The sequence below is a fragment of the Entelurus aequoreus genome, linkage group LG09, assembly GCF_033978785.1.
Source record: "Entelurus aequoreus isolate RoL-2023_Sb linkage group LG09, RoL_Eaeq_v1.1, whole genome shotgun sequence".
Classification (NCBI taxonomy): Eukaryota; Metazoa; Chordata; class Actinopteri; order Syngnathiformes; family Syngnathidae; genus Entelurus; species Entelurus aequoreus.
The window spans coordinates 20842755-20914843 of NC_084739.1; the positions used below are offsets into that span (position 1 = coordinate 20842755).

The following is a 72089-nucleotide window of genomic DNA, read 5'->3' on the forward strand; positions in this document are numbered from 1 at the left end:
ATATTTTACTGTAGGCAAAGAAAATAAAAAACATATGGGTGGGCCAAAGAAAAGGCAAACTAAAATAAATACATACAGTGGTGTGTGGGGACCCCTAGAGGCAGTTGTAGGGTGTCCCCAGCTAAATGACAGATAGTAATGGACCATAAGGGTCCATTTGTACACTCTCAGTTACATTAACATGGATATTATACATGTGGGCTCATAGATAGAAATGCCATTAAATGTAGCTTTGATGTAGCAAGCTACTTTTGCCGTGTAGCTTGATACAATTCTCAGGGGATAGCTTCCCCTGTAGCTTGGCTACATTTAATCGAGAGTAACTTGCAGCTTAGCTTACTGCATTTTCCAAGTAGCTTGCCCATCACTGGTAAATTGCCATGTTTGTGTTTGACCATATTTTGGCATTGTGGCAGTTTCTGGAATTAGCAGCCTGCGTTTTGACAATAACAAGGCAGTAGATAGTGATAAATAAGTCTTTAGTTTGAAACCATACAACAACAACAGTTAATTACTGGCCAGTCCAACAAAAAAGTGGAAAGTGTAATGTACCGTAGATTGGTTTTAGAAATGCTATCAGAACCTTACTGTACACAGTTGTGGTCAGACGTTTTCATACATAATTTTACAATGAGAACTGCACTTTATTTTTGATGGTGGGATATAGTCTGGATAACCTTAGTCTCGAAGGGGCTTAAGAGTGAAAAGTTTGAATCTGCTTTTGCTCGCTCAAACACAACAATTCTAATCTTGATTGCTTTCCCTGGGTGCGACATAGCAAGTTCTTGCTTCAAGATTCCTCTCAAAGACAGTGCAGCGAAGACGAAACAAACTCCTCTGTCAACAACACCCGGGAAGACAAACTCTGTGTTTTCGCCACTGCTTGCGGAGCAACTCCAGGCCTACAGACTTAATATAAACACACACTTAATGGACCATGGCTCTATATGCACACATACTCCCACACCCATCCTTTGGAAAACTGCACTTTATTTTAGAATTTTGCCTATCATTCACAATCCTTATGTAGGACAAGAACACATATGTTTTTCTTTCTTTTTTTTCTAGTATAAAACTTTCATTAAAAGTCCGCTTACAATGGAGCCTATGGAAGTTGCTTAAAAAAGCGCTTAGAAAACACATCCAAACACCTATTACGGTTTCATATACACACTGTAAGTATATTTGTAATGTAGCAACAGGCCCATGTATACACAACATGTCATTTGTACATATTTTGCTCACTTTGCGCATATACGGCACATTCATTTCAAAAACTCATCAAGACGTCCGCTTTTTTCTTAGGCAACATCGCTGATTATTACTCACTGCAGAGTTCATGAAAGCCAACAAACATAATAAAAAAATCACCTACTGTACAATATCTACTGTCATAAGGATATGGACTGATATAATCTTGTTATTGTCTCGTAATCCCCCTGCGAGGAAAAGGGGGATGGGACTAAACGTCTTTTTGTGTCTTTCTCGCCTTTTTCGGGTCTAAATTGGCTGTCAAAATGGACTAACTTGTCGTAATAGGTCCTCATCCTTCTACTATCAATGATGTCAATATAGCCACTAGTGATCACGGCGCTGCTATAAATAGTTTGTCTGTGTCAGCGCTTATAAAACCAATATCATTAACTCTTGGTTAATATTCAAGTCACGAAATGAAAATAGAGTATTTTTGGCAGATTTTGGATGGTTATTTATAGAGTTTTATGGGCAAAATAGCAAAAAAAAGCTGTTTGCCTGGTCCTCCTTCTTCGTCGAATCCAAGATTACCGTATTTTTCGGATTATAAATCGAGATGTTATTTTACACAAGATGATGAGATATTTTGGAGCTAAATTCTGAACAAAAGCAATTTTCTAATACATCAGTGTATATGTTCCGTATTTATAATGTTTCAACAAGTTATTCTGTTATTGTAATGGCTTCAATTCCAGGTTGCTAAAAAAAAAAAAATCAGTCTGGAAAAACTTCTGCACCATGCATGTGGAAGACCTCTTTTGTGGTTCCAAAACACAAACTATCTCAACTTCAGGAACCAAACCATGACAGACCTATAGCCTTGACATTCCAACTTATGAAGACCACTGAGACTGCCACTGTCCGCAGGCGCCATTAAGCAATGGCCACAATGCAGTTTGCATATTGTATTTGTATTGTACACAAGTACATTATATTACAAACCGTATGTACATTATACACTGAAGTATTTCCCCAATGTGGGATGAATCAAATATAGCCTCCTCTAACATAGGATATGATGTTTTGTCATAAAAAAAACAATACCATTGTGATCACTATTTTGCAGGTGAGTCATAATAAACATCATTCTGTTGCAGTAATAAACAATGACATGAAGGAAGATAATTCACTCATTTGCCTTCTTTAATGTTTGTCCACTACTACTTTACATAAAAGCATTAAATCAACGTTACCCTTCGCATTATCTCGATGCATTTAAGTATCCTCTCATGTGTCTCACTCGCCAACCGCAAGAACCTAATCGCTGAGCATTAATCTTTATTATACAGAGGAGCCATCGAGGAATTCAAATCAGCGACCATATACTCAAGGTCACAGCAAACAGGAGGGAAAAAATGAAACAAATGGATACATCAAAAAGCGTAAAAGGCACGCTCACTGACTGATGTGTTTTTGATTTTGTCCCAAAAAAACCCCAATGTGAATATTTTTCACACATGACCCTGAATAATAGGGTCGGAAGTATGGAGGATGCAGAGAATTCTCGCTCTTTACTTCAATCCGGAATCTAGAGTACGTATTAATTTCTATAAAGCTGAGGCAGCATTTTGGGGGAGTGCCCAAGACCAGCAGTTTTTGAAAAAAAGCTGCTGTCAGGGCATCAGCCAAATGTACTGACTGGACACTTATGGGCACTAGAAGCTCCAGTGTGCAGCCACTACTCGCCACACTCCTTAAAATAAATCCAAGACAAATGAGGAAGGGAAGGAAATATATGATCTGCAATTTTCCCGGCCACTTAAAGGAACATTATGTTGTAATTTTACCTATACTAACAGCTTCTGACTCCTTTGCGTGGCACACCAGCTTGCAAAAGGCAGCACTTTCATTGTCATGGTAACAGGTGGTCACCTGACCATACCCATTTGGGTTTATTTATTTTGGTTTTATGTCTGTACAGCATCTTTAAAAGCTTGATCACTTCCCTTTTGATCATGTAAATATGAGTTTGACTCCTCTAATCATAGTGGACATGCATGTAACACTCTGATGTAGTGACAGGATTTAGTGGTTGCTAATCACACACGACCGTTCACACACAGGACTCAAGTTAATTTCCTGTGTTTCCACCATTATTTCCTGTTTGAGACTCTTATTTTGTTATTTCTAGTTCCTGTTTGCCACCTTTGTCACCAGTCCCTGACTGGCAAGCAAGACACACCTGAGTTGAGTTGAGTTGAGTTTGCGTTTATTTGGAACATGCATGCATACAACATGATACATCGCAATTTCCAGTTTCTCTATTCAACATGTTCGAAAAGGAGTAGGAAGAAGCAGAGCTTATTTAATCCTACCCCTTTTCCTTTACATAGCAGTTGCTAAAAAAATGGTTCACTTCCTGTTCACAATGTATTCACAATATACTCCATAAGTAATAACAATACAAATAAATAAATGTATAAATAATAACTACATGTGTGAATGCCCCAATGCTGAAGTTGAACTTCAAAATGACTAATTGTTAAAAGAGAGCACAAAATTCCTGGACAGGCTGAATATTTTGAAGATGGAACGGTTTGAATCGGACAAAAAATGTGGGAGTGGAGGAACTTTGAAAAATGTCCCATTCATTTCAATGGGTATTTAATGGAAATTTGGGAATTTTGGGGAAAGCGGGAATTTTTTTGAAAATGCTAAATATTTTGAATGTTGTGAATGAGTTGGTGTTGAAGGTTGAATGGTTGGTGTTAGAATTTTTCAAATCGGTTGAGAAATGTTGAAGTAGTAACATTTTTAATAAAGAAATAGTATTACGGAATTCCTGACATTTCGGAAAAAAGGGTGGAAATAGGGCTTTGGAAAACCAGGAATTCTGGAAAATCCTAGAATTTTTAAAAACTTGGAAAAATAATAGTTTGAATTTACAGAATGGTGGAATGTGTTGAAGGTGGAATGGATTTAATAGGTTGAACAAATTGGAAATGGTGGAAGTTTGAAAAATGGCCAATTAATTTTGAATGGGAAAAATGTCCCGGAAAACCTGGAAATCTGGGAATTTTTGGAATTTGTCAAGGGAAAGCCTGCGATTTCCAAATAGGCTGATCCGTTTGAAGTTGGAACGGTTTGAATCGAGTGAAACATGTGGAAGGGAGAGCGCGCCAAAATCTGGAGAAGAAGAAGTAGAGGAATAATAATAAATTGATTAATTTTGGTGTAGAAAACCATATGTGTGAATGCTTTAGAGTATTCACACAATTAGTGAAGTAAGTTATATTTCATATGGTGAGATAAGTAAGATTATCTAGAAAATTAATGGATGGATTAAATACATTCAGAATGTTTATCATGGTTCTTCTTCTTTGTACTTTGTAAACACTCTAACTTTGAAGAGTTTCTTGAAGTGGATCATATTAGTACATTGTTTGATTTCTCTGCTTAATCTTAATTTAATTCCACATATTGATATACTGAAGGTCTTAAGTGTTGTACGTGCGTACAAATGTTTTAAATTGAATTTTTCTCTAAGATTATATTTCTCCTCTTTTGTTGAGAAGAATTGTTGTATATTCTTTGGTAGTAGATTGTAGTTTGCTTTGTGTATAATTGTATCTTTATGCAAATTCACTATGTCGTGGAATTTCAGTATTTTCGATTCAATAAATAAAGGGTTTGTATGTTCTCTATTTCTGACATTATGTATTATTCTACCTGATTTTTTTTGTAACACCTTTAATGAATAAAGTGTACTTTTGTAGTTATTTCCCCATATTTCTGCACAATAACTCAGATATGATAATACCTGTTCCCGGTTGCCAATCAGGAGGCTTTATTTGCCAGTCCTGTGCTGTGGACAGGTTTGTGTTCAGATGACACAAGAAGAACCTATGTTGGTGCTTCTTTGTTTTTTTCCATTAAATACATTTTCACTTGCACTCCGCCTGCTGTCTCTGCATTCTGGGGTTCCAGACCAACACAACCGTAATATGTGGTCACAATTGTTGATTACCATACGCCATCAAATGGTAATATGGCAATTATGAATGGAAACCAGATATTGCTTTTAAATTATAGTTCAATACAGGGGTGCCCATTACGTCGATCACGAGCTACCGGTCGATCGCGGTGGGTGTGTCAGTCGATTGCCAGTCAGGCATTGAAAAAATAGACCAAAAAATTAGCGATCATAAATCTTCACTTTGACGTCACTGACTGTCGTCACTTGATTGACATTCAAGGCACCCGAGGATCTTGTGAAATGATGCTGGCTGCTGCCAGCTCAGTGTGAAGGAAAGGCGAGAAACACTTTTTATACCAACCATGCCTCCCGTGAAAAAACCTAAAGACTGACCGCACAGTTCCTGTCTTCACAATAAAGTGCTGCTCCACCCTGCCTGCGCTAACAAAATAAGAGTCCCCGAAAGCTAGCGCAAACAAGCTAGTAAGCTACGGAGTTTGCCGCCAATGTATTTCTTGTAAGTGTATAAAAACGAGTATGCAAGCTGGACAAATAAGATGCCAAAAACCAACCACTTTCATGTGGTATTGGACAGAAAGGAGGACTTTTTTTATCCTCCATTTGAAAATGCGGGCATTATCAGCACTGCTGTCTGATTCCAATCAATGCAAGTCATCAGAATAAGGTAATACACCAACTTATATTATTGTCTTCATGAAAGAAAGGAATCTATATGTGTTAAACATGCATGTATTTTCATGAAAACATCTTTAACAGGTGACGTATATGTATATGTACCTGTATATGTATATGCTCAATTTTTGTTTCATCTGACCACAGAACTTTCTTCCAGAAGACCTTATCTTTGTCCATGTGATGTCTGATGAAACAAAAATTGAGATATTTGGCCACAATACCCAGCAATATGTTTGGAGGAGAAAAGGTGAGGCCTTTAATCCCAGGAATACCATGCCTACCGTCAAGCATGGGGGTGGTAGTGTTATGATCTGGGCCTGTTTTGGGACAATGAAAAAGGAGGATTACCTCCAAATTCTTCAGGAGAACCTAAAATCATCAGCCCGGAGGTTGGGTTTTGGGAGCAGTTGGGTGTTCCAACAGGACAATGACCCCAAACACACGTCAAAAGTGGTAAAGGAATGGCTAAATCAGGCTAGAATTAAGGTTTTAGAATGGCCTTCCCAAAGTCCTGACTTAAACGTGTGGACAATGCTGAAGAAACAAGGCAATGTCAGAAAACCAACATATTTAGCTGAACTGCACCAATTTTTTAAGAGGAGTGGTCAAAAATTCAACCAGAAGCTTGTGGGTGGCTACCAAAAGTGCCTTATTGCAGTGAAACTTGCCAAGGGACATGTAACCAAATATTAACATTGCTGTATGTATACTTTTGACCCAGCAGATTTGGTCACATTTTCAGTAGATCCATAATAAATTCATAAAAGAACCAAACTTCATGAATGTTTTTTGTGACCAACAAGTATGTGCTCAATCACTCTATCACAAAAAAATAAGAGATGGAGAAATGATTGGAAACTCAAGACAGCCATGACATTATATTATTAGTGTATGTAAACTTTTGACCACGACTGCCCGAAAGGGACAAGCGGTAGAAAATGGATGGATGGATGGATGAATGTATATGTATATATGAGGTAGATCACCTCGACTTGGTCATTTAAAAAGTAGCACGCCTGCTGAAAAATTGTGGGCACCCGTGGTTCAATATAAAAAAACGGGAAATAAAGAAACTGAACAAAAATGATGCTACTCAATGAGAATCCTGTACCTGTTGACAGGTGTTTTGGCCCACTCCTCATGAGCAAACTGCTCTCTCTCAGTGATGTGCGCACCTCACCTAAAATACACGTTTCCACCGATGTCAAGTGGATTTAAATTAGGGCTCCTGAAGGCCACTTCAGAGTAGTGCAATATTTCAGCCTGAGAAGTTCTTGAGTGTTTTTGACCCTCGACTGAGACCAAGCTTTTCAACAGTGGGCAACACATTTCGCTTCACAAAACCTTGAAAGTCTTGGAGTTTCATTGTACTCTGGACGGATTAAAGACACCCTCCGCCACATTTAAACGTGGACCACAGGAGTGAAAGAATGTTGTGAAAGAATGTTGCGAAGAAGCATTTCAAATACATTTCTCAATAGCCACAATTAACCTTAACATTCATTGAAATAACGGAAGAAATGACCAATGCAATACTGTAGATGGTAAACTGTATGCAGCTGCAGTGTTAATGGACTCGTAAAATAATTTGACACAAATAATTATAATATTAATGAAAAAATTAGAACAGTATGGCATCAGAGGGTTGGTCTTGAACAGGGAAAAAGCTACTTAACCAACAGGAAAAAATATGTGAAGCTCGGTGAACACACATCTACAGCGCTAAATATACATTGTGGTGTACCCCAGGGCTCAATACTGAGACCAAAACTGTTCAATCTCTATACAAACAACAAAGGACTTAAAGTTAGTATGAATAGCAGACAACATCACCACGATGACAATAAAGCTATTACAAATATAAAACAGAGAAAATTTATGAATTAAAGAGATGGTGTGTCTTTGAATCACAGTACACTAAAATAATCCATCCATCCATTTTCTACCGCTTGTCCCTTTTGGGGTCGCGGGGGGTGCTCTAGCCTATGCTGCATTTGGGCGGAAGGCGGGGTACACCCTGGACAAGTCGCCACCTCATCACAGGGCCTATTTGAAATCAGTAGGGAAGGCAATCAAATACAAATAGATGTTGACAGGGTAAAATAAATCCCATTTCTAGTGTAATAGCTGATTACTGGAAAACCCATATAAAAATATACAACAAAAGGTGACAAGAATAAGGAATAAAAGCAAATATATGTTTTGGACCAGCAATCACTTCATATTTTCGAATGCTCACTAGTGTTACCGTATCTGAGTGATTGTGTTCCAATATGGGGAAATAACTACATAATAACTAATGTGTTTAAAAACACGTTAGTTCGGATAAGACATAATGTTGGATATAGGGAAAATACAAACTCTTCATTTATTGAATCAAACATATTGAAATTGAATGACATGTAAAAGCATTTAAGTCCCATCTGAAAACTCATTTGTATAAGCCAGCCTTTAAATAGACCCCCCTTTTAGACCAGTTGATCTGCCGTCTCTTTTCTGCTCTGCCCCCGTCTCCTGCGTGGAGAGTTTATTAGGTGACCACAGATGAAGCGCTAGCTGTTCAAAGTCGGGACCCGGGGTGGACCACTCATCTGTGCATCAGTTGGGGACGTCTCTCTGTGCTGACTTGTCTCCACTCAAGATGATCCCCTGCTGGCCCCACTTTGGACTGGACTCTCACACTATTAACTAGATCCACTCGACATCCATTGCACCGGTCGCCCAGGGGGGGTCCCCACATCCAAAGACATCTTAAAAGTAGACGCAGCATTGGCTGCTGTGACGCGAGAAATTGGGCCGCCATCTTGAAGTGGTGATTAGGAGCCGGCGAGCAGCCTAAACTGACAGTTGACAGGTAGAAAACAACAATGGTGTTCAGCGTTTTCCTGCTCAAATGAGCGGACTGTTGAAAATAGGAATCGGGGGATTACTTTTCACAAGTAAGATTTAACATTAACGTACTATTTGTTGTATTTTGTGAAAAGAATATTACCACAGAGTTGAGAAGGAGCAAAGATCTTCAATAATACTGAAATCGTAGCCACTAGCAAACAAGAGTATGACCTTAACAGAATTGCTTGTCAATTAAATTAATTACATTTAAAAATGTCATACTGGAATAACATAAAGTTAAATAAATGATGAAGATAAAGATTGTAAAAGCCAACAGGGGTAAAAGTTAGGACCACAGTCCAGATTGTGTAGGGGGGTATAATATATGTTAGCTAAAAAATCACAAATAAATCTTCTGGGGGAGGATGACCCCCCCTACAGGGGTTTGGTTTACAAACTTTCGGCCCCACCTAAAACAAAATTCACCAGCTGCCACTGATTATGATGCATTCTAATTTTAGGCTAGGTATAAGACAATACTTTCTTAAGAGTATAATTGTAACCAGGAATAAGTCTTCAAGTAACAATATTCAAATACTAACATTGTTGGGTAAAACAGAATTTGGTTTTATTCTGTATCCAGTGAAACAGATTGGTGGTTTTAGCTGATATAAAGACTTGCAGGTGTTTATATATGTTTATGTTTAAGTATTTGGCAGATGCTTTTATCCAAAGCGACATACATAAAAAATACATATAAAACAATCAGTGTAAACATTATCATTTAAGGGAAGAATGAAATATAAAATATCAATACAAAGTGTCAAGACAGAATAATTTCTCTGCTGCTGTAGCAACAGAGACACAGTCTATAAGTCCCTAAGATATATAGATATCTAATGTATTCATACATTGTTTATGTAGGATTTACGCATGTGTATATATAACCTAATCATATTGTTTCTTGAACTTAAAAATAGCTGACTGTTTTTTTCCCCCTTCTCTGGGATTATATTCCCAGTTTTGATCTCGGACGTCTGGTAATTTATAGCATATAAGAATATTCTATTACTGTTAAGCAAACTATGAATAATAATACACGCCAAAACATGTGTCCTTTATCATAGCTACACGTATGACAAAAAAGCGAGTGAAAATCGGTTATTCAGTGAAGTAAGATGAATTAAATGCGCTGACAGTTCGTTGCTCCTGCCAAATTAATTGCACTGAGTGGAGCGGATCACCACTCCAAGATGGCGGTCCCGCGTCTCGTCAGCGCCCGTAGGCAGTAGCAGTCGATGCTGCGTACCCTTATAAGATGTCTATGCCCACATCTGCGGTCCCCTCCAAGTTTTCTCTTTGTATCCCATTGGGTTGACTTTTTTCTTGCCCTGATGTCGGATCATTGTTGTGGCTTGTGCAGCCCTTTGAGACACTTGTGATTAAGGGCTATATAAATAAACTTTGATTGATTGATTGATGGTGCATTTGCAAATGGCTAAAATTATGCACAACGCAAACTATAACCTGCCACCAAAAATGTACAACGGTTATTGTCAACAAAAGAGGAGAAATATAATCCTAGGGAAAAACTAACATTTGTTTGCACGTACGACACTTAAATGGGACCTATCCTGCAAAACCAATGTTTCTTAACTTTTGGTACCTGCTGTTGTGTATTTAGGATCTGCATAAGTCCCGAAAACTTGAAATCAAACCATGGCGGCATGGCGGAGCTATTTTTAAAACAATTTTGCCTTCCTTTGTACTTCCACTAAATTTGCCTCATTAGTGATGTTTTCCCATAGATAATGTCAGCGGATTATCAATATATAGTAAAGTTTTACCCAAAGAACTGTGTGTGAGCTAGGTCCACCGTTGTAGTCCGACGTTGTCAATTAGCTCCTTCTTTTTCACTATCTTGTTGTGGGGCAGACTGGCTCGTACATGCATTTACATCCTTTACTGCTGCCATTTCTAAAACAAAGTGGCGTTTAGTTTGAAGTCAATTCTGTCAGTAGACTCGATTTAAAAGCTCAAACAATTACAACATGGCTGACGGGAAGAAGACACTGTCCAAGTGGATGCACGTAAATAAAACGTCGCATCCTGAAGAGACGGTCAGAAAGCGGCTTGAAGATGGTCTGTAAAACATGATCTATACAACATTTGGACCAAAGAACCACCATTACATGTTATTTAGACCACAAGGAAGTGTTTAAAATGTAGAAAAGAATGTGAAACTAAATTATAGAATTAATTAAGCAAAGAAGTCAAATAATGAACTAATATGATCGAGTTTAAAAACTATATATATATATATATATATATATATATATATATATATATATATATATATATATATATATATATATATATATATACACTACCGTTCAAAAGTTTGGGGTCACCCAAACAATTTTGTGGAATAGCCTTCATTTCTAAGAACAAGAATAGACTGTCGAGTTTCAGATGAAAGTTCTCTTTTTCTGGCCATTTTGAGCGTTTAATTGACCCCACAAATGTGATGCTCCAGAAACTCAATCTGCTCAAAGGAAGGTCAGTTTTGTAGCTTCTGTAACGAGCTAAACGGTTTTCAGATGTGTGAACATGATTGCACAAGGGTTTTCTAATCATCAATTAGCCTTCTGAGCCAATGAGCAAACACATTGTACCATTAGAACACTGGAGTGATAGTTGCTGGAAATGGGCTTCTATACACCTATTAGATATTGCACCAAAAACCAGACATTTGCAGCTAGAATAGTCATTTACCACATTAGCAATATATAGAGTGTATTTCTTTAAAGTTAAGACTAGTTTAAAGTTATCTTCATTGAAAAGTACAGTGCTTTTCCTTCAAAAATAAGGACATTTCAATGTGACCCCAAACTTTTGAACGGTAGTGTATATATATATATACATACATATATATACTCAGTGTTTTGTTTTTATATTAAATAAGCTCTGCCTCCTCCTACTCCTCTTGTGACATGTTGTAATGAGAAACTGTTGTCATGCGATGTACCATATTGTAACTATGCATGTTCGAAGTAAACAAATACCATAATCATCAGAACAGATCATGTATATACTTGCTAAGGTTATCCAGGGTAAATCCCACCTAACTGTATCCTTGTCCACGCACCCCCTCCCCGACCTAGTACGCATGCGCGGAAAATGCGCACGTCATAGTCAACTCCAGTGTTGCTTTGTGTGCAAGTTCTTAAATAAAATGTAACTTATCTGAACAATATCCTATGTTGTGGTATTTCAATTAACTGGAATCCATGGTGTGGGGCCCTATTGTAGTGAATCACACCTGAGACATCATAAATTAATAGCATCTACAATGGACACGTGAAAGTAAACAATGTGATAAAGAACATTTTACACCAATCAGTCTAGGGATCTAGACATCTGGTCAGGACACTCCTCACTCTTTTGCCTTCACTTTCATTGTCCATTCATTTTTGGTGACTTTATATACTCTGGACCTAGACGTTGAGTCCGCAACATACATGGCGGACAATAACTGATACAGTCTGCTTTGCCAGTCCAAATGCATTCAATGTTTTCCGTAGTCTTCACTTGACGGCCAGGTAATACAAAGCACACGCTACCTTTTTATCACATTCACGGGAGCCCGCATTCTCGTTGTCTCTCCTTCGACAAATGGACAAAGTTTTTCGGCAAGTAGAATCACAGCTGACCTCGACATGCAAAAGTTATCTTGCCGTCTGAGATGTGTTGTATCCCAAATAGCTGCAATCGCACGTTTTTTTCTCTTAAGGTATTCATGTGTGATTTCCACAAGCGTCTGTACATGTGGAAGAATGAGAAACACGGGCATGTCGCCTTCATATTTCCAGTGGTTAGCTCCGGATGCTATGAAGCTGGCTGTGGCGTGTTCTTTCTGATGTCACTTCCTGTGTAGAGCGCGGACTTTCTGACTTCACTTCTTCTCCGAACTCAGTTTGTAAACAATCGATGAGTCCATACAAAGCTAAGAGCCGGAAATTCAAGAAATACACGGCAATCTTACCTGTGTAAAAAATTATCCAAGGAGGCGAACCTTAAAGGCCTACTGAAATGAGATTTTCTTATTTAAACGGGGATAACAGATCCATTCTATGTGTCATACTTGATCATTTCGCGATATTGCCATATTTTTGCTGAAAGGATTTAGTAGAGAACATCGACGATAAAGTTTGCAACGTTTGGTCGCTGATAAAAAAAAGCCTTGCCTGTACCGGAAGTAGCGTGACGTCACAGGTTGTAGAGCTCTTCACATCTGCACATTGTTTTCAATCATGGACGCCAGCAGCGTGAGCAATTCGGACCGAGAAAGCGACGATTACCCCATTAATTTGAGCGAGGATGAAAGATTTGTGGATGAGGAAAGTGAAAGTGAAGGATTAGAGGGCAGTGGAAGCGATTCAGATAGGGAAGATGCTGTGAGAGGCGGGTGGGACCAGATATTCAGCTGGGAATGACTAAAACAGTAAATAAACACAAGACATATATATACTCTATTAGCCACAACACAACCAGGCTTATATTAAATATGCCACAAATTAATCCGCATTAGAAACACCTCCCCCCTCGCGTCCAAATAACCCACCAATACAACTCAAACACCCGCACAACACACTCAATCCCACAGCCCAAAGTACCGTTCACTTCCGCAAAGTTCATACAGCACATATATTTCCCCAAAGTTACGTACGTGACATGCACATAGCGGCACGCACGGACGGGCAAGCGATCAAATGTTTGGAAGAAAGCTGCGTACTCACGGTAGCGCGTCTGCTATCCAACTCGAAAGTCCTCCTGGTTGTGTTGCTGTAGCCAGCCGCTAATACACCGATCCCACCTGCAGCTTTCTTCTTTGCTGTCTTCATTGTCCATTAAACAAATTACAAAAGATTCACCAGCACGGATGTCCAGAATACTGTGGAATTTTGTGATGAAAACAGACGCTGTTTGTATTGGGACACAATGGTGTCCCAATACTTCCGCACAATCCGTGACGTCACACGCAAACGTCATCATACCGAGACGTTTTCAGCCCGATATTTCCTGGGAAATTTAAAATTGCACTTTATAAGTTAACCCGGCCTTTTTGGCATGTGTTGCAATGTTATAATTTCATCATTGATATTTAAACTATCAGACTGCGTGGTTGGTAGTAGTGGGTTTCAGTAGGCCTTTAAACGATGGTTTAGTGTGGCTGACACAGTGCTTAGGCTAAATAATTATTTGTTTAAGGGGTTAATTGGCTTAGTGTAGACATAGTGTGTGTAGCCTTAATTGCCCCAAAAAAATGCATTACATAGTATGCAAACCACTGTTTCTGAAAACGGACAATTCAAAATGAGCCATTAGCTGCCTCAGCCCTTTTGACCCTCATTCAGGTGCCCTTTATACAATTAGAGACATATCTTGAAGTGAAAATTACTAACACAGTTGTGCTGCTACTCTTGACAGCAAAATGGTGAGACGCTTGAGAAGTTTCTTATCAGTTAATATGGGTGATTACCAAAGAATTTCACTCTCCATTGTCTGCCAGGGAGGCTAATTATTTTATCATAGACATTTTAATTAGCTGTATATCGGAGCTGCAAAGCTGTGCCAGTTAGCGGAACACCGCTATGTGAGGCTTTTCATCCAGGAAGGCGCAGCTTCACATGCATGGCAACAAAGGAAATATGGCCCATGCAGCCAGATTGAGGAAGCGGCGCTTATGATGATGAAAATGTCTCGGTGTGACATTCTCCAAAGTGTTCAGCTCTGCTTCAGGGGATGTCGATATAAAACCTTGATTACAGGAAGCTGGACTGCAACATAGCTGAAGTTGATAACAAAAGGTTCACGTTGGAATCAGATGTCTTCAGTATTAATTCAACTGTGCACCATTTAGTTGATGTTGCGTAATGGTAATTCTACTTATTATATAGCGGTGGACCGCATCCATGGTAGGGGTTAAACGTGAAGGTGACAGAGATTGATTAATGGTTCCTGATTGATTTGGCAGACGATGATGGAGTCACAAGCGTGCGCAAACCAATCACAAAATTGCAGGGGTAACTCCAAGTCTTCTCCGTTATTAATGGCTAAACAGCAGGGGTTTTTTTTTAACACATGCATAGGCATCGTCATCGCAGGGTAAAATAAATTCGGAGAGAAGCAAATAAAAATATGACGGATGATACGATATGAAGGATAGTTTGTTATCGTATGCATTCGGAATGGATAATCATGACCTATGATCTTCTTGATTAACAAGGACGCCGTCCTCTGTCCTGACTGCCGCGGCCTGATTGTAAAAGGTCTTTGTCAGCAAGATTTCTGTGCCTCCTTTGTGTTGAATAAATCACTCAGATATGCCATCAGTCTTTCACATTTTGCTCACTACAGACAGAAAAGGAACCTGTGAAATGATAATGAGTTCATTCTTAGCGCGCCAGTTGGACTTCTGGGACTGATAACGAGAAAGGTTGTAGGTTGTTATGCGTTAATTGACAATCCTATACTGTGCATATCCTCCTATTTAAAGAGAAGCTATTGTTCAAAAAAGTAGCTATATAATTTCAATAACTTGCTTGACATTTCCTGCCTCTTTAGAGCTAAAACTACCACTAAAAATGTTACAAAATATTATCATTTTCGGTTTTACAGCATATCCACTGTAGTATCATTACTTGCTAATTTCCCACCTACGCTAAAACAGTAACAAAGTTTTCAATGTTTTATAACAATATTGAATTATTTATTTTACATCTAACAGCATGTTAATAGTAGTATCACTTATAGCTATGGTACTCCAGGAAAAAGGTATCTTATTTCTTGATGCAAAGAAATATATTGCCGCAGTTACTTTCTATTTTATATATTGCTTTTATTAGAACTATTATTCTTGTTGTGTTTAGGAGGAGTAGACGACACAGACCACAAGGGGGCGTAGTAGCTCTATGTTTTATTATATATATATATATATATATATATATATATATATATATATATATATATATATATATATATATATATATATATATATAATAACAAACAATAATAATATAAAAGAAGGGAATGGCGTGTGTGAACTAGATCCAAAAGTGTATGTGTGCGACTATGTGTATGAATTAACTGTTGAGTGTTACCATGAGTGTTAAGCGAGAGGAAAGTCCAAAAGGGGCAGGACATGCTCATAAATCAGTGAGACAAGCAGGAAGTTGAGGGGGTAAAGCGAGGCGTCAAAAGGCTGTGTCCAAGCGGTAGGTCGAGATCCAAGAGGCAGTCAGGGAAGCAGAGGAAATGCGGGGTGAGACGAGACGCACAGCTCGTAACTCGGGAACAAAGGGGTAGCTACCAGGAACGATAAGGGGGAGAAACACAAGACCAATCATAAGACAGGGATAGAAACACGGAAAGAGAAAGACATAGAGCTTTGTTAATTGGCTTACGGTACACAGACAGGTGATTACGTTCCGGCCTGGAATAGCAGGTTGTGCAGGCATTTGAAGGCAAGACCTCTGATCAACTTCAGGTGTGCTGATTGCCGGTGATTGACTGCAGCTGCCGGCTGCAGCAGGACCGACACTCGCAGGCGCGCTCTTGGAGGCGCAATCAGCAGAGCCAGGCCGTGACAATTATTGCTATTTTGTAATGGGCTTATGAGTTTTTAATATATTTTATTAATATATTTTATTAATGTATTTTATATATATATATATATATATATATATATATATATATATATATATATATATATATATATATATATATATATATATATATATATATATATATATATATATATATATACTCGTAAGTGCGCCGTGTATTTCTTGAATCTCCGGCTCTTAACTTTGTATGGAGTCATTGATCTTTTACAAGCTGAGTTCGGAGAGGAAGTGAAGTCAGAAAGACCACAGCCCACACAGGAAGTGACATCAGAAAGAACGCGCCACACCCAGCTTCATAACAACCGGAGATAACCGCTGGAAATATGGAGGCGAGTCATCCGGACATGCCCGTGTTTCTCATTCTTCTACATGTACAGACGCTTGTGGAAATCACACATGAATACCTTAAGTGAAGGAAACGCGCGATTGCAGCCATTTCGGATACTACACATCTCAGACGGTAAGATAACTTTCGAATGTCCAGGTCAGCTGGGATTCTACTTACCGAAAAACGTTGTCCATTTGTCGAAGGGGAGACAACGAGAATGTGGGCTCCCGTGGATGTGATAAGAAATGTAGCGTGTGCTTTGTATAACCTGGCCGACGAGGGAAGACTACGGAAAAAATCAAATGCATTTGGACTGGCAAAGCAGACTGTATCAGTTACTGTCCACTAAGTATGTCACGGCCTCAACGTCTAGGTCCAGAATATATAAAGTCACCAAAAACGAATGGACAATTAAGGTGACGGTAAAAGAGTGAGGAGTGTCCTGACCAGATATCTAGATCCCTAGATTGATTGTTGTAAAATGTTATTTGTCACATTGTTTGCTTGTACAAACCCCGTTTCCATATGAGTTGGGAAATTGTGTTAGATGTAAATATAAACGGAATACAATGATTTGCAAATCCTTTTCAACCCTAATTCAGTTGAATGCACTACAAAGACAAGATATTTGATGTTCAAACTCATAAACTTTTTTTTTTTTTGCAAATATCAATTAACTTACAATTTCATGGCTGCAACATGTGCCAAAGTAGTTGGGAAAGGGCATGTTCACCATTGTGTTACATGGCCTTTCCTTTTAACAACATTCAGTAAACGTTTGGGAACGGAGGAGACACATTTTTTAAGCTTCTCAGGTGGAATTATTTCCCATTCTTGCTTGATGTACAGCTTAAGTTGTTCAACAGTCCGGGGGTCTCCGTTGTGGTATTTTAGGCTTCATAATGCGCCACACATTTTCAATGGGAGACAGGTATGGACTACAGGCAGGCCAGTCTAGTACCTGCACTCTTTTAATATGAAGCCACGTTGTTGTAACACTTACTTGGCATTGTCTTGCTGAAATAAGCAGGGGCGTCCATGGTAACGTTGCTTGGATGGCAACATATGTTGCTCCAAAACCTGTATGTACCTTTCAGCATTAATGGTGCCTTCACAGATGTGTAAGTTACCCATGTCTTGGGCACTAATACACCCCCATACCATCACACATGCTGGCTTTTACACTTTGCGCCTATAACAATCCGGATGGTTATTTTCCTCTTTGGTCCGTTGGACACGACGTCCACAGTTTCCAAAAACAATTTGAAATGTGGACTCGTCAGACCAAAGAACACTTTTCCACTTTGTATCAGTCCATCTTAGATGAGCTCAGGCCCAGCGAAGGCGACAGCGTTTCTGGGTGTTGTTGATAAATGGTTTTCGCCTTGCATAGGAGAGTTTTAACTTGCACTTACAGATGTAGTGACCAACTGTAGTTACTGACAGTGGGTTTCTGAAGTGTTCCTGAGCCCATGTGGTGATATCCTTTACACACTGATGTCGCTTGTTGATGCAGTACAGCCTGGGGGATCAAAGGTCACGGGCTTAGCTGCTTACGTGCAGTGATTTCTCCAGATTCTCTGAACCCTTTGATGATATTATGGACCGTAGATGGTGAAATCCCTAAATGCCTTGCAATAGCTGGTTGAGAAAGGTTTTTCTTAAACTGTTCAACAATTTTCTCACACATTTGTTGACAAAGTGGTGACCCTCGCCCCATCCTTGTTTGTGAATGACTGAGCATTTCATGGAATCTACTTTTATACCCAATCATGGCACCCACCAGTTCCCAATTTGCCTGTTCACCTGTGGGATGTTCCAAATAAGTGTTTGATGAGCATTCCTCAACTTTATCAGTATTTATTGCCACCTTTCCCAACGTATTTGTCTTGTGTTGCTGGTATCAAATTCTAAGGTTGATGATTATTTGCAAAAAATAAATGTTTATGAGTTTGAACATCAAATATGTTGTCTTTGTAGCATATTCAACTGAATATGGGTTGAAAAGGATATACAAATCATTGTATTCCGTTTATATTGTAATAATCTTAGGAATGTAGGCTCAGAGACTTCTTCAGTTATCTTGCATTTATTGTACAAGATGCATTTAAGGCACACAACAGCTCCAACATGCGTCTATCTCCTTTCCCGGCAAAACTCGAACCAACACTTCCTGTCAACGTCACTTCCCTAACTTCCCCGGAAATCCCGCCCCCCCAGCCAAAGCCATTGGCTAACACCCCGTAGCCAGTTGCTCCATAACCCCCCCCTTACAAAAAGTCCTCGCCCTCGAGGACTGACCTGTAAGGCAACACTTGGCAACACCATAGCAGCATGTAAAACAGAGCAACCCATTAGTGCAAACAAAACAGTGTAAACAACATAACCCTCACATCACACAAAAGCGGGTTCACAAACCCCCCCCCAACCCCCTTCCTTTATTTTACTTCAGTCTAAGGACACCACAAAGTCTTGCAAGCGGTCCGGAGGCCTCATCATCCGCCTCGGCCGCTCTCTTCCATTTCCCAGCAGTGGGACAGCTGGGTCGGGTGTGCCAGTCCTCGGGAGGGAGCTGGAGGGGGCGGGGGTTAAGGGGAGTGGGGAAATTGGTTCCCCCTGAGGCGTAAGCGGGGTATTGGTAAAGGGCTGGGCGGGCAAGGGAGAGGTCACCTGTGTATCCGAGGCAGGGGAAGGGGGACCCCCCGGTAGGGGGCGAGTCTGTCTCTGTGGAGGGCCACCTTCCTTTCCCGGGGGGTCAGCTGGACATGATACACAACCTCTCCCAGCTTCTGGAGTATCTTACAGGGTCCTGTCCATTTGCTGTCCAGCTTGGGACTGCGGCCCTTCTTCCGAATCGGGTTGTAGACCCAGACCAACTCGCCTGGCGCGAAGTCCCTTCCTCGGGTCGTCACATCATAGTAGCGCTTTTGTTTGACGCCAGCTTCCTGCAGCTGCTCCCGAGCGAAACTGTGGGCTGAGTCCAGCCGGTCCTGTAAGTTCCTGGCGTACTCTGGCCCTGCAGCGAAGGCCGGGGCATCCGGTGGGCGGCCAAAGGCCAGCTCTGCTGGTGTGCGCATCTCTCTCCCTAGCATGAGAAGCGCCGGTGTGCACCCCTTGGATTCTTGGACAGCAGAGCGACACGCCAACAGCATCGGTGGTAGGTGTTGGTCCCAGTCACGCTGGTGGCGGGAGGTGACAATGGCGAGCTGGTCTCCCAGGTTGCGATGGAACCGCTCCACTAACCCATCACTCTGAGGGTGCAATGGGGTAGTGCGGGTATTGTGAATGCCCAGGCGCTCGCACAATGCCTCGGTCACTGTGCAGAGACGCCATGACGCCAAACCGACCTATCATGCCCTCCACCAGGGCATCAGCAATGGTCTCTGCCTCCTGGTTGGGAATGGCGTATGCCTCTGGCCACTTGGTGAAATAGTCTATGGCGGAAAGGACATAGCGGTTCCCCTTGTCAGACCATGGGTACGGCCCTGTAATGTCAATCCCCACCCTGTCCATGGGGCACCCCACTGGGAACTGTTGGAGCGGTGCCTGTGAGCGCCCAGTGGGGCCTTTGCGGGCAACGCAAGGGTCACAGCTGCGGCAGAAGTCCTCCACATCTCTCTTCTGCCGACCCCAATAGAACCCCTGTCGCAGCCGCTTGAGTGTTTTGGCGACCCCGAAATGTCCAGACCCACCTCCCCCATGCACTGCCTTAAGCACTACCCCTTGCAGTCCCTTTGGCACCACCACCTGCCACTGTTCTTCCCCCCGTGGCCGCGGCCTTAAATGCCCGCTGCAACACGCCTTGGGACACCCGCAATGAGTCAAACATGGCCCACAGGCCCTTAGTAGCCTTAGAGAATGGTGCCACCGTCTCCCAAGGCGGGCGCTGCCGAGCCTCTACCCACTGCAAAACAGGATGAAGGTCTGTGTCCTCCTACTGCGTGCGCCTCCAGTCAGCATTCGTCACAGTCTGTAGTTCTCGGCAGACAACGTTATCAGCCTGACTGACGGCCGCACACTCAGCGCCCTCTGCCCGCCGCTCTTGTTCCGGGCTTCCCTGCGCTCGCAGTACCGACATCTGTCTGCTGCACACGGCCAGCGCGAGAGCGCGTCCGCGTTGGAGTGGCGAGCACCTGGCCGATGTTCTATTTTAAAGTTGTATCCTTGCAGCTCTTCCACCCACCTGGCAACCTGCCCCTCCGGCTCCCGGAAAGTCATTAGCCACTGGAGGGCAGAGTGGTCAGTCCTAATCACAAAGGGGAGGCCACACAGGTAATATTTAAAGTGTCTGATAGAGAGCACCACTGCCAGGAGTTCTCGGCGGGTGACACAATAGTTCCGTTCCGACTTGTTGAGATTCTGGCTGAAGTATGCCACCACCCTTTCCCCTTCCTGCCACGGCTGTGCAAGTACACCCCCCACCCCCACTCCGCTGGCATCAGTGTCCAGTAAAAAGGGCAGGGCGAGGTCAGGTCGGGCGAGTACCGGGGCCTCACACCAGGCCCGTTTCAGCCCCCAGAATGCCTCATGGCACCCTTCGGACCACACAAAGTCTTTGCCTTTTTCCAGCAATTGATATAGGGGCGCGGCGATTGTAGCAAAACCCCGCACGTGCCTCCGATAGTACGAGGCAAGCCCAATGAAGCTCTTCAGCTGTCCTTGGTCCCGAGGGACGGGCCAATCTCTCACAGCCCGCACCTTCTCCCCCATGGCGCCAATGCCATCTTCCCCCAGCTCATGTCCCAAGAAAGTTACTTCCCGCCGCATGAAACTGCATTTCTCGGGGTGCAGTTTAAGGCCCGCTGCTCGAATCCTCTCCAGGACTCTCCTCAGGGACCCCAGGGCTGTTTCAAAAGAACGCCCATGTACCAAGATGTCGTCCAGGTACACCAGGCACTCTTGACGGGAAATACCAGCCAGCACTTTGTCCATAAGCCGGGCAAAAGTGGCGGGGGAATTACAGAGCCCAAAACTGAGGACTTTGAATTGCCACAAAGCCCCGGCCAGTACAGAAGGAGGATTTAGGGAGAGATTTAGGAGAAAGGGGTACCTGATAATACCCGCTTTTAAGGTCCAGAGTGGTGAACCACGAGGAGCCGGAAACTAGGTCCAGGGACTCATCAATACGGGGGAGGGGGTAAGAGTCTTTTGTGGTCACTTCGTTCAGCCGTCTGTAATCCACACAGAATCGCCAATCCCCAGCCTTCTTCTTCGCGACCATGACCACAGGTGCCGCCCAGGGGCTCTCAGACGGCTCAATAAAGTCGGCCCGCAGCAGGTCATATACGGCCTTGTCGCATACCTGCTGTCGAGCGAGGGGGATGCGGCGTGCGTGGCACTTGATGGGCCGCGCCAAGCCAGTGTCTATGACATGCTCTGCCAAGTGGGTTCTTCCCACTTCACTCTCGTTCATTGCAAAGCTGCCCTGGAATTCCACCAGCAGCTGTTTCAGCTGCTCCTGTTGCTGTTTCTCCAAGTCCCTGTACTCCTCTCTCCACAGCCCTCCCCCTATGACCGGGGGTGCTGGCTGCGGGTGGGGGCCCGTGGGTAGGGATGCCCAGGGCTGGCATCCCCGGGTAATACACAGCTCTGTTTCCCCCCTCATTGGCTGAAGGGAGACAGGGCGAGGGCAGGGGTAGTAACGAGGTGAGGTGTGAGGCAACAAGAATGTAGAGGCATGCGGTGAAACGGGCAGGGGGCCGGGAACTAGGGTACCCATGGCAACTGTAGGGCCCCCCGGGAAGTTAAGTGTACCCCTCCCCATGTCTAGCAGGCACCCAGTGACTTGGAGGAAGTCCAGCCCTAAGATGCAGCAGTCTTGCATGTCTTCCACCCAAACTAGATGGCGAACTCGCTTTCCCCCCACGCACAACCACAAGAACCCCTTCCCCACCATAGGAGCTAGCTGGCCCGTGACTGTGCGTAGCTGTACTGCTGTGGGCTCAAGTGGTGTACTGCAGGGCAGAACGTCTGGTCTTACCAGCGTTACCGATGACCCTGTGTCCACCAGACCCACGGTAGGCACCCCCTGGACAGAGACAGCAACATGGCAGGAGCCCCCACCTTTATCCCCCCCCCCACCCCATAGGTGGGACACTGCTGTCATCTACTTCTGGGGGGGATGGAGCCCCTCCCCCCTGGCTGTGCCACTAGGCTCCTCCGGGTGCCCGAAAGCGAGAAGAAGGAGTAGAAGGCGAGTTGTCGTCTGTTTCTGGGGGGAATTGGAGCCCCTCCCCCTGGCTGTGCTGCTGGGCTCCTCCGGGTGCCCAATAGCAAGAAAATGTAGAAAACGAATCGTCGTCTGCTTCTGGGGGGATGGAGCACCTTCCCCCCTGGCTGTGCTGATGTGCTCCTTCCCCTGCTTGACGAGCCTGGGCTGGCGAGTCAGGGTCCGCGGTGGACGTAGGGGCCCGCATACCCCTGACTATGCGGGCCCGGCGCCGTTTCCCGGCTCACGACGAGTGGCAGGGCACTCCCTGCGAAACAGTCCAGGTTGGCCACATCCCCAGCAGACCTGCATGGGGCGCGGGCCACGTTGACTTTGCAGAGTCACCGACCTCAGCAGTTGGGTAATTTCTGTCGCCCAAGCCGGAAGCCCCGTCGCTAGCCGGGTGTGACGATGCCGGGAAACGGCGCCGGGCCCGCATAGTCAGGGGTATGCGGGCCCCTACGTCCACCGCGGACCCTGACTCGCCAGCCCAGGCTCGTCAAGCAGGGGAAGGAGCACATCAGCACAGCCAGGGGGGAAGGTGCTCCATCCCACCCAGAAGCACTCCCCAGCATCTCTATCTCCACGGCAGCTTCCAGTGCCTCCTGCAGGGACCTCGGGTGCTGAAGCTGCACTTGCACGCGCAGGTCAGGAGGAGTAATGGCTCCAACAAACAAGTCAGTTGCGAGCTCATTCCGTGCATCAGCAGGCAGGTGACCATATGCACGGCGCACCTGGCCCTCAATGTCATTAGCGAGCCCCCAGAGTGGCTCGCCAGGCTTCCTGCACCTCCCTCTCAGTTCAGTTTTTAAAAGCGCTGGCTGAGACCATCTCCCAAACCTCCTCTTGAGCGCCCCCACCAGGGCTTCGTAGCACCGCTGCTGTTCAGGATCCAGCAGCAGGAGGCACGAGAGAGCCTCTCCCTCCAGACACAAAGCCAATTGCAATGCTTTGTCCCTTTCTTACCACCTTCTAGCGTCCGCCAACAGGTCAAATTGAGCGTGGAACGCTTCCCAATCTGATCCACCGGCAAATTTTGGCGTCTTCACTGAGGCCGCAGACGGTGGAGGGGAAGCGCCGTGCGGGGAAGGTGTGGGCGGCGGCGGCATCTTTACGTCCTCACGGGCTGACGAGCCGCTCTTGTGCGAGCAGGAGTGCGGCTGTTCGACGGTCACCCGCTCCAAAACAGCGTCATCCCGCTCAACTTTAAACTTATGCTCACCGGAGCTAAACATGCTAAACGGCTTGCGGTCCTAAATAACTAACAGACTAAAGCTAACTGGCTAATGCGCGGTACGCAGCGTGTCCTTACCGCGACAAAGTCTCTTCCGAAAATCGTCGGTTTCACTTCTGACACCAGTGTAATAATCTCAGGAATGTAGGCTCAGAGACTTCTTCAGTTATCTTGCATTTATTGTACAAGATGCATTTAAGGCACACAACAGCTCCAACATGCGTCTATCTCCTTTCCCGGCAAAAATCGAACCAACACTTCCTGTCAACAACGTCACTTCCCTAACTTCCCCGGAAGTCCCGCCCCCCAGCCAAAGCCATTGGCTAACACCCCGTAGCCAGCCGCTACATCATTTACATCTAACATAATTTCCCAACTCATATGGAAACGGGGTTTGTACATGTCCATTAAAGATTTGATTAATTAATGATGGCTCAGGTGTGATTCACTACAATAGGGCCCCACAGCTCACTGAATTCTAGTTAATTGAAATACCACAACAATGGATATTGTTCAGATAAGTTACATTGGAGGTGACTATGACATGCGCATTTTCTGCGCATGCGTACTAGGTCGCGTTGCACCGGCAGACGGAGGGGGGGGGGCATCTTAAACGACCATTGTGTGTGTGTGGCCTAGAATAAGGTTAGGTGGGATTTACCTTACCCGTAGAAGTGTAGAAAGGGCCTCAGGTTTGTAGCCAATCGACTAATTTGCAACCCTAGTCCCTGGAGTGCCTTCCTATCAAATATTGCAGATTAAGTTACACAGTCATGAATTATATGCTAATACATTACATCAAGATTTACAAATTCTTAATCATAATGCAAAATGAGCGCACAAAATCCCAAGGCAGCACAAATTATAGCAGCAACACAATATATAGGCATTGCATGTGAGTGTGTATGTATTGACTTTTATGATTCTGACTCCGTGCTTACATGTTTGCTCTTCTTTCAGTCAGTGTTTAAGCTTTCTATTAACTGTTTTCAGTTCAGTTTGTGTTTTTATTTCATATTGCAAATCATTCCAATACTTAGTACAGTACCTCTGACTGTAAACGTGTGTTATCACCTTGCTATACAATTGCCACCCATCGCTTCCCTTGTGACCACTCTCCTTGTATTTGTTTTGCTCACAAATGGTCAGAGTACGGCAGGAGCAAGATGATTTGCACATTTACAAATCAATTTAAGACAGGAGACCTTAATGCAGCTGTTAAAACTTAAAAGCTTGTATTTCTGTTTAATTAAACAATGGTGCTACATTGTTGGTTTCTGATCCATTATTTTTAGTGCCTGGTTGAACAATAATATAATGGGTTTGATTGCTTTCTTGGTAGGGTGGCCACACACAATGACACAGTAGGATAAGTGAGAGAGTACCATGGCATGAAACAGATAATAAAGCTGCCTTTATAGGCAAGTGATGCCTTACCACTTGAAAACAGTTCAGGTTTGTGCAAACAGTCTTGTAGAAATTATTAATATCTTTGTTGAATTGAAGTTAATTGAATTCAACAATAACTTCCTTTATGAATTACTGTTTTATTTGCTAGTGCAATTGACTGTATTTCTTATGGAGAAGCACATAAATAAAATGTTATTGACATTGAGTGGGAAATGGTTGACTGTGAGCCACTGGGATACTAACTCCATTTCCTTGGTCCTCTGTCAAGGTCTCTGGTCCTGCACTTTGTGTCCTAGCTTATGCATAAATTACTGTATCATCAGTGCACATTTGCTGACTGAAAGCATGTTGGTAAGTCGTTTATGTATAAACGAAAGAGCAAAGGCCCCAAAGTGGAGCCCTGTGGGACACCAATTGTAGTTTGTCGTGGTGTAGAAAAACTAGCGCTTATCTTAAAGATATAACAATATGTAATATGATCAATATTTACTGTAATTTGGTCATTTTATTTATTACCGGAACTTCTTTCTTCTGTGCATTTATATCCGTTTCCATAGCAGCGCACTTCCGACTTCCGACAGCAAATGTGTGTTCCTACTTCAGGAATCAAATGCGAGTGAGTTGTTATCATGGCAGACTTGGTAACAGACAACAAGGACGACTATTTTTGGACAAACGAGGATTCACAACTTTATCTTTTTGTACTTAAAAGAATGGAGGTCTAACTGCTTATAAAAGAGAGCACAAAGGAAGGGTGAAACGTTGGCGCAGACAGAAGCTGAGAGAGAGCCAAGCTATGCCAAGCTATGCCAACATAAATGGCGTGCTTACCCAAAGTTAACTTAAAAACATTTCCCCGGCCAGCTGGACCAAACAGTCAACTGTCCTTAGAATGAGTCTCTATAATATCGATATTATTGATCATAATATTATCAGCATACCATACCTGTTATTACAACTACATACCCCATCAAGTTAGCTGTGTTCATTCAAACAAAATATAACATTTGGGCTAATACTTTACAGATACTGTAATATGAGTGTTCAGGTTTTTTAGTCAATACAGATAGGTGTCCTATCGCATTGTGTTGTACATTACAAACTCAAAAGCGATTCAGCTACTGACGCAAAAGCTATCTTTGCTCTTTCCGTAGCTGCCTTATGGCTATTGCCTTAGCATGCCGTCCCAAGACAATTGATTGATTGATTGAGACTTTTATTAGTAGGTTGCACAGTGAAGTACATATTCCATACAATTGACCACTAAATGGTAACACCCGAATAAGTTTTTCAACTTGTTTAAGTCGGGGTCCACTTAAATTGATTCATGATACAGATATATACTATCATATATACTATCATCATAATACAGTCATCACACAAGATAATCACATTGAATTATTTACATTATTTACAATCAGGGGTGTGGAGGGGGGGGGGGGGGGTGGGGGAAACATGTAACTATGCTAGAAAAAGACTTCTTCAATGTTCGCTCTTACACTAAAAATGTCACTACAGTTTGGTCATAATACAGGTTACAGAATGTAAATTACGTATTGTTGGTGGTTTTTGGAAGCATTTTTAAAGTGACTTAGAGGCAGAATGGATTGCTCCCATTCGCTGTATTGCCAGCCATCAAGAATGAGACGATTTTTACAAATTAGAATGCAAAGAAGCTCCAAAACTTTTGTCTTCTTGTCTCTCATTAGGATTGTGAATGATAGGCAAACTTCCATAAAGTGCAAGTGCAGTTTCACTTAAACACGTTGCTCCTTATGTTTCAGGTATTATGCAAACCAGCTCATTGCTTATGCAGAGACGTTGAAAGTGGTGAGTTTGTTCAATAGTATGTTGTAGTTGAGAGTGTCATAGGCCTTTCTGAGGTCTAAAAACATGGCTTCCACAACATTACCGTTGTCCAATGTACCCATGTTGTTCTCAGTAAGGTAGAAGTTAGCCATTTCTGTGGAGTACCCTGGCCTGACTCCAAATTCTTATGGGTTGATTAGTTTGTTGTTTTCAAGATACTTGCCTTAAAAAATAGAGAAAAGATGGCCTGTTTCCAGCTTTGTGGAAATGTTTGCCCACTGTGATTGACATATTTACTAGGTGGGTTACAGGTTTAACCAGGGCAGAGCAAACACATTCCTATTAAGCCTACATTTTCTGTACAATGCTTCTGTTCATTGTATTAACTTTTTAATTGGTGGACGATACTTCCTTTTGCTCTCCTCTCCGTCATTTACTCTCTAATCAGTCTGGTTAGGTTCTCGGTAGTTCTGCAAGTCATTTGCCGGATTCAGTTTGAAGTGCAGGAAGCGTTCAATGTTCTTGATTTAAACTGTAGTACTATACATTGGCATGGAAAAGGCAAATACAAGTGAATTCAATGTAAAGCAAATTTGTATTTGCAATGCTGACAAAGCAAAACTTTTACATGACGGATATGTTAATGTGTGACGGTAACCTCATATTATTTTATTTACCGACAAAAAATTGCGCTTTTGATCACTCAACAGTTCACACAAGTTCTTATGTGTCAGGATAAATGTGTTGGAACATAAATGAATGTTTAACTGTTCAAGCTTAAAACAAAACATTGAGGATGTCTGCAACTTGTGGACGACAGAGCAGACAGCACAGGCTGTGTTTTTTTTATATGTTTATGATATTATTAGTATTTACATATATATATATATATATATATATATATATATATATATATATATATATCAGTGGCGTGCCGTCACTAGAGGCAGGGGAGGCACGGCCTCACCTGCCATCATGGAAAGAAATAAAAAAGTAAAAAGAAAAAAAATTAATTAAATTGTTATATGTATCCAGTGATTATACTAAAGTTATTTTCCATTTAACTTCACCAGTTTTAGATTATTTTTATTTTTATTTTCACATTTGCTGTTCAAATACTGAGAAGAGACGGTGCGGTGATCAGCAGCCAGTTGAGGCTCGTCACTGATTTGTGCCTCAACATGGATTGTGCACAATGACTCGGCTAACTGCTGAGCTGCTGTGCAGTGAGACTGTATTGCTATATGAATTATATTATACATTTCCATAGTTTAGTTAGCTGAGGTATATAATGTACAGTGTATTTTGTCAACAACTGTATGTGTGTAACGTATTTCTTGTGCTGAGCGATCATAAAACTGGAGGCTCGTCTCATAACCCCGCCTCCTGGTGCTAAGCACTTCCGCCGCAGAATGCACCCCCGACGGGAGCGCCGCGGCCACACCAACCAAAGCCCACACCCAAACCCTCCACGTGCAAGACCGAATCCACCCAAAAAAAGTCACTTAACAAGAAGCCAAAAAGTGCAAAAACAACAATGCTCGCGCGGCGCGCCGGAGGAGCTGTGAACAGGGACACAACATTAGGTACACCTGCAGACGGCAGCGCGAATTTCATATTTCATTCATTTGCAACTCTTCCAACATGAACACCACTGCTCCCGCACTTATAAGTAAAGGTAAGACCATAATAATTTTTTTTTTTAATTAAATGTGCTTTTTTGTGTGCATGCTACAGTTTGTAAGTGTAAAGTTAAGTTAAAGTACCAATGATTGTCACACACACACTAGGTGTGGTGAAATGTGTCCTCTGCATTTGGCCCATCCCTTGTTCACCCCCTGGGAGGTGAGGGGAGCAGTGGGGCGCAATGGGCAGCATCGGCGCCGTGCCCGGGAATAACCCCCAATTCCAACCCTTGATGCTGAGTGCCAAGCAGGGAAGAATGCTGGTATGAGCTTTTAAACACAACCCGTTAACTGCTGCCAATCACATGGTGAATAAGATACTATTTAGGGTTCAAATGTTTGTAAATGTGACTGTGATGAAGTCAGTGCCTCACCAGACATGAACCTCACCGCACGCCACTGATATATATATATATATATATATATATATATATATATATATATATATATATATATATATATATATATATATATATACACTACCGTTCAAAAGTTTGGGGTCACCCAAACAATTTTGTGGAATAGCCTTCATTTCTAAGAACAAGAATAGACTGTCGAGTTTCAGATAAACTTTCATCTGAAACTCGATGCTCCAGAAACTCAACCTGCTCAAAGGAAGGTCAGTTTTGTAGCTTCTGTAACGAGCTAAACTGTTTTCAGATGTGTGAACATGATTGCGCAAGGGTTTTCTAATCATCAATTAGCTTTCTGAGCCAATGAGCAAACACATTGTACCATTAGAACACTGGAGTGATAGTTGCTGGAAACACCTATGTAGATATTGCACCAAAAACCAGACATTTGCAGCTAGAATAGTCATTTACCACATTAGCAATGTATAGAGTGTATTTCTTTAAAGTTAAGACTAGTTTAAAGTTATCTTCATTGAAAAGTACAGTGCTTTTCCTTCAAAAATAAGGACATTTCAATGTGACCCCAAACTTTTGAACGGTAGTGTATATATATATATATACATATATATATATATATATATATATATATATATATATACATATCAATCAATCAATCAATCAAAGTTTATTTATATAGCCCTTAATCACAAGTGTCTCAAAGGGCTGCACAAGCCACAACGACATCCTCGGCTCAGATCCCACATCAGTGCAGAAAAAAACTCAACACAATGGGATACAATGAGAAACCTTGAGAACCACTGCCGTAGGGTATGGCTTGCCATGAACAAATTACATGATGGGAGCACGGCCCATAAAAGCGATCATAAACTAAATATTTAGGACGAACATTGTTGGTAAGTTACTTTGCACGACGTGGTGGGCAACAACTTTGAAAACTTTGCAAATCAGTCCTCTGGAGCCTTAACTTTTACCAGAAATTGCCCTTTTTTCCGTTTGTGATTTTCAGCAATTTCAACATGGGTGATGGTGTGTTTTCTTTTTTGTACATTTGTTTTTCGAGCTGTGAAGGCTGGGAAAATTCAAAATCTAGTTTCAGGGGCTGGAGCTTTGCCGCTAAGGAACGTGAACGCTTCAAGTCAGGAGGGCTTGTCAATCCAGTGTGGAGGCAGTTGCTCATGCAACATTTGCATAGCCAGTGAGGTAGGTTTGTGGGAGTCTAAGGCCTGCTAGTTGGAACCACATTCAAAGGGAACGGATAAAGGCCCCGGGGATTCATGCAGAGCAGCATTGTCTCTGACAAAAACACACACACACAAAAGAACGGGAAGACTGCAAGGGGTAAAAGAAATACCTTGATTTAAAATGCAGTACTATACGTAGGCTTGGAGAAGGCAAATAGAAGTGTGAGTAGAATGGAAAGAAGAGTCTATGTCACACATGTGCTTACATGTTATGTCCTGAATGAAGCTGTCGTACTTAGAGGATGTGTCTGCAAACGTTAATGGTATCTCAGTGCAAGAAAATAACCTGGGAGTCCAATATGATTGGAAGAATACAGGCGAGGGATCTCACCAATTTCTTTAGCCAAGTTTGGAGGTAGAAGTCATAGTTGAAGTCATAGCTGGAGCTCATTAACAACGGCAACAAAACATGAACCTATTAGTATGTTTGGTATGTTGCCATGGCAGCATCAGAACCTGGAAACGTTTCTACCAATCATCTTCCATGTGAAAAACTGACTTGCAAAAGTAAGTCCACGCCTCACATTTCAACAACCACTTTTACTGGTCCTGCTTTGAACAATTTCCCTTGTGGATCAATAAAGTTTGTTTAAGTCTAAGTCTCTACAAAAGGTTTGTGTGTATAAACATGTGCAGGATTTCTCCCAACCGCGCCACGCGTTTGGGAGAGTGGCCGTGCCAGCAACCTGAGGGCTCCTGGTTCGATCCCCAGCCTCTACCAACCTAGTCACGTCCGTTGTGTCCTTGAACAAGACACTTCACCCTTGCTCCTGATGGGTCGTGGTTAGCGCCTTGCATGGCAGCTCCCTCCATCAGCATGTGAATGTGTGTGTGAATGGGCGAATGTGGAAATAGTGTCAAAGCGCTTTAAGTACCTTGAAGGTAGAAAAGCGCTATACAAGTATGACCCATTTACCATAAAGCTGATCTATCCTGAACAAAAATATAAACGCAACACTTTTGTTTTTGCTACCATTTTTCATGAGTTGAAACACACATAAGACCTATTCCTCTCAAACATTGTCCACAAATGTGTCTAAATCTGTGTTAGTGAGCACTTCTTCTTTGCCAATATAATCCATCCCACCTCACAGGTGTGGCATATCAAGATGCTGATTAAACAGCATGATTATTGCACAGGTGTGCCTTAGGTTTCCCACAATGAAAGGCCACACTGAAATGTGCAGTTTTGCTTTATTGGGGGTCTAGGGAGGTCAGAAAAGCAGTCAGTATCTGATGTGACCACCATTTGCCTCACGCAGTGCAACACATCTCCTTCGCATAAAGTTGATCAGGTTATTGATTGGAATGTTGGTCCACTCCTCTTCAATGGTTGTGCGAAGTTGCTGGATATTGGCAGGAACTGGAATACTCCGTCGTATACGCCGATCCACAGCATCCCAAACATGCTCAATGGGTGACATGTCCGGTGAGTATGCTGGCCATGCAAGAACTAGGATGTTTTCAGCTTCCAGGAATTGTGTACAGATCATTGCAACATGGGGCCGTGCATTGTCATGCCGCAACATGAGGTGATGTCTCGGGTGAATGGCACAACAATGGGCCTCAGGATCTTGTCATGGTATCTCTGTGGATTCAAAATGCCATCAATAAAATACATACGCTTGCTCATACCATAATCCCACCCCCACCATGGGCCACTCGATTCACAACGTTGACATCAGCAAACCGGTCTCCCACACGACGCCACACACATTGTGTGCCATCTGACCTGAACAGTGAAAAACAGGATTCATCCATGAAGAGAACACCTCTCCAACGTGCCAGATGCCATCGAATGTGAGCATTTGCCCACTCAAGTCGGTTACGATGACACGAACTGCAGTCAGGTCGAGACCTCGATCAGGACGACGAGCATGCAGATGAGCTTCCCTGAGACCCTTTCTCACAAATTGTGCAGACATTCTTTGGTTATGCAAACCAATTGTAGCACCAGCTGTCCCAGTGGCTGGTCTCAGACGATCATGGAGGTGCACCAGCTGGATGTGGAGGTCCTGGGATGGTGTAGTTACGCGTGGTCTGCGGTTGTGAGGCCGGTTGGATGTACTGCCAAATTCTCTGAAACGCCTTTGGAGATGGATTATGGTAAATAAATTAACATTCAATTCACGGGCAACAGCTCAGGCGGACATTCCTACATTCAGCATGGCAACTGCACGCTCCCTCAAAACCTGCGACATCTGTGGCATTGTGCTGTGTGATAAAACTGCACATTTCGGTGTGGCCTTTTATTGTGGGCAGCCTAAGGCAAACCTGTGCAATAATCATGCTGTTTAATCAGCATCTTGATATGCCGCACCTGTGAGGTGGGATGGATTATCTTGGTAAGGAACACATGCTCCCTAACACAGATATAGACAGATTTGTAAAGAATATTTGAGAGGAATAGGTCATTTGTGTATATAGTTTAGATCTTTGAGTTCAACTCATGACAAATGGGAGCAAAAACAAAAGGGTTGCGTTTATATTTTTGTTCAGTATACTAAACTCCAGCAGGGCAGCACGGTGGAAGAGGGGTTAGTGCGTCTGCCTCACAATACGAAGGTCCTGAGTAGTCCTGGGTTCAATCCCGGGCTCGGGATCTTTCTGTGTGGAGTTTGCATGTTCTCCCCGTGACTGCGTGGGTTCCCTCCGGGTACTCCGGCTTCCTCACCTCCAAAGACATGCACCTGGGGATAGGTTGATTGGCAACACTAAATTGGCCCTAGTGTGTGAATGTGAGTGTGAATGTTGTCTGTCTATCTGTGTTGGCCCTGCGATGAGGTGGCGACTTGTCCAGGGTGTACCCCGCCTTCCGCCCGATTGTAGCTGAGATAGGCTCCAGCGCCCCCCGCGACCCCAAAAGGGATAAGCGGTAGAAAATGGATGGATGGATGGATACTAAACTCCTGTGCACAGGATTGTGTCTCCTAAATGAGCAAAATAGAAACCACAATCCATTTCTTGTATATGTAGAATATATGCTGATTATTAGAATGTCCGCACGACTGGGAGGGGGAGATGGAAATATAATCTTTTAGCACTCGCAGTGTGATTTATTAAGGCTAAAACCGCTCTGTGGCTGCAATTTTGCGTCTATATTTAGCAGGTTTGAAATGTACGCGCAAACCGGCACAGTTACACACAACATAGCTGTGAGAAAAGAGGTAATTGTGCTGCAAAGACAGACAATGGACAGAGAATCCTCCATTCTATGTGCGTGTCAACCAGTGACGTGCAGTCAGTGGAGGCAGGTGAGGCGGGGCCTCACGTGCCATCATGGAAAGAAAAAAAATGTAAAAAGAAAAAAAAAAAATTAAATTGTTATATGTAACCAGTGATTATACTATAAAGTTATTTTCCATTTAACTTCACCAGTTTTAGATTATTTGTATTCAAAATCGCTGAATTTTCACATTTGCCGTTCAAATACTGATCAGAGACGGTGCGGTGATCAGCAGCCAGTTGAGGCACGTCACTGCGTTGTGCCTCACCATGTATTGCGGACTCGGCTTACTGCTGGCTTGCTGTGCAGTGAGACCGTATTGCTATATGAATTATATTATACATTTCCATAGTTTAGTTAGCTGAGGTATATAATGTACAGTGTATTTTGTCAACAACTGTATGTGTGTAACGTATTTCTTGTGCCGAGCAATCATAAAACAGCTGCAAAAGACGCACTGGCTGAGGCTCGCAGTAATCCCGCCTACTGGTGGTAGAGAATGCACCCCCGCCGTAGAATGCACCCCCTGACGGGAGTGTTATATCAACTAAAGCCTACACTTAAAGTTTCCACGTGCAAGATTTAAAAAAAGTTATTTAATAAGAAGCCAAAAAGTGCAAAAACAATAATGTTCGTGCTGGAGGAGTTGTGAATGACTGCTGGGCCACAACATTAGGTACACCTGCAGACTGCAGCACGGATTTCATATTTCATTCATTCACAACTCCTCCAACACGAACATTATTGTTTTTGCACTTTTTGGCTTCTTATTAAATAACTTTTTTAAATAGATTCAATCTTGCACGTGGAAAGTTTAAGTGTGGGCTTTAGTTGATATAACACTCCCGTCAGGGGGTGCATTCTACGGCGGGGGTGCATTAATCCAGCACAACAGCGGCGCATGGACTTCATTTATAAGTAAAGGTAAGACCATAATAATGTTTTTTTTATTAAATGTGCTTTTTTGTGTGCTACAGTTTGTATGTGTAAAGTTAAAGTTAAGTTAAAGTACCAATGATTGTCACACACACACTAGGTGTAATGAAATGTGTCCTCTGCATTTGACCCATCCCCTTGATCACCCCCTGGGAGGTGAGGGGAGCAGTGGGCAGCAGCGGCGCCGCGCCCGGGAATAATTTTTGGTGATTTAACCCCCAATTCCAACCCTTGATGCTGAGTGCCAAGCAGGGAATAATGCTGGTTTGAGCTTTTAAACATAACCCGTTAACTGCTGCCAATCAAATGGTGAATAAGATACTCTTTAGGGTTCATATGTTTGTAAATTTGACTGTGATGAAGTCAGTGCCTCACCAGCCATGAACCTCACCGCACGTCACTGGTGTCAACAAATTTGGACTGTCATGAATACATAATAATAGACATGGAGAGAAAATCCTCCATTCTATGTGTGTGTCAACATATTTGGACTGTCATAAATAAATACATAATAGACATATCGTCTATTCAGCAATATCATTTTTCAATTGTATAGCTGCTCAATGACTTAAGGAGCTGATTCACTAATGATTATTAATTCAACTGACATGTTTTGTGTATTAGTGTTTTGGGTGTTGTTAGCTGATAATAGCAATTTGGATAAGTCACGTTTGCTGTCATTGAATATATATTCTATCGTATCAACAACAAGACTACAAATTGTAAGTTTATTCTCTTGGAATGGTTTTGTAAGTGTGCATGTGGACGAGACAGGGTGAGTGACCACAATAAACACGAATAATTTTATTTGGAACGATAAACATGTTTGTTACATAAGTTTAGTAATTGTTGAAAATATAGACAATTGTAAAAACAAATGTGTTCTGTTAAACCATTAATTGCAACATGATCAAGCCGCTAGTGGTGGTGTTCTTGTCATATTAATTGTGAGGAAGTTGCAAACAGCACATGTATGTGAGTTTTATTATTTTAAATCTTTATTATTGTAGCAAAATTCTTGCTGAAGTTATGAATTTGGGGGAATTTAGAGCGTGTATTAGCAGAGCAGCGCATACAGGACAGTTCAACTTGCCCTTAGTGTTGTGTTACTTTGATAATAGAGACTGTTGATCCGTTACCCCTTGTCATGTCTGTTTGATATACAGTATATTGGGGCTGTCAAAATTATCGAGTTAACTCATGTGATTATATACATAAAATATCACATTAATCATGAACACACTTATATTAATCATGTTATTTATTTTGACCTTATAAGCTCTTATACCTTAACTGCTATACAGTCAGTGATCAGATCAATGCATACATCGATACAAAAATGAGTAAGGTGTTGGCAAATTTCCCTCCAAAAAACAGCTTAAAAGATATTTACATCCAACTGTTGCCAAGTTTTGTCCAAATACATGACATGCATTCAAGTAAAACATTTTCAAAAGTTCCTCAATGACATTCTGAAAATAAAATTGCATTTGTGTACAAATATTGGGGTCTTTTCTTAAGCAAATTTTATTTACACAAGCAAGTATTTACCTGTGACTAATCATGATTAATCCAAATTCTACAATGGATTAATTTGATGAAGACAATTCACGGGCCTAATATATACACAGTATAATGTCTTCAAAGTGTGCATTCTTTCACTAAAAAAGGGTCTTTTGTCAAGGCTAGAATCAATTATTAATGTTAACATTAATTCTTATGGGGGACTCTGCTTCACTGTACAACGTTTTTGATTAACGAACCATGTAAAGCAGGGGTGTCAAAGCCATTTTAGCTCAGAGGCCGCATGGAGAAAAATCTATTACCAAGGGGGCTGGAATGGTAAAATCATGGCATGGTAACTTAAAAATAAAGACAACTCCAGGTTGTTTTCTTTGACAAAAATAGAACAAGCATATTATGAAAACGTACAAATCCCAAATAATCCTCTGGACAAAACACTTCAAGTTTGTTGAAAATTCTGAGGAAATTGGTGCAGTTTCAAAAACACAATGAGCTTAGACTTTGTCTCAGTGTATCTACAAAGCCAGGATTAAACTGGTCACAGTCTTTCTGGGGTTGAACAAAAAACACAACAAGTTAACTCTTCTAGGTATCAAACACCCCCTTTGTCATGTCTGTCATGTCTGTGTGATCATGTTTTGTTTTTGTCATGTTCGATTTTGTTTTTGGACTCTTTGTGCACTTTTGTTTGTTTTGTCACCATAGCAACCCATTAGTTTTCATCTGTCATGTCACGCACCTGTTTTCACTGATCATGTCACTGCTATTCAAGCCGGTCTGTTTCTGTTGTTCGTCGTGGTGACATTATCTATCCATCCATGCTACCCATGATATTCCTGTCTGCCATAGTTTTCATGCTGTTCCATGCCAAGTAAGTTTTTGTTTATTGTTCGTAGTTTCTGCTTTTGTGCAAGTTTTGTTTCATTAGTCAAGTTTGTTCTCCGCCATTGTGCGCGCTAGTGATGGGTTGATGAGGCCTCATGAAGCGTTTCGACACATTGCAAAACTGTATTGATACTGTGTCGATACTGTGTCACTAAATACTGACATCTGCTGGACATTAAAAATCCCTACAGGCAACCTATGGACCGACTCAATTCAGTGCGATACAGTTCGCGTATCGGTCAAGTGACCGGAACAGCTCATGAGCGGTCACGTGACCAGAACAGCTCATGATTGGTCACGTGACCAAAACAGCTCGTGTTCGGTCACGTGACTTTCTAAAAGCGATATGCGCACCGACACAGGTTATCGCTCTATGAGCTCGACGCATGCGCTGATGCATCGGTGTTGCCGGACCCATCACTAGTGCGCGCCTTTTGTTTGCTTCCTTTTTTTGTAGTTTGTTAGTGTTTTAATAAATCATGTACTTACATTCACGTCTTGCCCGCGCCAACTTTCCGTTGCATTCCGGGAAAACACAACAACCCATAGTCCACGCGTTGACAATGTCGACTTTAACAATTCAGAGCTAACTCAACAAACCGTAAGAAACTGAGGTAAAAACTATTTAAAAGGGTTAAGTTCACTTTTCTCGTGTTTGACAGAGTTACATTTTGGGTCAACGAGGGTGCCAAATGACCATGTGTTCGAAGCCGAAGACACAAAACGGCAGGTTTTAATTTTCATGTGGGTCGAGGAGGAGGAGCCACAGTCACCCTTTACTTGCCTAACGGAATTGCTATTGTGACATCCAGTGGACACATTTAGAACAGCGGTTTCTTTTGTTGAAAAAAAAAAAAAAGCAGCTCATTTTAATACTAAGCAAACTCATCACGCGGGCCGGATAAAACCTGTTTGCGGGCCGTAGGTTTGACACCCCTGATGTAAAGTGAGGCTCCACTGTATACATTAGATGTGAAAGCACTGTAAGTGTAATGTTAGGTAAAACAGAAAAATTAGATCCAGTAACACATCCACCAGGCATGAAGCCAATACAAATGACCAAACCATCATATCCTCCTCCAGTTCTCATGTCGGAGGTTTATAATAATACATTTTCTTAAATGCTGCTGCGCTGCCAACATTTAACAGCTTGTGTCCTTGTGACAGGACTGAATTAATTAATTAAGAAGCAACATTATTTCCATCATAACATCTTGCTTCTTTAAGCACGTCAACACACAGACGCAAAACAGCGTCGATTTTCCTGTGATGGTTGATGCTGCAGCCAAGCTTTGGAGCACAGCGTGTGAAGTATAACGTTGCATTTATTAAAGCCTCACCATCTTTAACTTAACGTGGAGGCGGCGACGCGATTGTCATTGTCAACGTTTGTTCTTACCTCCGTGTTGTCCCCCAAAAATCCTGGTCATTCAAACACACTTGCCTCCCTCAAATTAAGCATTAATCAAGTATATGTGTTTATCTAACCTCCGTGAACTCCAAAGAATTGGTTCCACTCGCGCTATCAATGTGACACTCTCAAGGTTTGTCATTAACTTTTCTGCTGGGGATAAACATTTTACAATCATGGCTGAGTTAAGGTGACATCATACCATTCCCACAAAGTAATTGGAAACCCTGACTTACAAAATTACTGTTGAATGCTGGGTTTGTTTCATTTGGACTGCATATTAGACAGAAATCTGGAGCTTTTATTGTGAAGTCTAGTATGATGACACACTGTGGATGTTACATTATTTAACACACAAGGTTATTATGGCTATTGTAGAATGTAAACTGACCTTCACGTTGGAGTGTAACAAAGTGTATGAAAATATTTAGGCAATATTAGGCATGTTAATGTTTATTATTTATTTTAGAGTGCACAACTTGGCTGCAACCAGCAGAATCATGTGTGGACTCAGTCTCAACTTAAGACTTCCTTTATTGTCATTCAAATTTGAACTTTACAGTACAGATAAGAACAACATTTGGTTGCACTAGCTCGTTGTAGTGCAGGATAAAAGAGCAATAAGGTACAGATATAAATAAATAGATTACTGCACAGATAAATATATTGCACTTTTGCATATGCATCCACGTTTACGGATGCATGTTATGTTGTCTTTATATTCCAGACTGTAGTTTATGGTTTGAAAGAGCATTTAGCTGAGCATTTCATGTTTAATTATTGAAGAAAAAATATATAATTCAGTTTGAGCTGCATCTCTCCAGCAGGTTTGTGCAAAATTCTGAATTTGGAATTGAAATTGGATACATTTTAAGAATTGTTATTTGAAGTGAATTGACACCCCTACCGTACAATATGTTGAATCGGAATTACAGAAGTGGAAACAAATTCAGAAAATGTTCTTACAGCCAAGTAACATGATTGTTTTGCTTAACAAATGCATCCATCCATCAATCTTCTTCCGCTTATCCAAGGTCGGGTCGCGGGGGCAGCAGCTTAAGCAAAGAAGCCAAGTTTTCCTCTTCCCAGCCACTTCATCTAGCTCCTCCTGGGGGATCCCGAGGCATTCCCAGGCCAGCTGGGACGAGCCCTACACGCCTCCCTAGGGAGGCGTTCGGGTGGCATCCTGACTAAATGCCCGAACCACCTCATCTGGCTCCTCTCAATGTGGAGGATCAGCGGCTCTACTCTGAGCTCCTACCGAATGACAGAGCTTCTCACCCTATCTCTAAGGCGGGGGTCAGCAACCCGCAGCTCTTTAGCAACGCCCTAGTGGTTCCCTGGAGCTTTTTCAAAAATGGAAAAATATGGGGGAAAAATATATTTGTTGTTTTAATACTGTTTCTGTAGGAGGACAAACATAACACAAACCTTCCTAATTGTTAGAAAGCCCACTGTTTAATATGTTTGTGTTTATGCTTCAGTGATGAGAGTATTTGGCCAGCGCCATTTTGTCCTACTAATTTTGGCGGTCCTTGAACTCACCGTACTTTGTTTACATGTACAACTTTCTCCGACGCTGCCACAGAAAGATGTGTTTTATACCACTCCTTCTTTGTCTCATTTTGTCCACCAAACGTTTCATGCTGTGCGTGAATGCACAAAGGTGATCTTTGTTGATGTTATTGACTTGCATGGAGTGCTAATAATCCATGCTAACATGCTATTTATGCTAGCTGTGTGTACATATTGCATCATTATGCCTCGTTTGTAGGTATATTTTAGTTCATTTAATTTCATTTACTTATGTCTTCTGTGTATTTTAATTGATGTTTGCATCTCTCATGACACATTATCTGTGTGTAATATTGGCTGCATTTCTGGTTGTGTGCCATCCGGACGGCGTCTCCGGGCGGGTGCTGAGAGACTGCGCTGATCAGCTGGCTGGTGTCCTCACCGACATCTTCAACCGGTCCCTGTCCCAGGCCACCGTCCCATCCTGCCTGAAAACCTCCACCATCATCCCGGTCCCCCAAAAGAAAAACGCTGTCAGCTGTCTGAACGACTACCGGCCAGTGGCACTCACTTCTATCACAATGAAGTGTTTCGAGAAACTGGTCCGGACCCACATCCTCTCATCCCTACCGCCCGCATTGGACCCCCATCAGTTTGCCTACCGAGCCAACAGGTCTACAGAGGACGCCATCGCTACGGCTCTCCACTCCGCCATGTCCCACATGGAGGGGGGCGGGGGGAGCTATGTACGGCTGCTTTTTGTAGACTTCAGCTCTGCATTTAATACCATCTTACCTGACAGACTGGTGACCAAGCTAGCAGACCTCGGAATATCCAACCCCACCTGTCTCTGGATTAAAGACTTCCTGACTGACCACCGTCAGAGGGTGAGGATGGGTACCCACACCTCCACAGCCCTCAGCCTCAGCACCGGCTCACCTCAGGGCTGCGTGCTGAGCCCCCTGCTCTACTCACTCCACACCCACGACTTCACAGCCACCCACCCCGGCAATCACATCATAAAGTTTGACGATGACACAACGGTGGTGGGCTGCATCTCTGGGGTCGACGAGACGGCATACCGGGACGAGGTGGAGCAGCTGGCAGTGTTGAGCAGGGCGAACAACCTGAAGATGAACCAGCTCAAGACCCAGGAAGTGATCTTGGACAGCAGGAGGAGAAAAACTACCATACTGCCCCTGTACATCGACGGGGGCTGTGTGGAAAGAGTCTCATCCCTACGCTTCCTGGGAGTTCACCTGGAGGAGGACCTGTCCTGGAGGACCAACACCACGGCTATCGTCAAGAGGGCACAGCAGAGGCTCTACTTCTTGAGAGTACTCAGGAATCTCCACCTGAGATAGGATCTACTGGTGTCCTTCTACCGCTGTTCTGTGGAGAGCATCCTCACATACTGCATCTGCGTATGGTTCTGCAGCTGCACAGCAGCAGAGAGGGTCGTCAAATCGGCCCAAAAAATCATCGGGAGCCCCCTCCCCTCCCTGGAAGAACTGTATAACTCCCGCTGCCTGAAGAAGGCAGCCAACATACTCAAGGACCCATCCCACCCCGGCAACACCCAGTTCGATCGGCAGACGTTTCAGAACCATGCAAACGCGCACAAATAGACTCAAGAACAGTTTCTACCCCCGGGCCATAACTGCACTAAACGCAGCTGGAATGTAAAAAAAATAAAAATAAAAAATAAAAACTCATGCCACCGGTCAATCACGATCCGGGACTGTGCAATCAGCGATTACACGCCAACTGGTCAATATTTATCATATTTATTTACATATTTTAATCCAAAATAAAATGCCTGCACAGCATAGGAGGTAGGAAATGCTGACTCCCACCCCCTCAGCACACTGGGAACCAGCATTACTCCTCTCTAGTCAGTTCACAAGTCACTTTATACTTTTTACTGTCTCGTTTTTTTTACATTGCCTCTTAGAGTGGTCTTAGGCCATATTGCATATTGTGTATATTGTGCAATGTACCTTAGGGAAGCAACCTAAATTTCGTTGGACCTGTACCTGTACATGCACAATGACAATAAAGATCATTCATTCATTCATTCATTCATTCATTCATGTTGTTCCAGACCACAGCAAATGTTACCATGTTGTTCCAGACCACAGCAAACATTACCCAGCTTGCAAAGATTGTAATAAATCCATTAGAAGAAGACAGCCTGTCCTTTCCTTTCCACACACATCTATACCTTTGGCAGTTTTAAGCCAGTAATTTCCAGGAGTTATTTAACCCTCTGAGACACTTACCTAATGTGTTCCCTTCATTATAACACTTATATGGTGCAACGCACAGGGCCAGTACCTTGTACGGCCCTGATGAGACGGAGGAGGACCCAGGCCCGGACACCCCCCACAGTGCCTGGAACCTCCAAGCACCACCGGCGCAACCCCGGGGCAGACCGTCGGAGGGGGGACGCGTGGCGTGGAGCGCTACCTGGACACAAGTCGAGGGACTGATCACCCTCGGCTGGGTCGCCCGGGAGAGGGTGTTTGATTAAGACCCGAAACACCCTATGACTCCGGGAGAATCACTGATGATGTGTCCAGGTTGCACCGTAAGGTGTATTTATGAAACCGATCCAGTATGGCATCGCCATTGACTTCCAGGAAGAGGCTGGATGACAACCCCGAAAGAGTGGTGACAACTGGAGAGACAGTTGACAGCTCGGAAAGACGGCAACCGGGGCAGGGAGGGGTAGCATCCCAAGTTGCAGCTCCCGCAAGGGAGCGCCCATATAACGCTGCGAAAAACCCTGAAGACACATAAGATCAAGATAGGCTGCCTGAGGAAACCCATGGTGCAACGCACAGGGCCAGTACCTTGTACGGCCCTGATGAGACGGAGGAGGACCCAGGCCCGGACACCCCCCACAGTGCCTGGAACCTCCAAGCACCACCGGCGCAACCCCGGGGCAGACCGTCGGAGGGGGGACGCGTGGCGTGGAGCGCTACCTGGACACAAGTCGAGGGACTGATCACCCTCGGCTGGGTCGCCCGGGAGAGGGTGTTTGATTAAGACCCGAAACACCCTATGACTCCGGGAGAATCACTGATGATGTGTCCAGGTTGCACCGTAAGGTGTATTTATGAAACCGATCCAGTATGGCATCGCCATTGACTTCCAGGAAGAGGCTGGATGACAACCCCGAAAGAGTGGTGACAACTGGAGAGACAGTTGACAGCTCGGAAAGACGGCAACCGGGGCAGGGAGGGGTAGCATCCCAAGTTGCAGCTCCCGCAAGGGAGCGCCCATATAACGCTGCGAAAAACCCTGAAGACACATAAGATCAAGATAGGCTGCCTGAGGAAACCCATGGTGCAACGCACAGGGCCAGTACCTTGTACGGCCCTGATGAGACGGAGGAGGACCCAGGCCCGGACACCCCCCACAGTGCCTGGAACCTCCAAGCACCACCGGCGCAACCCCGGGGCAGACCGTCGGAGGGGGGACGCGTGGCGTGGAGCGCTACCTGGACACAAGTCGAGGGACTGATCACCCTCGGCTGGGTCGCCCGGGAGAGGGTGTTTGATTAAGACCCGAAACACCCTATGACTCCGGGAGAATCACTGATGATGTGTCCAGGTTGCACCGTAAGGTGTATTTATGAAACCGATCCAGTATGGCATCGCCATTGACTTCCAGGAAGAGGCTGGATGACAACCCCGAAAGAGTGGTGACAACTGGAGAGACAGTTGACAGCTCGGAAAGACGGCAACCGGGGCAGGGAGGGGTAGCATCCCAAGTTGCAGCTCCCGCAAGGGAGCGCCCATATAACGCTGCGAAAAACCCTGAAGACACATAAGATCAAGATAGGCTGCCTGAGGAAACCCATGGTGCAACGCACAGGGCCAGTACCTTGTACGGCCCTGATGAGACGGAGGAGGACCCAGGCCCGGACACCCCCCACAGTGCCTGGAACCTCCAAGCACCACCGGCGCAACCCCGGGGCAGACCGTCGGAGGGGGGACGCGTGGCGTGGAGCGCTACCTGGACACAAGTCGAGGGACTGATCACCCTCGGCTGGGTCGCCCGGGAGAGGGTGTTTGATTAAGACCCGAAACACCCTATGACTCCGGGAGAATCACTGATGATGTGTCCAGGTTGCACCGTAAGGTGTATTTATGAAACCGATCCAGTATGGCATCGCCATTGACTTCCAGGAAGAGGCTGGATGACAACCCCGAAAGAGTGGTGACAACTGGAGAGACAGTTGACAGCTCGGAAAGACGGCAACCGGGGCAGGGAGGGGTAGCATCCCAAGTTGCAGCTCCCGCAAGGGAGCGCCCATATAACGCTGCGAAAAACCCTGAAGACACATAAGATCAAGATAGGCTGCCTGAGGAAACCCATGGTGCAACGCACAGGGCCAGTACCTTGTACGGCCCTGATGAGACGGAGGAGGACCCAGGCCCGGACACCCCCCACAGTGCCTGGAACCTCCAAGCACCACCGGCGCAACCCCGGGGCAGACCGTCGGAGGGGGGACGCGTGGCGTGGAGCGCTACCTGGACACAAGTCGAGGGACTGATCACCCTCGGCTGGGTCGCCCGGGAGAGGGTGTTTGATTAAGACCCGAAACACCCTATGACTCCGGGAGAATCACTGATGATGTGTCCAGGTTGCACCGTAAGGTGTATTTATGAAACCGAAAACGGACGGCGTGGCGAAGTTGGTAGAGTGGCCGTACCAGCAATCGGAATGTTGCTAGTTACTGGGGTTCAATCCCCACCTTCTACCATCCTAGTCACGTCCGTTGTATCCTTGGGCAAGACACTTCACCCTTGCTCCTGATGGCTGCTGGTTAGCGCCTTGCATGGCAGCTCCCGCCATCAGTGTGTGAATGTGTGTGTGAATGGGTGAATGTGGAAATACTGTCAAAGCGCTTTGAGTACCTTGAAGGTAGAAAAGTGCTATACAAGTACAACCCATTTATCATTATTTATTTATATAAGGCTTTTTAATTTTTTTCGGCTCCAGACAGATTTGTATTTTTGTATTTTTGGTCCAATATGGCTCTTTCAACATGTTGGTTTGCCGACCCCTGCTCTAAGGGAGAGCCAGACGGAGGAAACTCATTTCGGCCGTTTGTACCCGTGATCTTGTCCTTTTGGTCATAACCCAAAGTTCTTGACCATAGGTGAGGGTAGGAACAACAATGTTAAACAAATGTTTTGGCTCAAATACTAAAAATACATCACAAACACTCAAGCTAACCACATATTCCCTACATTTTAATACAATTGGATACGTTGAAGACCTCTATAAAAAAAATAGGAGCTCAGAGTAAGGACGCTGCCCGTCCACATCGAGAGTAGCCAGATGAAGTGGTCTGGGCATCTGGTTATGGTGCCACCCAGACGCCTCCCTGGGGCGGTGTTTTGGGCACGTCCAACTGGTAGAAGGCCAAGGGGAAGACCCAGAATATGTTGTGGAGACTAAACACTAAACAATGCTGGGTTATTTGGATAACCCAATTTATGAGTTGCTAGTGTCGGGTTAAATTTGAGTTAATTTATGAATAGCAATCCATTTTTTGGGTTATAAGGGTATTATTTTAACTCAATTTCTGGGTTTTCAAAATGATGAACCATTTTTGGGTTGTTTTTCAGCGAGTAACGCATTTTTGGGAAAAAGGCTTTTTTTATTAAAAAGATACTTTTTTCGTGAAGGGAATTTTTATTATGGAGGAATCTCACTAATATTATTGACAATCACCCAATATTGAGTTAGCATAACTCAAGTTTTGGGTTAAACAATTCAACCCAATAATTTGGTGGGGAATAACTCAACATTAAGTTATCATAACTTAACGTTTGGGTTAAATAATTCAATGCAAAAGTCGGGTTGAAAAAATCAACCCAAAATGTTGAGTCAAAATAACTCAAATAAGAGGGTTTGTCCTTTTCTGAACCAGCAGTTGGGTTAAAATTGGGTTATTTTTTAACTCAACATTTTTTAGTGTGTACGTCTCCAAGCTGGACGAAGTGGTTAGGTAGAGGGAAGTCTGGGATTCTCTGCTTAGGCTGCTGCCCTTGCTGACCAGACTCGAATAAGCAGAATAAAATGATAAAGTAAAGAATTTTGGGGAACAAAGTTTTTTTCTACAATTTTCCATAATTTAAAAGTTATATAATACATCAAATTACATTTTCAGATTTTTTTATGGAGGATGATTTTATTGGTTATCTGTTACGTCTGAGTCACATTTTACTGCGCGTATTGTTCTCCCAAGATGCAGCAGGAACTCCGGAGGCAATGTGTAGGTAAGGAAATTATTTAATGTCCATAAATCAGACAGGATACAAACAAAAGCAACGTGTGCCGAATGCACGGAGAGCAAAGCTAAAGCTTAGCAAAAGGAAAACAAGGATAGGAATCGAAAAGGTAATGGCGTAACGTGTTGCATGGAAGCAAATTAGAAAGCCAGACAGTATGTGGTGAAAAACAGGAATACGTAGCTCTCTGATTAGTGCCCGGCAGCAGGTGAGCGTGCCGAACACTAATCAGAGGCAGGTGAAACCAATCTACTCCCATGGCAACCAAAACGCAAACCCAGGGGTGCTCAAAACAGGAACTGAGGGAGTCAAAGACTAAATAAAACATGATCCAGGCCACGGATCATGACATTATTGATAAAATAAATTGCTGTAATTTAAATTAAAGGTGTTCATCAGGTTTAAAAAAAAAAAAAAAAAACTCTCTTAAACAACACATCCTTTATCTCGTTTAAGAGGTATGAAGTAAAGCATGACTCTAGAATACATCATTATTAAAATTCATGTCACCGAATTTGAATTTGGGGTATAGTCTAAATTCAATTCGGAATTTGTGTGAGTGACAGGAAGAAAAGTGTGAGAAAATCCTTTGGCGGCACCTGTTGGTCTGTAAGTATAAATCTCAATATCGCAAATATAAGACCACTCATTTTTTTTCCAGGCTTTTTTGGGGTAATAATATTGTCTTATATACAGGTCAATATTGTATGAAACTGTTAAGTCAACTGTTGATTTTCTTCATGGTCAATCAAGGGTATTTATTCAAATGTATCTTATTCACACTCTTTTAAAATGTGAGCAACACTCGCTGTCACTTATTAAAGTAGTTCTGGCTAACAAAAAAGGTGCATAAATTGTTATTGACAACTTTGTATTGTGCGTTATTGTCAAAAGTCGGCCATTCCACACAAAGTCTGTCATTCTGATACATCATTGCATGTGCGGTATACCTTCATGGAGCCTCGACAATGCATCTTTTTGACAGACATTGATCGGGTTAACATACATTTCCCTTTGCACTCTCTTGAGGTGTTTGTGGTTGCCGTTCAAGACAAAGTGCAAGACCTGCCCTGAGTGCTTAAAGGCCTACTGAAATGATTGTTTCTTATTTAAACGGGAATAGCAGATCCATTCTATGTGTCATACTTGATCATTTCGCGATATTGCCATATTTTTGCTGAAAGGATTTAGTAGAGAAAATCGACGATAAAGTTCGCAACTTTTGCTCGCTGATAAAAAAAGCCTTGCCTGTACCGGAAGTAGCGTGACATCACAGGAGCTAGTATTCCTCACAATTCCCCATTGTTTACAATGGAGCGAGAGAGATTCGGACCGAGAAAGTGACGATTACCCCATTAATTTGAGCGAGGATGAAAGATTTGTAGATGAGGAACGTTACAGTGAAGGACTTGAGAGGCAGTGATGGACGTATCTTTTTTCGCTCTGACCGTAACTTAGGTACAAGCTGGCTCATTGGATTCCACACTCTCTCCTTTTTCTATTGTAGATCACAGATTTGTATTTTAAACCACCTCGGATACTATATCCTCTTGAAAATGAGAGTCGAGCACGCGAAATGGACATTTAAAGTGACTTTTATCTCCAAGACAATACATCGGTGACACACTTAGCTACTGAGCTAACGTGCTAGCATCGTTCTCAAATGAAGATAGAAACAAAATAAATAAACCCCTGACTGAAAGGATAGACAGAAGAGCAAAAATACTATTGAACCATGTACATGTAACTACACGGTTAAAAATTATCAGCCTAGTAAGGCTTAACAATGCTGTTGCTAACGACACTAAGGCTAATTTAGCAACTTAGCAACCGGAACTCACAGAACTATGTACTCTCTCCTTTTTCTATTGTGTATCACGGATTTGTATTTTAAACCACCTCAGATACTATATCCTCTTGAAAATGAGAGTCGAGCACGCGAAATGGACATTTAAAGTGTATTTTATCTCCAAGACAATACATCGGTGACATACTTAGCTACTGAGCTAACGTGCTAGCATCGTTCTCAAATGAAGATAGAAACAAAATAAATAAACCCCTGACTGGAAGGATAGACAAAAGAGCAAAAATACTATTAAACCATGTACATGTAACTACACGGTTAAAAATTATCAGCCTGGTAAGGCTTAACAATGCTGTTGCTAACGACGCTAAGGCTAATTTAGCAACTTAGCATCCGGAACTCACAGAACTATGATAAAACATTAGCGCTCCACCTACGCCAGCCAGCCCTCATCTTCCCATCAACAGCCGTGCTCACCTGCGTTCCAGCGATCAACGGCGCGACGAAGGACTTCATCCGTGGGTTTGGCGGCAAGCATCAGCTAGGCGTCTTCTATCAGGGTAAGTAGTCCTTGTTGTGTTGCTGTAAGTATTGTACTTAGCCGCTAAGACACCGATCGATCCCACCTACAACGTTCTTCTTTGCAGCCTCCATTGTTCATTAAACAAATTGCAAAAGATTCACCAACACAGATGTCCAGAATACTGTGGAATTTTGTCGAAGAAAACAGAGCTTTGTGTATTGTGTCCAATAGGGCCCAAACACTTCCGTGCATTTTATGACGTCACGCGCATAAATCATATCCAAAGGAGATTTTCAACCGGAAGTGTGGCGGGAATTTTAAAATTGCACTTTATAAGTTAACCCGGCCGTATTGGCATGTGTTTCAATGTTAAGATTTCATCATTGATATATAAACTATCAGACTGCGTGGTCGGTAGTAGTGGGTTTCAGTAGGCCTTTAACCTTATATCAACCGCAGCTCTCTGTAATGTCTATAATGCAATTAATTAAATATGAAGGGGGTGAAAATGGCTGAACAGTCCATGTAAAGATGTGAGGAAAGCGTCCGGACTTGAATTTGTTAATAGAGTGGACCATCATTAGTGCAATGATTGCATCGAGCCGTAGGACACTAAGGTTGACACAGGGAAGTAGAGAAACACCAAGAGCGGTAATGAAAGCATGAATCCATGATGCAAATGTTTGGTGAACATGTTTACTGAGTAAAGCAAAACGCTCTGAAAGGCGCCGGTGTTGTGAAGGTGCATCTGGAAAGATCCACACTTAAGGACATGCACATTGCAAGAAGTTGTATTAATAACATATTATATGTCCCGGCAAGAAAATCTGCGTTCAAAGAACTCCGGCTTATTAGTGATTCCCAGAGCCCCAAAAAAGTCTGCGGGCTATAGAGCGTTTTCTATTCGGGCTCCAGTACTCTGGAATGCCCTAGTTAGAGATGCTACCGCAGTAGAAGCATTTAAGTCCCATCTTAAAACTCATTTGTATACACTAGCCTTGAAATAGATCCCCTTTTAGACCAGTTGATCTGTCGTCTTTTTCTGCTCTGACCCCAGCTACCAGCTACCAGTGGCCGTGCCCCTGGGGGTTCCAGGTTCGATCCCCGCTTCCGCCATCCTAGTCACTGCCGTTGTGTCTTTGGGAAAGACACTTTACGCACCAGCTCCCAGTGCCACCCACACTGGTTTAAATGTAACTTAGATATTGGGTTTCACTATGTAAAAGTGCTTTGAGTCACTAGAGAAAAGTGCTTTATAAAAATAATTCACTTCACTTCACTTCATCTCCTGCGTGGAGAGGTTATTAGGTGACCACAGATGACGCGCTAGCTGTTCAAAGTCGGGACCCGGGGTGGACCACTCATCTGTGCGTCAGTTGGGGACGTCTCTGCGCTGCTGACTTGTCTCCACTCAAGATGATCCCATGCTGGCCCCACTATGGACTGGACTCTCACACTATTAACTCGATCCACTCGACGTCCATTGCACCGGTCGCCAAGGGGACGGGGTAGTCCCCACATCTGCGGTCCCCTCCAAGGTTTCTCATTGTATCCCATTGGGTTGAGTTTTTTCTTGCCCTAATGTGGGATCTAAGTCGAGGATGTCATTGCTGTTTGTGCAGCCCTTTGAGACATTTGTGATATAGGGCTATGCAAATTAATGTTGATTGATTGATTGATTGATTGATTGATATCTACTTTATTAAAAAAAAAACGGCATTTAAAAAAAATGCAGGTCGACAATTGAACAACTGAATTCAATTTACACAGTCCTTTAAGTCATCCAGCAGTTCTAAAATGTTTAAATGATATTGCTGAATAGACCATATGTCCATTTTTTTTTTTTTCTGAAAGTCCAAATATGTCGGCACACACATGTAGGATGAGGGAATATCTCTTCACTTATTTTCTCATAGTCATTTTTGTATGACTGCTACAGTTTGCACACACATTTTAAACATACTAAAATAGACACAAAACACTAGACTTTCCAGCAAGATTGTCGACTTCAACACCATCTTTTGCGATGACTTCCTTCTGAAATTTCAAAGTAATGCTCACCCTCTTTGTCAAATTACTGCCACTCAAAACTTTCTTTGGGCTTTTGGTTATTAAGTTGTCAGACTTAGGAATGGGTACCTAAACTTCTTTAGGTACCGACCAAATTCCGTACCGATTTGAAGAGCATCAAACAGTACCATATTTTGATACTTTTATTGCACGTGAGTATGGTTCATAGAAAGCGCTCACAAGTACACTAAGGCGCCACTTTTGATAATGTTGTAGCTCAATGCTGATTTGTATCGGCCATGCCATATACATGCTACCAATTAAAAAAATAAAAATAAAAACATTCTACCAATTACCATTAGCTACTTTACATGGCAATTTCAACAATTCCAAATTTGGTATTGAAAACTACCACTAATATGTAGGTTACAATAAAAGAGCAAATGTTTAATAAATACAATAATTACAGGCCTGTAGGCCTTAACAAAAGACAATACTGGCATATTCAGCTAAATGGCAAAGACTACTTCCAGGTTACAGTACCATAGTCTATAATCTTCTACATGTCTTGAAATCGCAACTGCATGCAAAGTCTGCTATATAATACTTGCAAATGGGATTTAACAAAAGTGATAAAACAACTGAACAACACCGTTATTATTTTCAGCTGTTAAATGTTAAATACAACGCTCGGACCTGGCGGACAAAAGGAGCACGTTCAGTGGAACATAGATATATATCAGTAGATGGCGCAAGGCGGAGTCTCCAGCGTAGTTCACCGGCGGCCATCTTGTGACGGTCAACTATTCTGGTACGTTCTATGGTAGCTGTTGTAAGGTGAGTGATCTGCACAAACAAAAATACTCTTAACTCGCTGAAATCTTGACGGATTTACAAACGGTTTTGTTTATTACACACGTTATTAACGTGGCTATGATTCAGGATGCTTGGACATGTTGAAATTGCAGCTTTTCTGTTCGAAAAACGACTTAAAAAATAAGGTTGTATGTTTGTCCCTGGCCAGCTGTACCTATTAACGTTAGCTAAGTTAGCTGAACAATTTTGTTAGCTCGTTTCATGGGAAAAGGATCAGTGGGAGAGGCAGAATTGCTCTTTCTTTTCAACATAACTTAAGTTGCACATGATTTCCAAGCGGTTTGGTTTGTTAAAAACATCTTACATTATGATACAGGAAATTGCTGGCTTTGTGTTTACAGAACTACGCCTACCAGTGAAGATGCCTGACTTTTGTGCAGCCTACGGATGCTCTAATCGCCGTAGTCTCAAAACGAGAACCCGTGGGATCACCTTTCACCGGTAAGATATGACAATATTATGACTATAATTAGGATAATCGTTAGTTACTTAGTGGATGTATGTACAATACAGGTCCTGCTACACAGGAACAGCGGGGCTATGTGAGATAATAGTATTGCAAGATTGTTGTTGACCCAAGGCTTTTTACACAATTGAATGTTTCTTTTGGACACCTTTCTTATAACTCTTTTAGTGTGGTTGTCTTATTCTTAAAGTACATACATGCATACATGCACATACATGCATACATGCATACATACATGCATACATACATACATACATACATACATACAATTACCCCAAAAATATGATAATTTAGGTGTGTATTTTTGTCCTTACCCTTAATGTTAAAGGAAAGAAGGGTGGAAAATGTTGACAATAATTTATATATCTGGCTACCTTTCTCACGTTTTTAAGGTTTCCCAAAACCGGAGAGAGGAAGAGGCAGTGGGAACTTGCCCTAAGAAGGGATGGTTTTGTTGCCTCTGGCAGGACAGTGCTCTGCAGTGAGCACTTTAGGAGTGAGGATTTTGACAGGACGGGGCAGACTGTCCGGCTTAAAGATGGTGTTGTGCCAACAATTTTCAACTTTCCAGCTCATCTTCAAAGGGTATGTGTATCATTGACCAACAAGAATTCAAGGTGTATAAGATTGATATATCAATATATAAATATGTGATTAAATGTCACACTTTAGTTTTTCTTTCTGCAAGTTTAGGAAGAAATAATGTGTTGCTTATTACAGCACATTTTAGACACTCAATATGTTTTTTTTCACTCTTATGTTTATTTTAGCCGATAGCAACAAGAAGCACAACCACTGCTAGAAGAGCGGAAGACAACTTGCCAATAACCTTGAACCTTGAAGCCCCATCTCTCCCCACCTGCCCCTGCTTCCTACATCCCCTCCACACCACACCAAGTTGTTCTTGGGCTTTTTTCGACTACAGGAACTCAGCGCACCGTGCTGTGTAGTGGTAACGCATTTCAAAGGTTCTGGATTTGTTTCCAAATCCAGAACCTAAATACAAAACCAATCACAGACCTTCATGGGTTTCTAGAAAGTTTCAGGTTATGGAAGGTATTGGTTAGGAATGGGACGATATGAAGATTTAATGTCAAAATATTTGTGATAAATGAGACAGAACTGGCCAGGACCTACTGTCTGTGAGATAATTTTATGTTGGTTTGGTTCTTCTGATAAAGGTGTGAATATCTATGCTATTGTCATTAGTTGTGTCCCTGTCATTCAAGCTAAGGCATTGCTAAATTAACAACTCTTAGCTTACAGAGTGGCAACATGAGACAGATTTTTATATATAAAATGTAAATATATTTAAATTTTAAAATGTATTATAAAATAACATAAATATTAACAATATAATAAAATAAATGGAATTGTATTTATTTATTTATATATATATATATTTTTTTTTATATATAAAAAATATCTCGGTAAATGTGTAATATAAATACTGTGTGTGTGTGTGTGTGTATAGCTATTGCTTTACCTATCTGCTTAATATTATTTTCATATGAAAGTCCATTATAAGTATGCAGTATCATAACTACATCTCTGACGTTTATAACAAACCAACCCGTTTGAAAATCGGTTGAAAATTGAGCAAGCTATGGTTATTTCAATAGTACATGCACCATAGACATTCATGTTATGAGTGGGCGTGCTGCCCGACGCAAGATGGCCGCCATGTGGCAACGTCGGTCTCCATCGGCCAGCAGCGCGGGTGAGTCATCTAGCTTTATATATGTCTATGCAGTGGAAGGCTCAGACTCCCAAAATGCAACACGGAACGACACAGGAAGTCCTTCATACCGACAGCCATCAGACTGTATAATGCATATGTTCCTTTTTGACTGTGCATGTACTGTAAATGTATAATGTATTTATATTATTCACATGGAAATAATGCTGTATAATAGACTGTATGTATATTATTCACATGTGAATAATTCTGTATAATAGACTGTATTTATATTATTCACATGTAAAGAATACCTAAGTGTTTATTGTCTATTGTGAGCGAACTGTGGTGCTGAATTTCCCACAGGGATCAATGAAGTACTTTCTATTCTATTCTATTCTATTCTATTCTATTCTATTCTATTCTACAGGACATGTACTCTACCAGGGCCACCAGGAGAGCACACAACATCATAAAGGACAGTACACACCCCCAGCACAGTCTCTTCAGCCTCCTACCACCAGGCAGACGATACAGGAGCCTGAAAGCCAGGACTACGAGACTGACAAACAGTTTCTACCCACAGGCCATCAGGCTTGTGAATGCTAACTTGTGAATGCTAGCTCCCCCAGCCACCCCCACCCCTTTTTACTTTTATCTTTTGAACAAAAGACAGCTACCATGACCACCACCGAACTGTGAACCGTCACTGTAGACACTTTTCACCTTTGATCACTAAAGACACTTTAAACTGCCGCTGTGACCCAATGTCACCTCCATATTTATACTGTTGACTGTGAATCAGAACGTGCAATAATGTTATGTTACTCACTGTGCCTTGTATATAACATTTTTATTTTTTGTTTTAGCTAAGTACCGTGTGACTTGTTGAAGGTTGGACTAGTAGAGTAAGATTTTCATTGTACTGCAAACTGTCTGTTTAACTGTGCATATGACAATAAACAATCTTGAATCTTGAATTGCTTCATTGTTTTAACAGATTAGTATTATACTGGTTAACTTTTGCTTGTACGACTGTTTAAAACGTTTAACTGTTACACATGACGGTCACTGTTCCAATTCAAATGAATCACTGTTTAAATCGTTTAAAGTTCAAATGTGTTTTAACATGGCGGTGCGAAGAGACACAACTGATTTCCTTTAAATAGTAACAATAGGATTTTGCTAAAAGTTCAAATTGAATGTTCACTAAGTATTTATATACAGTACCTGACCGGTAGTTGCATGGAAAGCAATTTCATTGTTGGCAGTCTTATGAGCAACAGATAGAAAATTATTCAGTCCTTTTTTTGTGTGCTTGCATGTCCATCTATAGCAGACATTTATGAATAAGAGGGTGCAACTTACTGTACATAATGCCAGTCAGTGCAATATTATATTCCACAACGGCAATGCGTATAAAAATAGATTCAAAAACGTTTCTCTTTCTTTTCCTTCAGGCAGGTTTGCCTTACATTTAAAGGCCTACTGAAATGAAATGTTCTTATTTAAACGGGGATAACAGATCCATTCTATGTGTCATACTTGATCATTTTGCGATATTGCCATATTTTTGCTGAAAGGATTTAGTAGAGAACATCGACAATAAAGTTCGCAACTTTTGGTCGCTGATAAAAAAAAGCCTTGCCTGTACCAGAAGTAGCGTGACGTCGCAGGTTGAAGGGCTCCTCACATTTCCCCATTGTTTACACCAGCAGCGAGAGCGATTCGGACCGAGAAAGCGACGATTAATTTGAGCGAGGATGAAAGATTTGTGGATGAGGAACGTGAGAGTGAAGGACTAAAGTGCAGTGCAGGACGTATCTTTTTTCGCTCTGACCGTAACTTAGGTACAAGAGCTCATTGGATTCCACACTTTCTCCTTTTTCTATTGTGGATCACGGATTTGTATTTTAAACCACCTCGGATACTATATCTTCTTGAAAATGAAAGTCGAGAACGCGAAATGGACATTCACAGTGACTTTTATCTCCACGACAATACATCAGTGATGCACTTTAGTTACGGAGCTAACGTGATAGCATCATGCTTAAATGCAGATAGAAACAAAAGAAATAAGCCCCTGACTGGAAGGATAGACAGAAGATCAACAATACTACTATCAGGAGACACCGAACCAAACACTGGACCTGTAACTACACAGTTAATGCTGTGCCGCCTGTCGAAGCCTAGCAATGCTGTTGCTAACGACGCCATTGAAGCTAACTTAGCTACGGGACCTCGTCAGAGCTATGATAAAAACATTAGCGCTCCACCTACGCCAGCCCTCATCTGCTCATCAACACCCGTGCTCACCTGCGTTCCAGCGATCGACGGCGCGACGAAGGGCTTCACCCGATCATCGATGCGGTCGGCGGCTAGCGTCGGATAGCGCGTCTGCTATCCAGCTCAAAGTCCTCCTGGTTGTGTTGCTGCAGCCAGCCGCTAATACACCGATCCCACCTACAGCTTTCTTCTTTGCAGTCTCCATTGTTCATTAAACAAATTGCAAAAGGTTCACCAACACAGATGTCCAGAATACTGTGGAATTTTGCGATGAAAACAGAGCTGTTTGTATTGGGATAGAATACTTCCGTTTCAACCATCGACGTCACGCGCAAACGTCATCATACCTAGACGTTTTCAAGCGGAAGTTTCCCGGGAAATTTATAATTGCACTTTATAAGTTAACCCGGCCGTATTGGCATGTGTTGCAATGTTAAGATTTCATCATTGATATATAAACTATCAAACTGCATGGTCGGTAGTAGTCGGTTTCAGTAGGCCTTTAAGTCACCCAGGTGAGATTCCAACAGGGAGAAACACATTATCACCGTGCGCAGAAGTAGGCAACATATGGACTACCTGGTGCTGAAAAAGCTTGAATATATTTGGCTGGCATCTGGAGAATTCACCCTATATGCTTGTGCGCGCCTGTGCGTGCGAGTGTGTGCATGGATGTTTGCACTAGCCGACAAAGAGAATCCTCATCATTTTTCCATGAGGGAGATTCCTCCTATATAGTAGCCATACTACTATGACTCATAATTGCTGGTTGGTATTGTGAGACTTACTCTATGTTCATTAAATGATCAACTGTGCAAGATATTGTAAAGAAAACTGTAAAACATTAAAAAAAAAAGTTATATTCTGCTTTGTCTATTTATATACAGTACTGTACATACGTGCAAGCGCCTGTGTATGCACGGTGTTGCAGGCTCTCTCATACACGTACAAAGAGGAGCAGGTGATAATAGGGCTGTTCTTTATTCGAGGTCATGAATAATTCAGAAAGCACGGGCTCTAACAGATCCTTGAGTTGACAGAATAATATGACAGATACTGCCACCGCTATTACACAAGAAATATTGCAAGTGTTTTGGAGATTTGAGATGGCGGGACATTGACCTCCTGCATGGGCTCCAAACTTGATATGTATTATGATTTATAATCTCCTTATTTTTTAAAACAATTACCCTGCCTATTTTCAGTTGACTAATTAATTATTTTTTATAAAATTTTCATTTTGCATTTTTCATTTTAAATAACACATTCTGCTGAACCGATTCTATCAATGATGACAGTCATTATTATCATGATTTGCATCTTTTTTTTCTCTTTGTATCAGCTGTTCTTTCAAATCAATAGTTATTTTGCTTAGAATCATGGAACTAATCCCTAAAATGTACTGTATTATATATATCCTCAATGTTAGGTGTTCATGTATTTTTCAAAAATGTTTCCTTTGTATTGTAAGTATTTACCAACACTTTTTCTTTATACTTTTAAAAGTTGCTGTGTGGCTTAAAAAGACAACTTGAATTTTAACATTTGCTTTTTAAGCACAATCCATTTGTCATTAGAATAAATAATGTATTCTTTCATGAAATAATAGATCAAGCACAACTTCTGAAGACCAGTTGAGTGTTGTGGCAATGTGCTCCAAGTTTCAAGTGTTTAAAGCAGGGGTGTCAAACTCATTTTAGATCGGGGGCCACATGGAGAAAAATGTACTCCCAAGTGGGACGGACCGGTAAAATCACAGCATGATAACTTAAAAATAAAGAACATTTCAGATTGTTTTCTTTGTTTAAAAATAGAACAAGCACATTCTGAAAAATGTACATATCATATTATTGTTGTTGTTTTTTTTTAACATTTGCATGTTGTGGTTAATAGTATTCTATCTTTATTTGTCGTTTTTTATACTTTCTGAATACATTATGTGATAATGTTCATCAGTCAACTCAGTGGTGTTAATTTGCAATCTTTCCTTTCGATTGCACCAAGAAAAACAATGGCAATAAAAACTATTCTGATTCTGATTCTGATAAAAAAAATAATATCCAAATCAAATTACAGGATGTTATTTATGTAGTTTGCTCATTTTCCTCGACTGGTACACTAACATCATGTGGTTTATTTTTATTTTGTACATATGTAGCATCATCTACAAAGATACAAATAATTGCTTTTGCAACATCTAGTGGACACATTTAGAACAGCAGTTTCTTTAATTCCAAAATTTTGGCTAATTCTTATGCTAGGAAACTCGTCCCGCGGGCCGGACAAAAACTCTTTGCGGGCCTGATTCATAGTGATGGGTCCGGCAACACCGATGCATCGGCGCATGCGTCGAGCTCATAGAGCGATACCCTGTGTCGGTGCGCGTATCGCTTTTAGAAAGTCACGTGACCGAACACGAGCTGTTTTGGTCACGTGACCGCTCATGAGCTGTTTTGGTCACGTGACCGCTCATGAGCTGTTCTGGTCACGTGACCGCTCATGAACTGTATCGCACTGACGCCTGCGCGCCAAACTGTGTTTATTAGGAAGCGGCGCAATGCGTGTTGTTGACGAACACCATTAGGGCCGCTTGTTGTCACTGTCACTCAAAGTTGCATTTCAAAATTACACAGAATAAATGTGTTTATTTTGTTTAGAATTCAGATGGGTTTGATTTGGTGCGCGGCATATATTGGCTGTGCGGCGCACGGTGTGCGCGGAGGACGCTAGAGCACTGCGCAATTGCGCAGGCGCGCACCTTAGAGGGAATGTTGCTCACAGGGCACAGAGGAGGCGTCAGTGCGATACAGTTCGCGTATCGGTCACGTGACCAAAGCAGCTCATGATCGGTCACGTGACTTTCTAAAAGCGGTACGCGCACCGACACGGGGTTTCGCTCTATGCATCTGTGTGGACCCATCACTACTGTTACTAGAGAAGGTACAGGAATGACGGCGTGGCGAAGTTGGTAGCGTGGCCGTGCCAGCAATCGGTTACTGGGGTTCAATCCCCACCTTCTACCATCCTAGTCATGATACATGTTCACATTATTTGACTGTATCTAAAAAAGATAAAAATATATTTTTATTTAAATGAAGATATGAAATAATCCTAAATGAAATACAATGACTTGGTTTATATTATTGTATATACTAGGTCATAAAATCAGTGTCAGTTGAGTCGGTCCATAGGTTGCCTGTAGGGATTTTTAATGTCCAGCAGATGTCAGTATTTAGTGACACAGTATCGACACAGTATCAATACAGTTTTGCAATGTGTCGAAACGCTTCATGAGGCCTCATCAACCCATCACTACTGATTCAGCCCGCGGGCCGTAAATTTGACACCTCTGGTTTAAAGAGTTAAACAAATTGATGAATATCCTCATTTAATGTTTTTTTATTCGTATTGTCCTAACATTGAACATTAAATTAGTATTTTATATTAAGCAGTTTTTTGGTTTAGTTGAAAATGTTTTGCAACGATCAGCTATTTATTTTGTAAACAAAAATGAGATAAGTTTTTATAAGACTGGTGCAAGAATGAAGAGTTTGGGTTGTAGGATAGGATAGGATATGTGACGATCAGGTCGCATAGTGATGCGGGGGTCTTTCTCCCAAGATGCAGATGGACTCCGGACACAGCGTGAAGGTAGGAAATGATTTATTTTACCAATAAATCAGGCAGGAACAAACAAAAGCGTGCTCATAGCAAAGGACGCAAAGCTCAAGGAGGCTAGCGCGGGAGCTAGCATACAAGAAGAGCCTAGCCCGGGAGCTAGCATACAAAAATGGATCAAAAACTGTCATCAACTGTTGCGTGATGCAAATTAGGAAGCCAGACTGACTGACGGGAAAAGGCAGGACTAAATAGCACTCTGATTAGTGCCTGACAGCAGGTGAGCATCCCAGACACTAATCAGAGGCAGCTGCAACCAATCGGCACCCATGGTAACGGAAAACAAACAAACAAAGGGAGTCCAAAACCAAACAGAACATGATTAATCCCACAATAGGGAAGTTAACTATTAGCAGTGCAGTCTACAAAATAATGTAAAAACATGTGAAAACCAGAAAGAAATATTAAAGGCCTACTGAAATGAAATTTTCTTATTTAAACGGGGATAGCAGATCCATTCTATGTGTCATACTTGATCATTTCGCGATATTGCCATATTTTTGCTGAAAGGATATAGTAGAGAACATCGACGATAAAGTGTGCAACTTTTGGTCGCTGATAAAAAAAGCCTTGCCTGTACCGGAAGTAGCGTGACGTCACAGGTTGAAGAGCTCCTCACATCTGCACATTGTTTACACCAGCAGCGAGAGCGATTCGGACCGAGAAAATGACGATTACCCCATTAATTTGAGCGCGGATGAAAGATTTGTGGATGAGGAAAGTGAGAGTGAAGGATTAGAGTGCAGTGCAGGACGCCAGGGTGTATCTTTTTTCGCTCTGACCATAACTTAGGTACAAGGGCTCATTGGATTCCACACTTTGTCCTTTTTTTATTGTGGATCACGGATTTGTATTTTAAACCACCTCAGATACTATATCCTCTTGAAAATGAGAGTTGAAAACGCGAAATGGACATTCACAGTGACTTTTATCTCCACGACAATACATCGGTAAAGCACTTTAGCTTCGGAGCTAACATGATAGCATTGTGCTTAACCGCGGATAGAAACAGAAGAAATAAGCCCCTGACTGGAAGGATAGACAGAAGATTAACAATACTACTATTACTTCTACTATCAGGAGACACCGAACCAAACACTGGACCTGTAACCACACGGTTAATGCTGTCCAGCCTGGCGAAGCCTAGCAATGCTGTTGCTAACGACGCCATTGAAGCTAACTTAGCTACGGGACCTCGACAGAGCTATGCTAAAAACATTAGCTCTCCACCTACACCAGCCCTCATCTGCTCATCACCACCCGTGCTCACCTGCGTTCCAGCGATCGACGGCGCGACGAAGGACTTCACCCGATCATCGGTGCGGTCGGCGGCTAGCGTCGGATAGCGCGTCTGCTATCCGACTCTAAGTCTTCCTGGTTGTGTTGCTACAGCCAGCCGCTAATACACCGATCTCACCTACAGCTTTCTTCTTTGCTGTCTTCATTGTCCATTAAACAAATTGCAAAAGATTCACCAACACAGATGTCCAGAATACTGTGGAATTATGTGGTGAAAACAGACGACTTAAGCTGGCCACCGTGCTATTCCAAAATGTCTGCTTCAACCCGTGACGTCACGCGCAAACGTCATCATACCGAGACGTCTTCAGTCGGGTATTTCCCGGGAAATTTAAAATTGCACTTTATAAGTTGAAGTATTGGCATGTGTTGCAATGTTAAGATTTCATCATTGATATATAAACTATCAGACTGCGTGGTCGGTAGTAGTGGGTTTCAGTAGGCCTTTAACACAAAGAACAGAAACAAACATTAAAAGTGCACAGAGCCGATGCAACCAGCTGTCACTTCAGTGGAGCCATTTCTACATGAAGCTAAAAAAGTAGAACACAACAAAATTTTTTTTAGCAATAAATAATACATATTGCACACGGAACAGACCCAACAAAGCAACAAAGAGAGCCCACTGCGCCTTAGGCTGCCCACTAGCGGATGAGCGAGAAATATATTGTAAGCGGACCTGGTTCAAACAGTCAAGAAAGAGTTTCTTAATATTGTTTTTTTAGTCCCTATCCCCTCCAGCTTCCATTTCTTAGGTCACCGAGCTAAAAGTATTTGTTGTGACTAGAAAGGCTGGACAAGAAGTCTGGGGATTGCTGAACAGACTTTAGATGCACTGAATGACACTTACTTGCTCTCTTTTTTGGCAGCAGTTTGACAAAGCTCTCAGCCAAACAAATTTGGTGATATTTTATGTGAAGTGCATTATTTTTTTAAAACATGAATTTGTAGACATTACAATTTTGGAACCCCTAAAAGTAGAGATGGCCCGTCACGCTCTGACGAAAGGTCGCACGCCTCCTCTTTTATTTGGACTTTCCCTGATTACATGGCAACAACTGTTTCTAAAGGAAGTGGGGTCGTAAACAGCCGTCACCTTAGGTTACAAAACAGTTCAAAGAAAAGGTGCCTGGAGGGGGGTCAGGTCCTGCTTCCTCTCCGCTTTGTAGATCTTGGGTCAAGACAAAATCTTCCTGTGGATTACAATCGATCAAAGAAACTAACACCTTCATGTCGCTTCCCATCGTACACAGTGGAGTTTTACAAACCTTCTGCTTGGTAAGATCAAAGACAGCTTTTGTCTGCTCGCTGGGAACTCATTGAAACACAAAGTTTTGTGATAACTTAGATACAATTATTCTGACAAATGTGAATTGTTGTCAATGCATATTAAATACACAATGGAATAGGCTTTAATAGTAATTGAACATTATGAACAATGACATTGTGGAATACTGATGGCAGAAGCATGCAACCCATCAGGAGCATTTAGGGGTTCAGTGTCTTGCTCAAGGACAACTCAACATGAGCTTGCCAGGTTGGGTTTGAACGAGTAGCCCTACGGTTATAAGACGACCACTGTATCCACCGAGCCATGCCGCCCCGTAAAGTTATTGGTAGATGGTAAATGTCCTGTATATGGCGCTTTATTATACCTGGAATATGGGTGCTGGATGTAAAAAAAAACCACACTTTTTCAACAAATACATTTCCCAGATTTAACTCACTTTTCTCAGATTTACCTAATTTTCATCACATTTAAGTTGAAATTAAATGTTGACTAAATATTATATCTAAAGGTTAAATCTAAACCTAAATATTAAATATAAATCGGGCTTAGTGGGGTTTAGTGCCTCACATTACGGAAGTCCTGGGTTCGATCCCCAGGCTTGGGGTCTTTCTGTGTGGAGTTTGCATGTTCGCCGTGAGTTCCCACCTCCAAACACATGCACCTGGGGATAGGTTGATTGGCAACACTAAATTGGATGGATGGATGTTAAATATAAATCTATATGTTGAATCTAAACCTAAATGTTAAATCTAAATCTAATTGTGAGCGCACAATTTTAAATGTGAGCGCTAAATGTTAACTCGAAACCTAAAAGTTAAATCTAAACCTAATTGTTGAACATAAATCAAAATGTTAGCGCTAAATGATAAACATAAACTGAAATCCTGCTCAGTGGCCTTGTGGTTAGAGCGTCCGCTCTGAGATCGTGAGTTCAAACCCCGGCCGAGTCATACTAAAGACTATAAAAATGGGACCCATTACCTCCCTGCTTGACACTCAGCTTCAAGGGTTGGAATTGGGGGTTAAATCACCAAACTGATTCCAGAGTGCGGCCACAGCTGCTGCTCACAACTCCCCTCCCAGGGTGTGGAACAAGGGGATGGGTCAAACGCAGAGAGTAATTCCACCACAACTAGTGTGTGAGTGACTATCAGCGGTGCTTTAACTTTTAACTTTAAATCTAAATCCCTCGCCAAGTGTAGAGATGAATATTTAAATCTGAAAAATACATCTGCGATAAAAGTGACACTGAACTTTTACATTCGCCACCCCATACTGAAATGATACCCAAAGTGCTTTACACTATACATCACATTTACCCATTCACGCACACATTCACACACTTCATGATTTTGGCCTAGATTAAATTAAATTAAATTTAGTTGTATGTACTCTATCTATTACAGTGCTGTAGTGTTGTCCCGATACCAATATTTTGGTACCGGTACCAAAATTATTGCGATACTTTTCGGTACTTTTCGAAACTTTTCTAAATAAAGGGGACCACAAAAATTGCATTATTGGCTTTATTTTAACAACAAATATTACGGTATATTAAACATATGTTTCTTATTGCAAGTTTGTCCTTAAATAAAATAGCGAACATACGAGACAACTTTTCTTTTATTAGTAAGTAAGCAAACAAAGGCTCCTAATTTAGTCTGCTGACATATGCAGTAACATTATTAATTATTAATCTTGTTCATTTACTGTTAATATCTGCTTACTTTCTCTTTCAACATGTTCTATCTACACTTCTGTTAAAATGTAATAATCACTTATTCTTCTGTTGTTTGGATACTTTACATTAGTTTTGGATGATACCACAAATTTGAGTATCAATCCAATACCAAGTCGTTACAGGATCATACATTGGTCATATTCGAAGTCCTCATGTGTCCAGGCAGGGCCGGCCCGTGGCATAGGCCGTATAGGCAAATGCTAAGGGCGCCGTCCATCAGGGGGCGCCACGCCAGTGCCACAAATGTTGGAGAAAAAAAAAAAAAAAAAAAAAAAGTTGGTACTATTATTTGTAAATACAAAAAATAATCCCACGTTAATTAAAATGCAAAGTAAAGCCTATTTAATAGAAATATTATTTGTTACATCATTAATTTGAGCACTGCTGTGATTCGGTTAAATATAATCATAACATAACATTCTCATATAATATGTTAATTTGCTTTCTTTAAGTAAAAAAAAAGGTCAAAGACAAAGCTATTAGGTTTCTTGTGAGTATATACACTTCACTGCCGATGGGGGGGGGGGGGGGGGGCGCCACCTAAAATCTTGCCTAGGGTGCCAGATTGGTTAGGGCCAGGCCTGTGTCCAGGGACATATTTCCTGAGTTTATACATATAATATAAATTAAAAAACAACAAAAGAAGATGTGATGTCAAAAAATATTGACAAAGTCATAGTAGTATCGACTGGATATGTTCCTATACTTGGTATCATTACATAGGTGTAGATCCACCCGATGGCATTTGTTTACATTTTGATGCCGGTACTTTTCAGAGGCGTATAGTACCTAATATGATTAATTAGTTTTGCGGTACTGTACTAATACCAGTGTACCGTACAACCCTACAGTGCAGTATTTGTCTTATTTCCTATTATTATGTTGTGGCGATCACTAAAGACATTCACCGGGCGGGACTTCTGTTTCCGGGTTAACAACATCACGGCGGATAATCTTGGTGCAACTGTATTCTAAGTGACAAACAACTTGAAAAAACATTTGATACACTTCAGCTTCAACTCCTGCCTCATCAATAATATCCTCATTGGTGAGCCTTTGACGAGAGCGATGTCAAAAAAACGAGACACGGGATGGCTGAGGACTCAATTTGACTCGACGGTGCGCCCCCCACTTAATGCTATCTGCTCTCAGCAGCTGTCTGCAAAGTGCCAAGTAGTGATGAACTCTTTTGATGCATCATCTTCGACATCATCAGCTCCAGCTGACATTGGTGAATCTTTGGTGTGAGCGATGTGGAATGATAACGCTGGACACGTAGTGCTAATAACACACCAAAATGCTACCAACACTGCTGGTGTGTGTATCTCTGACTGTCAGGTTGACCAATTGTTGACAGAACAACACACGCTTGTGATTTCAACACATGAAACTTAGAGGAATTACCCAAGAAGTATTTCCACGTTGTGGCTATGTTTTAGTGGCCGGGTGATGGACACAGCAATAACACTTAGAGGATCCTCTGGGCCGGGGGTCAGCAACCCGCGGCTCTTTAGTGACACCCTAGTGGCTCCCTGGACCTCTTTCAGAGATGTGTGACAATGGAAAAAGATGAAGAAAAAAAACAACAACATTTGTTTTAATATATTTTCTGTAGGAGAACAAACGTGGCACAATCCTTCCTAATTGTTAGAAATCCCACTGTTTATGTTATATATGCTTCACTGGTGAGAGTAGTTGGCAAGCACCGTTTTTTCCTACTGATTTCAGCGACCTTTGAACTCATCGTAGTTTGTTTAAATGTACAACTTTCTCCGATGCTGCCACAGAAAGACGTGTTTTATGCCACTCGTTCTTTGTCTCATTTTGTCCACCAAACGTTTTATGCTGTGCGTGAATGCACAGAGGTGAGCTTTGTTGATTTTATTGATTTGTTGGAGTCCTAATCAGGCATATTTGGTCAATCCATGACGGCAAGCTAATCGAAGCTAACATGCTATTTAGGCTACCTGTATGTACATACTGCATCATTTCGCCTCGTTTGTAGGTATATTTGAGCTCATTTAATTTCCTTTACTTATGTTCTCTCCGTATTTAATTTATATTTGCATGTCTCATTGTCACGACTTGGACTGTGGCGTGATTTGTTCTCCCGCGGTGCAAACGATTTGGACCAGACATCGCGTGAAGGTGAATACATTTTTAATTCTAACTCAAAAAAAGTACAAACAAAAGGCGCTCACAGTGGAGGTAAAAAACTTGACTCTGAAAACAAAAGGCGCGCACAAAGGCGGAGAACTATAGACATTAAACAAAAACTTACTTGACAAGGAACTGTGAACATGGCATGAAGAAGCGGGATGAAAAAGTGTGCAGAGCATAAATGAGGAGCATGAATGTGATGTCGACAGGCAGACTAACAGAAAACAATGGACTTAAATAATACAGACATGATTGGTGAAAACAGGTGCGTGACTCGAAACAGGTGCGTGGACAGGACAGGGGAAAACTAGTGAGTTGCTATGGAAACAAACAAACAAGGAAGTGCAACCAGGAACTAAAAAGAGTCCAAAAAACAAACACATGGCCAAAACAAAAACATGAACAGACATGACACTCATGACACATTATCTGTATGTAATATTGGCTGCATTTCTGATAGTTATTTGTGTGCCACGTTGTTCCAGACCACAGCAAACGTTACCCATCTTACAAAGATTCTAATACATCCATTAGAAGAAGACAGCCTGCTGTTTCCTTAAACTTGGACACACACATATATACCTCTGGCCATTCTGAGCCAGTAATTTCCAGAAGTTATCTCACCCTCTGAGAATCCTCCATTTTACTAAAGTTTTCCAATGTTGTAAAAATGTGTAGAATAAAAATTGAATTTCAACATTTCTGTCAACGAAAATGTGCGTCAGCCTTTGATAATAGGCTAATATGGCAAATGTAGACACTTACATCATGTGTTGCCTTCATTATAACACTTATATAAGGCTTTTAATGTTTTGCGGCTCCAGACAGATTTTTATTTTTATTTTTGGTCCAATATGGCTCTTTCAACATTTTGGGTTGCCGACCCCTGCTCTGGGCTATTGGTGAGTACTCTAATCTACAGTAGAAAGCACCCAAGGTTACTACAGTGGGTGAAACGAATATAACGGTGGCTATATGGGTGTTGTTTCATGTTTAGAGGGCTCTAATTATGTAAAAAAAAATGTTTTAGAAGGTTCTAAACTTTTTTATGCTGTAATAATAAAAATATTTGATTTATTAATAATAATCCTACTTTACTAAAATGCATTTAACACAGTGGTTCTTAACCTGGGTTTGATCGAACCCCAGGGGTTCGGTGAGTCGGGCTCACTGGTTTGGTGGAGGTCAAAACACACCCGACTCATCGTGTAAATAAAAACGTCTCCCTATCTGCGTATTACGGATACGGCAACAGCAGAAGTCACACTGATTTACAGGTGTGTAATTTGTTGTGAGTTTATGCACTGTGTTGGTTTTGTTCTTTGAACAAGGTGATGTCCATGCACGGTTCACTGTGTGCACCAGTAAAAAAACATGGTAACACTTTAGTATGGGGAACATATTCACCATTAATTAGTTGCTTATTAACATGCAAATTAGTAACACATTGGCTCTTAACTAGTCATTATTAAGTACTTATTAAGTACTTATTAAGGCCTTATTCGGCATGGCCTTATTATAACCCTAACCCTCTAACCCTGGACCTAACCCTCTAACCCTAACCCTAACCAAATAACTCTAAATTAAGTCTTTGTTACTTAAAATATGTTCCCCATACTAAAGTGTTACCAAAAACATAAAACTTTGTCTTGAATTTGAAAAAAAACAAAATTGTATTTTTCACTAGAGAAGGGTTCGGTAAATACGAATATGAAACTGGTGGGGTTCGGTACCTCCAACAAGGTTAAGAACCACTGATTTAACACATTCAGGCCTGTGACTGTACAGAATTATTTCAATACAGATTAAAAGTTAAAGTTAAAGTACCACTGATAGTCACAAACACACTAGGGTGTGGTGAAATTACCCTCTGCAGTTGACCCATCCCCTTGTTCCACCCCCTGGGAGGTGAGAGGAGCAGTGAGCAGCAGTGGTGGCCGCGCTCGGGAATCATTTTGGTGATTTAATCCTTCCCTTGATGCTGAGTGCCAAGCAGGGAGGTCATAGGTCCTATTTTTATAGTCTTTGGTATGACTCGGCCGGGGTTTCAACTCACGACCTACCGATCTCAGGGCAGACACTCTAACCACAAGGGCACTGAGCAGGCCCTTTAGTCTGGTTCTCAACTTTTATGTTGAGAAAAACGGTCTCGCATGTTTGTAGATGTCGACTTTAGCAGGCACTCTTTAGTAATAATGGTAAATGGGTTATACTTGTATAGCGCTTTTCTACCTTCAAGACACTTAAAGGGCTTTGACACTTTTTCCACATTCACCCATTCACACACTGCCATGCAAGGTGCTAACCACGACCCATCAGGACCAAGGGTGAAGTGTCTTGCTCAAAGACACAACGGACGTGACTAGGGTGGTAGAAGCCGGGGATCGAACCAGGAATCCTCAGGTTGCTTGCACAACCACTCTCCCAACCGCACCACGCTGAGACTTGATGAGTGTTAGGATATGGATGAATTTCATGGCGTTCAAAGACTTCAACGTACTGGGGCCAGAACGTACTCTGCGGGGAATGTCGGCAGTCATCAGAAGTTCCATAGTCGCATGCACTGCTGCATTGTTTTCTGTAAAATGTCCTTGAAACACTACATTTCCCACAGTCCCCGTGTTTTGTTTACATGTTTTTGTCATGGCGCCCTACGGTGTGGTAATGTTCTATACCTGCTCGCTTTGCAGAGCAGTGAACTAAAGAGACGGTCGATGGTATGCACGGCCATTTAATGCCACAAAATACGAGGAAGGGAAGTATTTTCAGCGAGTATAGTACTCGCTACCAGCTGCTCCGAGCAAAGTGTTGCTGCCAGTTGGACTAGGCACATCAACTGTGTCGGAAATTGTCTCAGAGGTGAGGCACAGGCCTGGCAGACGTCTGCTTTGCGTTTGTTCCATTCTGCGTACGTTCTGCCCCAGTATTTGTTTCCATTGCACCAGTAACTGATGGGACATGGAAAACGGGTAGGATTAAATAAAATATGTTTCTACTAGGGTTGTACGGTATACCGGTATTAGTATAGTACCGCGATACTAATGAATCATATTCGCTACTATACCACCTCTGAAAAGTACTTAACACTTGCAAGAAGAAGCATATGTTTAATGTACTGTAAAGTTTTTTTGTTAAAATAAAGCCAATAATGCCATTTTTTGAGGTCCTCTTTATTTAGAAAAGTATTGAAAAGTACTGAAAAGTATCAAAATAATTTTGGTACCAGTACCAAAATATTGGTATTGGGACAACACTAGTTTCTACCTACATGTCCTTTTACAACATGTATAATTGTGCATATGTTAACAGTTGATGTTTGAGTGAAACTTGTCAAGCATATTTGATACAAATATAACTATTACTTGCCATGATTTCACATGACTGTTATAGTTTCTTGTATATTGTATTATTTTCTTTCCGGCGCTCTTATTTTTTGTTCCGGTTCCTGTTTGCCTCCATTCCTCTGGTGTGAGCGCTGCCTGCCTCACCTGTCCCTGGATGCCAATCAGGATGCTACTTATTATTTTCTTTGTTAGCTTTTTTCATCAACGTAATGCCTTGTGTTGTGTGTTTCCTATGCCTGTTTGAGCTTTGAACACTTCCCTGCTGCACGTCTCTCTGTGATTTTGTCTCTACCGTATTTTCTAGACTGTAAGCCGCTACAACTTTTTATGGATATTTCTTAAAGTTTTGTATTCAACAAAATACATTCCACAAAACGGCGACAGAGACACGGAAAAGGTGTGTTATTGTTTGTGCTTTGGCGCCATCTTTTGGACGAGTTCGCTCACTGAAGGCTGACAATGTACTTTCTCTTTCGTGTCGGAATTAAATTTGTCCGTAGCGTTTTTTGCTATAAAGAAATCCACATTCATCACTCCAAGCAACATCTGTAAGTTTTACAATATAACTGAAACAATTCATTCTTACTAAACTATCCCATGTGTGATATCTGTAGGAGTGTTTTCATGCATATTTACGTGCTACCGTAATGTAATCAAGGTAGCGTCGTTAGCATTAGCAAATATGCTAACGCGTTTACAAGTGTTTTTGTTGGTATCATTAGCTTACAACTGCATATATTTTTTTTTTTTTCAGTTTTGTAAATTCACAAATACATTTCACAAAATGCTGACAGAGACACGGAAAAGGTGTGTATTGTTTGTGCTTTGGCGCCATCTTTTGGACGAGTTCGCTCACTGAAGGCTGACAATGTACTTTCTCTTTCGTGTCGGAATTAAATTTGTCCGTAGCGTGCTTTGGTATAGAGGAATCTACATTCATTACTCCAAGCAACGTCTGTAAGTTTTGCAATATAACTAAAACAATTAATTCTTACTAAACTATCCCATGTGTGATGTCTGTAGGAGTGTTTTCATGCATATTTACATGCTATCGTAATGTAATCAAGGTAGCATCGTTAGCATTAGCAAATATGCTAACACGTTTACAAGTGTCTTTGTTGGTATCATTAGCTTACAACTGCATATTTTTTATTATTTTTTCAGTTTTGTAAATTCACAAATACATTTCACAAAACGCCGACAGAGACACTGAAAAGGTGTGTTATTGTTTGTGCTTTGGCGCCATCTTTTGGACGAGTTCGCTCACTGAAGGCTGACAATGTACTTTCTCTTTCGTGTCGGAATTCAATTTGTTCGTAGCGTTTTTTGCTATAAAGGAATCCACATTCATCACTCCAAGCAACGTCTGTAAGTTTTACAATATAACTAAAACAATTCATTCTTACTAAACTATCCCATGTGTGATGTCTGTAGGAGTGTTTTCATGCATATTTACGTGTTATCGTAATGTAATCAAGGTAGCGTCATTAGCATTAGCAAATATGCTAACGCGTTCACAAGTGTCTTTGTTGGCATTCTTTTTCTATTTTTTCTGTTTTGTAATTTCACCAAAACGTCACCATAGAGTTATTGAGTCTGTTCAGCTGATTGGAGAGCTAGCTTTTGCAACCAGTGGGTCTGTGACGATGACTTCTGTTTTGTTTGTTCAGTCGTTTGGTGTGCTAGGGTAAATGTTTTTTTAACCTGTACTTCACCTGCTGTTGATTTATCCTGGGGTCCAGACCAACAACGCCTCACCGAAACATAAGAAGTACAACAATAAAACACTATAGTATCATAACTTCCCATGCATACTGTATTCTACTCATGTAGGCCTTCTCTTATCAAAGTGTCACAAAATAGCTGAAGGAAAAACATTATACACGTTAATCCTTGGATACTTGCTAATTTGAGGTCTAGCATGAAATCATTTCGAAAGTTTGGTGCAATTTTTTAAGCATATTTGACCTCAAAATTTCGACATCAGTGGTAGTCACTCTGCTTAAATCGTGACACGACATATGGTTTACCTGGGACCCGAGTAAGTTTCATTAAATCGTCATGTAGGATAGCAGCGTCATTCTTGAGACTCCCCCGCAACATTACGCAGCGCAACTTCCTTGAAAATAAATAAACAAATAGCCTCTTTACGCAGCATCTGTTCAGATGAAACACATTCAACCATGGCCTGCAAAAGAGGGCCAGGCTAATGAGAGTTAACTGTGCACGGCAAAAATGATTAGACCGGCTTACACACCCTCCTGAAATAAAAAAAAATGTAAGGAGTGACAATTGCTTCTATCCCCAAAGCCTTCCTTTCTGGATATGCAAATATTCCTAAATATGCAAATGAACTGAGATCCAATAGGTGTGAAGGTCATGCCCATTAATTTGTCATTCATTAACTTTTTTTTAATGCGTATTAGGATTGTAGACCCATAAAGACGGTG

General features: G+C 42.1%; 1 protein-coding gene across 1 annotated transcript; it reads left to right on the forward strand.

Annotated features, from left to right (window-relative positions):
- The first annotated feature begins 16767 nt into the window (after nt 1-16767).
- On the forward strand, nt 16768-53112 carry LOC133657839 (THAP domain-containing protein 2-like). Its single transcript, XM_062059623.1, has 4 exons — nt 16768-16846; nt 52038-52137; nt 52555-52747; nt 52933-53112. Exons 1-4 carry the CDS (start codon nt 16783-16785, stop codon nt 53110-53112), a joined length of 537 nt encoding a protein of 178 aa, XP_061915607.1. The 5' UTR covers nt 16768-16782.
- Nucleotides 53113-72089: the final 18977 nt, after the last annotated feature.

Bases quoted from the DNA above. Each gene is read 5' to 3' on its own strand.
- LOC133657839 (XM_062059623.1), top strand. From the start codon at position 16,783: ATGAATACCTTAAGTGAAGGAAACGCGCGATTGCAGCCATTTCGGATA. The intron at 16,847-52,037 runs GTAAGATAACTT...TTGTGTTTACAG, and splicing joins GATACTACACATCTCAGACG to AACTACGCCTACCAGTGAAG. The intron at 52,748-52,932 runs GTATGTGTATCA...TGTTTATTTTAG, and splicing joins TTCCAGCTCATCTTCAAAGG to CCGATAGCAACAAGAAGCAC.